The sequence below is a fragment of the Ciconia boyciana genome, chromosome 28, assembly GCF_034638445.1.
Source record: "Ciconia boyciana chromosome 28, ASM3463844v1, whole genome shotgun sequence".
NCBI lineage: Eukaryota > Metazoa > Chordata > Aves > Ciconiiformes > Ciconiidae > Ciconia > Ciconia boyciana.
This window is the reverse complement of record NC_132961.1, coordinates 892182-962819: the sequence shown is the minus strand read 5'-3', so window position 1 is coordinate 962819 and position 70638 is coordinate 892182. Positions and strand designations below refer to the sequence as shown.

Below are 70638 nucleotides of genomic sequence, written 5' to 3'. Positions count from 1 at the left end.
CCATGTCTAAAGCCCAGGTGGGGTCTGAGCCTGGCGATTTCCCTTTGTTAACTGCCTTTCTCCTTCCTTTTGTAGCCCAGGTGATAAAGGAGATGGGTAAGTTGCCTGTGGTGTCTGGGGTGTTGCTGTTCCAGAGGGAGAGGTTCCTTCCAAGAGGGACATGCTGGTGTCTGTGGGACAAGGGTCTTTTCATTGGGGCCACAAGCGTGGTGTCCTTGGGGTCCCTGCAGCAGGTGCCCATGTTCAGGCAAGGCAGCTGAGGCCTTCAGTTGTGGCTGGAAGCTGCATAAAGGGCTTGCCCCTGACAACAGATCATGTGGGAAGGAGGGAAGAGGGAAGGAATGAGAATGAGTGGGAGGGAAGGAGAGAAGGCAGGAAATTGGGGTGGGGTGGAGGAATATGACTTGCAGTGTAGGCAGAAGTCACCTTGTGTGAGGTCATTAAAGTGCAGCTGGGTGGCCTTGTCAAGTGGCCTTTGTTTTGCTGCAAGGCACCAGCACCCTCAGGGTTGCCAGGGGCAGGGCTTGGCCTCAGCATGCTCTTGCACTAGTCCATGAGTGCATGCGATTTCTCGGGATGAGCCCAACTCCAGCAAACACCTTCCGCGGGGCTTGATGCCATGCATCCTCCACCGGCTGTAGCTGCCTGTCTCCTTTCCTTTGCAGGACAACTTCAAGCGCAGATAGGTGAGTGCTGCCTGGCATGTGCGAGGCTGCTCGTCCCTAGAGTGCAGGGTGGGAATGGGGAGCGCTCTGTGTCCCTGGGGCCAGCCCTCCTGCCTGCCAGACAGACACAGAGCCTGCTGCTTGCCTCCCTCTCTGCCCCTTGCCCTCCTTCCCCCACCGGGCACCAGTGCTCTGGCACGGCAGCTTCAACAGGAACGCACGGGGGAAAGTCATGGGCTTTGTTAAGGGGTCCCGTCCTTCAAAGTGGGACTCCAGCCTTGCCGAGGGGAGCGTTCCCCACGTGTCTGCTCGCACCCTCCCCAGCTCCATTGCATGGCAATGTCTCCCTGCTAAAGAGCCCGCCCCCACCTCCCCATGCTTCTCACCATCCTCTTGGGCAATGCCCTTCCTGCAGCTACAGGCTCCTTGGAGATGGTTCCCTTCATCTCTTCTTGGCCACATGGAAGGCGCCCTTGGCCTCCCCTGCCAGGCCAGGCACAGCAGGACCTCCACCCTCCCGCCCAGCTGGGGAGATCTCTGCTAAAGCCTCTCCAGCTTCTCCCTATCTCTTGTGACCTTGGCAGCCCACAGCTGATGAGTACTCGATGCCAGGAGTGGCCTTCCCAGCCTCTCTCCATGCATCACTTGGCCGTGTTTCTAGAAGCTCATACAGTGCGTTGCCTTGCAGCTGCTGAGAGCCCATGGTTGGCTCTTCTCCTGCAGAGCCTCTAGGCTGCATGCTTGGTGATGCCACCGGGTCCCCATTCCTGCAGATCCCTTTCCCCCCACTAACCATGACCTCAGGCAAAGGAAAGGCAGACCCAGGCAAATGCCCATGTCTAAAGCCCAGGTGGGGTCTGAGCCTGGCGATTTCTCTTTGTTAACTGCCTTTCTTCTTCCTTCTGTAGCCCAAGAGCAAGAGAACAAGCCTAAGTTGCCTGTGGTGTCTGGGGTGTTGCTGTTCCAGAGGGAGAGGTTCCTTCCAAGAGGGACATGCTGGTGTCTGTGGGACAAGGGTCTTTTCATTGGGGCCACAAGCGTGGTGTCCTTGGGGTCCCTGCAGCAGGTGCCCATGTTCAGGCAAGGCAGCTGAGGCCTTCAGGTGTGGCTGGAAGCTGCATAAAGGGCTTGCCCCTGACAACAGATCATGTGGGAAGGAGGGAAGAGGGAAGGAATGAGAATGAGTGGGAGGGAAGGAGAGAAGGCAGGAAATTCGGGTGGGATGGAGGAATATGACTTGCAGTGTAGGCAGAAGTCACCTTGTGTGAGGTCATTAAAGTGCAGCTGGGTGGCCTTGTCAAGTGGCCTTTGTTTTGCTGCAAGGCACCAGCACCCTCAGGGTTGCCAGGGGCAGGGCTTGGCCTCAGCATGCTCTTGCACTAGTCCATGAGTGCATGCGATTTCTCGGGATGAGCCCAACTCCAGCAAACACCTTCCGCGGGGCTTCATGCCATGCATCCTCCACCGGCTGTAACTGCCTGTCTCCTTTCCTTTGCAGGACAAATTCCAGCACGGATAGGTGAGTGCTGCCTGGCATGTGCGAGGCTGCTCGTCCCTAGAGCGCAGGGTGGGAATGGGGAGCGCTCTGTGTCCCTGGGGCCAGCCCTCCTGCCTGCCAGACAGACACAGAGCCTGCTGCTTGCCTCCCTCTCTGCCCCTTGCCCTCCTTCCCCCACCGGGCACCAGTGCTCTGGCACGGCAGCTTCAACAGGAACGCACGGGGGAAAGTCATGGGCTTTGTTAAGGGGTCCCGTCCTTCAAAGTGGGACTCCAGCCTTGCCGAGGGGAGCGTTCCCCATGTGTCTGCTCGCACCCTCCCCAGCTCCATTGCATGGCAATGTCTCCCTGCTAAAGAGCCCGCCCCCACCTCCCCATGCTTCTCACCATCCTCTTGGGCAATGCCCTTCCTGCAGCTACAGGCTCCTTGGAGATGGTTCCCTTCATCTCTTCTTGGCCACATGGAAGGCGCCCTTGGCCTCCCCTGCCAGGCCAGGCACAGCAGGACCTCCACCCTCCCGCCCAGCTGGGGAGATCTCTGCTAAAGCCTCTCCAGCTTCTCCCTATCTCTTCTGAACTTGGCAGCCCACAGCTGACGAGTACTCGATGCCAGGAGTGGCCTTCCCAGCCTCTCTCCATGCATCACTTGGCCATGCTTTTAGAAGCTCATGCAGTGCGTTGCCTTGCAGCTACTGAGTGTCGCTGGTTGGCTCTTCTCCTGCAGAGCCTCTAGGCTGCATGCTTGGTGATGCCACCGGGTCCCCATTCCTGCAGATCCATTACCCCCACTAACCATGACCTCAGGCAAAGGAAAGGCAGACCCAGCCAAATGCCCATGTCTAAAGCCCAGGTGGGGTCTGAGCCTGGCGATTTCCCTTTGTTAACTGCCTTTCTCCTTCCTTTTGTAGCCCAGGTGATAGAGGAGATGGGCAACTTGCCCGTGGTGTCTGGGGTGTTGCTGTTCCAGAGGGAGAGGTTCCTTTCAAGAGGGACATGCTGGTGTCTGTGGGACAAGGGTCTTTTCATTGGGGCCACAAGCGTGGTGTCCTTGGGGTCCTTGCAGCAGGTGCCCATGTTCAGGCAAGGCAGCTGAGGCCTTCAGGTGTGGCTGGAAGCTGCATAAAGGGCTTGCCCCTGACAACAGATCATGTGGGAAGGAGGGAAGAGGGAAGGAATGAGAATGAGTGGGAGGGAAGGAGAGAAGGCAGGAAATTCGGGTGGGATGGAGGAATATGACTTGCAGTGTAGGCAGAAGTCACCTTGTGTGAGGTCATTAAAGTGCAGCTGGGTGGCCTTGTCAAGTGGCCTTTGTTTTGCTGCAAGGCACCAGCACCCTCAGGGTTGCCAGGGGCAGGGCTTGGCCTCAGCATGCTCTTGCACTAGTCCATGAGTGCATGCGATTTCTCGGGATGAGCCCAACTCCAGCAAACACCTTCCGCGGGGCTTCATGCCATGCATCCTCCACCGGCTGTAACTGCCTGTCTCCTTTCCTTTGCAGGACAAATTCCAGCACGGATAGGTGAGTGCTGCCTGGCATGTGCGAGGCTGCTCGTCCCTAGAGCGCAGGGTGGGAATGGGGAGCGCTCTGTGTCCCTGGGGCCAGCCCTCCTGCCTGCCAGACAGACACAGAGCCTGCTGCTTGCCTCCCTCTCTGCCCCTTGCCCTCCTTCCCCCACCGGGCACCAGTGCTCTGGCACGGCAGCTTCAACAGGAACGCACGGGGGAAAGTCATGGGCTTTGTTAAGGGGTCCCGTCCTTCAAAGTGGGACTCCAGCCTTGCCGAGGGGAGCGTTCCCCATGTGTCTGCTCGCACCCTCCCCAGCTCCATTGCATGGCAATGTCTCCCTGCTAAAGAGCCCGCCCCCACCTCCCCATGCTTCTCACCATCCTCTTGGGCAATGCCCTTCCTGCAGCTACAGGCTCCTTGGAGATGGTTCCCTTCATCTCTTCTTGGCCACATGGAAGGCGCCCTTGGCCTCCCCTGCCAGGCCAGGCACAGCAGGACCTCCACCCTCCCGCCCAGCTGGGGAGATCTCTGCTAAAGCCTCTCCAGCTTCTCCCTATCTCTTCTGAACTTGGCAGCCCACAGCTGACGAGTACTCGATGCCAGGAGTGGCCTTCCCAGCCTCTCTCCATGCATCACTTGGCCATGCTTTTAGAAGCTCATGCAGTGCGTTGCCTTGCAGCTACTGAGTGTCGCTGGTTGGCTCTTCTCCTGCAGAGCCTCTAGGCTGCATGCTTGGTGATGCCACCGGGTCCCCATTCCTGCAGATCCATTACCCCCACTAACCATGACCTCAGGCAAAGGAAAGGCAGACCCAGCCAAATGCCCATGTCTAAAGCCCAGGTGGGGTCTGAGCCTGGCGATTTCCCTTTGTTAACTGCCTTTCTCCTTCCTTTTGTAGCCCAGGTGATAGAGGAGATGGGCAACTTGCCCGTGGTGTCTGGGGTGTTGCTGTTCCAGAGGGAGAGGTTCCTTTCAAGAGGGACATGCTGGTGTCTGTGGGACAAGGGTCTTTTCATTGGGGCCACAAGCGTGGTGTCCTTGGGGTCCTTGCAGCAGGTGCCCATGTTCAGGCAAGGCAGCTGAGGCCTTCAGGTGTGGCTGGAAGCTGCATAAAGGGCTTGCCCCTGACAAAAGATCATGTGGGAAGGAGGGAAGAGGGAAGGAATGAGAATGAGTGGGAGGGAAGGAGAGAAGGCAGGAAATTCGGGTGGGATGGAGGAATATGACTTGCAGTGTAGGCAGAAGTCACCTTGTGTGAGGTCATTAAAGTGCAGCTGGGTGGCCTTGTCAAGTGGCCTTTGTTTTGCTGCAAGGCACCAGCACCCTCAGGGTTCTCAGGGGCAGGGCTTGGCCTCAGCATGCTCTTGCACTAGTCCATGAGTGCATGCGACTTCTCGGGATGAGCCCAACTCCAGCAAACACCTTCCCCGGGGCTTCATGCCATGCATCCTCCACTGGCTGTAACTGCCTGTCTCCTTTCCTTTACAGGACAACTTCAAGCGCAGATAGGTGAGTGCTGCCTGGCATGTGGGAGGCTGCTCGTCCCTAGAGTGCAGGGTGGGAATGGGGAGCGCTCTGTGTCCCTGGGGCCAGCCCTCCTGCCTGCCAGACAGACACAGAGCCTGCTGCTTGCCTCCCTCTCTGCCCCTTGCCCTCCTTCCCCCACCGGGCACCAGTGCTCTGGCACGGCAGCTTCAACAGGAACGCACGGGGGAAAGTCATGGGCTTTGTTAAGGGGTCCCGTCCTTCAAAGTGGGACTCCAGCCTTGCCGAGGGGAGCGTTCCCCATGTGTCTGCTCGCACCCTCCCCAGCTCCATTGCATGGCAATGTCTCCCTGCTAAAGTGCCCGCCCCCAGCTCCCCATGCTTCTCACCATCCTCTTGGGCAATGCCCTTCCTGCAGCTACAGGCTCCTTGGAGATGGTTCCCTTCATCTCTTCTTGGCCACATGGAAGGCGCCCTTGGCCTCCCCTGCCAGGCCAGGCACAGCAGGACCTCCACCCTCCCGCCTAGCTGGGGATCTGTCCACTAAATTGTGCAATAGGTTCCCATTTTTTGTTCAGCCACCTGAGGCCTTTAAGTGTGTCTGTAATCTGCATAAGGAGCTTGCCCTTGAGAAAGGATGCTGTGGGAATGAGTGAAGAGGGGAGGAATGATAGAGATTGGGAGGGAAGGAGGGAAGGTAGGAAGGAAGTTCTGGTGGGCTGGTGGAATATGATTTTAGCTGTGGACAGATGTTATCTTGTGTGTTGTCATTAAAGACTAGCTTGGTGGCTTTGGCAATTGCTTTTCTTCTGATGCAAGGTACCAGCACCCACAAGGCTTGCTCTGCGGTAGCTGGTATGGAGGGGCCTTTCGTGTCTGTGTCTATTATTTTGAGAGGTTGAAAGAGCATCCTTGATTTTCAAGGGCTTCTTGTAAAATTGCTTATGCTTCTATCTTTGATTACTCTTCTCTTTTTCATTACAGACCAGCTGGTGAGAGAAAAGAGTAAGTGACATGTCGTCTCTGGTGCTCCTTACGAAACTCACAACGGCCGAGATGTCCTTCAAAAACCTGCTCAGCTCACCAAAGTTCTCTTGCCTCACGCAGTTTTGTTGGGAAACATCGTGTAAGGCTAAGGAATACCTTTGTGTAGGAGAGGGAATTAGGCCAAAGAATCTCATGGGATAAATCCTGGACTCCGAGACATACAGGAGTGGGATTATGAAGCAGTTTTGCCATGAGGTATTGTCAAGTGTCTGGAAGGCACTGGGATTTCCCCTTTCATGACAGCTGTGAGATACCTCCAGACGCGAGGTCTTTGGCCTTTTTCCGGTCCGCTCTCTTTCCTACCAGGGACCATGTCCCTTTCCTCTCTGTATTCATGGTGTGTTTAAAACACTTCTGTGAGACCAGTGACTTGAGTGGCCCACTGGCTTTTCCTCTTTGGAGGATGAGATGGGCTTGTGATGTGCTTTCTGTCCCGTAGAAAAGACATGCTACTGCAGAAGAGCATGCTCGTCTGCCAGCATCATAACCTGTGTGTGAGCTTGCTGGACCCATGGTCTCCTTGTTAAATCCACTCAATGTCTCCTTTATTCATTTTCCTACAGAATTTCTGCAGACACGACGACACAAAGGTAAGAAAAGAACGCATGCTGAATCCCACCTCTTGGAGCCTCAATGCAGCTCTGGAAAACGCATCCCTCCTTCACAAGGAGTGGTTCAGATGACTTCTTAAGAGCAAGAATTGTTTCTTAATCTTTCTCTTATTCCTATGCTGCCCAAGAAACTTCACAAGTCAGTGTTAGAGTTTCTGGGATTTAAGGCAGCATTATTGATTCTCAGTAGAAAAGGGTAAGTTTTAGCAAGGGGAGGCTCATTTCAGGGTGTTTTTGGAGCATTTCTACTGCTGAGTATGCACACACCTGGCTTATTTGTGTCATACAGTCGTGGTCAATGGAACTTCACCCCACACTCTCATGCAAGCGGATTCTGTGATTCTGGTTTTGCCCAAAGAGGAGGTGTGCAGCAAGGCATGGTTCTTATCCTCTGGCCACCTCTACAGAGTTGCCACGATGAAGGCAGAGGCTTGTAATCTCCTTACATTCCTCCCTGAAGCTACATGACATCTTCAAGGGAGTGTCTTTGAGTCGCTTTGCATTTGGTGCATGCCAACCACTCTCTCAGCATGCCATAGATGAGAGACAAGGGCCATGGGAGATTTGGGACAGCAGAAGCTAGAGGTATCCTGGGAAAGGGGCTGCCTAGAATGCATCAGAGCGGAGAACAAGGGATGGCAAGGGAACCAATGGGAGGGGACACATAATAGAAATTTTCACAGCAGCAGCCTTTATGCTTTTTACTACTTAAGTGACTTGATCTTTGCAGTTGATGTCACCCTGGATGCTGACACGGCTCACCCCAGATTGGAAATCTCTGACGATGGGAAGAGTGTAAAGGATACTGGCATCATCAGAAAGGTGCCCAGCAAGGAGAAGAGATTTGATTCCCACACTTTTGTGCTGGCAAAGGAAGGATACACATCTGGGAGACACTACTGGGAAGTGGATGTTGGCAAGAGAAGCAGCTGGGCCTTGGGTATTGCCCGGGAATCTGTGACTCGCAAAGGGACGGTGACTCTGTCGCCTAAGAATGGCTTCTGGGTCATAGGGTTTGCAGATGGGCAAGAGTATTGGGCCCACTCAGATCCTTGGACCCGTTTGAGTGTGAGTGGGAAGCTGCAAAAGACTGGGGTCTTCCTGGACATGTCAGCCAAGAAGCTGTCATTTTACAATGTCCATAAGAAAACAGCTCTGTACACTTTCACCTTGGGAGGTGACAGCAGCCAGGAAGAGAAGTTTTTTCCTTTCTTCTCAACAGGTCCTGCTGCTGCAAAGCCTGACGCTGAGCCTCTAAGAATAGCGCAGGAGTTTGATGATGATGATGAGTGAATGGATGAATTGAGAAGGCATGGTTAATGTCTGACTGAACCACAGAGCCTGAGATCACACTGCACTCTTGTCAGACCCCTGGTTTGTGCCACCAAATCAAAGTTGAACAGTTCTTTCATATAAGAAGCTTCCACCATTGCTTACTAATCCTTCCGTGAGCCAGTCAAGAAGCAGAAGACCTAGACTTCGGGCCACTAGTCACTGGGTAGAGGGGACCTTCAGTTCTTCTGAGCACTCACAGAAAGGAATGGATCCTCAACCCAGGAAGTGAAAACAATCGTGGGATTTGCGTACAGAAGCTTACATAAGGTGTCAACGTGAGCATGAAAAGATTTTCCGTACCAGTCACTGAAGATCCCAGTAAACATTCATGATGTGTTTGTGCAAAAGTGGATCGCTATTCGAGGATGGGAAAGCTTTCTGATGAGCTTAAACCACACTTCCCAAGGATACCTCCCACTTCTGTTTCTAGATGTTCCTCCCACTTCCTGTTTCTAGAAGGACCACTCATCACAGGTCCTTCTACGTCAGTTGGAAGAAGCAGGTGCTTCCTGGATGCAACGTGCCTGACTCGTCACCAGTGCTGCTCGTGGAGCTGCAGCAAACCTTTTTCGTTTGGAAAGGGTGTGGAATCTGGTCCTATCCTCCTGCTTTTGGTAGGCAGTCTGAACAACGTTCGGGGGGACGTTCAAAGTATGAGTACCTTCCCCTTTCTCGAGAGTAGGGACAGAACTGACACCTGAAAATCAAGGTAGCTGAGCTTTCCATGTCAATTAGTTCACTGTCAGACTCTCCTGTCTGTCCTGCCATTTCTGGATTCATGTAGTGAGGCAAATGCCTTTTCTCTCCTTATTGAGTCACCACTGGGCACTGAACCAAGATCCTGGCAATACAAGGTGAACCACGTCGTGGACTGTGAGAGGGAAACCAAGCAAGACAGCAGGACCTGTGGATACACCCTCAAGAACACTGTCACTTTACAATGCCCGCACAAAGTCTCTCTTGTATGGTTTTCAGAGTAGGCCCTGGCAGAATGAGAATGTCTTTCCCTTCATCTCTGCTGGGGTCTACTCCTGCTAGTACACGAGATCCCAAAGTGCTGGCAATATCATAATCAGCCCAGCAGGCACCAGACACACAGCCAGATGCCAGGATGCTGGAGAATCCTTGTGCTCACCCCCAGCTCCTGGCAGGTAGCGATGGCAAAGTGGCCAGAAACCACCACTCTCACTAAGCGTTTCAAATCCCACTATTTTCATGACATGGAAGAACCATGCTTGGAATAAATGCTTACTGTTATAAAAGTTAATCTTCCAGTCAGGATCAAATAAAAGAAGACATGCACGGGTATGATGGCAAGCAAGGAACCAAAGATGTCTGCAATGAGGGCGTTGGGAAGCATTGGATTACGAGTTCTGGTAAACCTCGTAAATACGACATACTGTCCAGGAAAGCTAATTTGATGGGAAAGGCTTTAGCAAGTAGTAACAAACACTTTAATTTTTGATTCAAGGTAATTGCAGCCTGAGGTATTCTCTGGCTAGCTAAGGATGGCATTACGGTTGGACTTGATGATCTACGCTTGGACTCAATGATCTTAAGGGTCTTTTCCAACCTAACAGATTCTGATTCTGTGTTTCCATGAGCAGATGGGAAGTTACAGTGCAGAGACATGAGACCAAGTATCATGTCTTGCTCTTCTTTCAGATTTTGCTGTTGTACAAATATAACTAAAATCGTTTTGGTATGTAATGCATGTAACCAGGATTTTAAGTAGAAATAAATATGGCTTTTTTTCCTTGTTTGATGGATTTCTCTACTTTTTTTTCTTTTTTTTAAAGTGGATTAAGGACTCAGGTTTATTGTAACTCTTGTGCAGATGAGAAAGAGGAGCAGTGGCCAGCTCCACTGACCTCAGTGGACCTCCCCAGAGTGCAGGTTCTGGTGGGTCAGAGTTTCCATCCCCTTAGCCCATCCACTCAGGGACAGCTGTACCAGGAATATGTGGGAGCCACCAGGATGAGTGCAGTCCACAGGGTGTCTTGGCAGGGCCAGTTTGAAGACAGTCCGTCTAAAATGGTACTGGAGACCATTGTGTAAGTCAACGCATTCATATTATCTCACTTAAACATGAAGGTGATTAGTGGCTCTATAGATTCCCACCAATAGCTGAGACATCTGTATGAGGTTGGCAGTTGTGGCATACAAACTGTTTTAAATTGATTACAAGCCTTGTGCAATGGACCCCTACTCTAAAATCGAGTTGCCTCGGTCTGTGCGCTGAATCCTACCCTGAGATTTAAAGGGTAGGTTCTTCTGAACTCAGGAGAGAAGTGACCTTCTTGAAACCCAGTGACACAAACAAACAAAGGCATTTGTGTGCAGAGCAGTTTTACCTTCTCTGTAAGAGTGTAAGGTTTCTTCCCAGTTTTTACAGAAATACTTACTGCACACATTTCACAAAACTCCATTGTGAATAGGATTTGACTCTTTCTATGCATGGTAAAAATGCAACTGATTTCTAAACAAGGATATCAAAGGAATCTTTCAGTATCTTTCAAAAGCAAACAATGGAGCTCCTTTTCTTCATAGAAGCCCATATGGTGCTGTGCTTTGCGTTTGTGGCTGGAACTGTACAGATAACACACCAGTGCCTTGGTTAGTGCTGAGCACTGGTTGCGCAGCACTGAGGTTTCTTCCACCCTCTCCCTCCCCGCCCCCAGCAAATAGGAACAGGCAAGGGCAAGAAGTTGGGAGGGCACACAACCTAGACAGCTGACCTGAATTGACCCAAGGGCTATTCCATCCCATATGAAGTCATTGCTCAGCAATAAAAGCTCAGGGAAAGGAGGAAGGGGGAACTTTGAGGGTTATTACATTTGCCTTCCCAAGTAACCATTAATGCGTGCCGAGAACCTGCTTGCCAGGAAGTGGCTGAACATCTGCCTGCTGATGAGAAGTAGTGAATGAATTCCTTACTTTGCTTTACTCACGCATAAAGCTTTGCTTTGCTTTGCTTATTAAGCTGGTTTTATCTCGATCCACATGTTTCCTTTCACTTGTTCCCTCCTGATTCTCTCCCGCATCCTGCTGGGTGAGGGGATGAATGAGTGACTGTGTGGGGATTAGCTGCTGGCCGGGGCCAACCCAACACACCATGCAAGTATCTGTGCATTGATTCAGTTACATGACAGGCAGACTTAAATGGTCCATGTTATTCTAGCGATAAACAACTTCTGTGAATTTTATAACATCTCTAAGAAAAAGAAATAAAAGAAACCCTTTTATTTCAGCAGCCATTCATGACTTAAAGGTAAAGCCCAGTTTTAGATACTGAATTAACTGATACTCAGGGAAATACTAGTAAAAAAATACTAGTGAAAAAAAAGCCTAGTATAGGGTGGATGAGCAGACAGTGTCCTCGACTGAAACGCTCTTGAATGGCCAGTCCCAGAAGATCCCGATTAGTGACACAAAGTCTGCTTGGAGGCCAGTAACCAGCAGTGCAGCCCAGGGGTCAATACCGCGTCCAGTCCTGTTTGACATCTTCACTAGTGATCTCAGTGATGGGACAGAGTGCCCCCTCAGCAAGTTTGCTGATGACACCAAACTGGGAGGTGTGGCTGATACACCATGGTCATGGATGGTCATGCTACTATCTAGAGGGCTTTATATACTGAGCATAGAATCACAGAATCACAGAATCGTATAGGTTGGAAAAGACCTTTAAGATCATTGTGTCCAACCGTAAACCTAACACTACCAAGACCACCGCTATACCATGTCCCTAAGCACCTCATCCAAACATCTTTTAAATACCTCCAGGGATGGCGACTCAACCACTTCCCTGGGCAGCCTGTTCCAATGCTTGATAACCCTTTCCATGAAGTAAAATTTCCTAATATCCAGTCTAAACCTCCCCTGGTGCAACTTGAGGCCATTTCCTCTTGTCCTATCACTTGTTACCTGGGAGAAGAGACTGACCCCCACCTCTCTACAACCTCCTTTCAGGTAGTTGTAGAGAGCAATAAGGTCTCCCCTCAGCCTCCTTTTCTGCAGACTAAAGAACCCCAGTTCCCTCAGCCGCTCCTCATAAGACTTCTGCTCTAGACCCTTCACCAGCTTCGTTGCCCTTCTCTGGACACGCTCCAGCACCTCAATGTCTCTCTTATACTGAGGGGACCAAAACTGAACACAGCATTCGAGGTGCAGCCTCACCAGTGCCGAGTACAGGGGCACAATCACTTCCCTAGTCCTGCTGGCCACACTATTTTTGATACAAGCCAGGATGCCATTGGCTTTCTTGGCCACCTGGGCACACTGCTGGCTCATATGCAGGCGGCTGTCAACCAACCCTCCCAGGTCCTTTTCTGCCAGGCAGCTTTCCAGCCACTCTTCCCCAAGCCTGTAGTGTTGCATGGCGTTGATGTGGCCCAAGTGCAGGACCTTGCACTTAGCCTTGTTGAACCTCATACAGTTGGCCCCAGCCCATCGATCCAGCCTGTTCCAGGTCCCTCTGTAGAGCCTTCCTCCTCCAGCAGATTAACACTCCCGCACAACTTGGTGTCATTTGCAAACTGACTGAGGGTGCACTCGATCCCTTCATCCAGATCATTGATAAAGATATTAAACAGGACTGGCCCCAACACAGAGCCCTGGGGAACACCACTTGTGACCGGCCGCCAACTGGATTTAACTCCATTCACCACCACTCTTTGGGCCTGGCCATCCAGCCAGTGTTTTACCCAGAGAAGCGTACACCCGTCCAAGCCATGAGCAGCCAGTTTCTCCAGGAGAATGCTGTGGGAAACTGTGTCAAAGGCTTTACCGAAGTCTAGATAGACAACATCCACAGCCTTTCCCTCATCCACTAAGCAGGTCACCTTGTCATAGAAGGAGATCAAGTTAGTCAAGCAGGACCTGCTTTCATAAACCCATGCTGACTGGGCCTGATCACCTGGGTGTCCTGTACATGTCGTGTGATGGCACTCAAGATGATCTGCTCCATAACCTTCCTCAGCACCGAGGTCAGGCTGACAGGCCTGTAGTTCCCCAAATCCTCCTTCTGGCCCTTCTTGTAGATGGGTGTCACATTTGTTAACCTCCAGTTAACTGGGACCTCCCTGGTTAGCCAGGACAGCTGATAAAGGATTGAAAGTGGCTTGGTGAGCACTTCTGCCAGCTCCCTCAGTACCCTTGCGTGGATCCCATCCACCCCCATAGACTTGTGTGTGTCTAAGTGGTGTAGGAGGTTGCTAACCATTTCTCCTTGGATTGTGGGGGCTTCATTCTGCACCCCGTCCCTGTCTTCCAGCTCAGGGGGCTGGGTACCCAGAGAACAACTGGTCTTACAATTAAAAAGACGGAGGCAAAGAAGGCGTTAAGTAACTCAGCCTTTTCCTCATCCTTTGTCACTGTGTTCCCTCCCCCGTCTACTAGGGGCTGGAGATTCTCCTTAGCTCTCCTTTTGCTTCTAATGTATTTGAAGAAGTATTTCTTGTTGTCTTTTATGGCAGTAACCAAATTGAGCTCTAGCTCAGCTTGGCCCTTCTAATTTTCTCCCTGCACAACCTTGCTATACCTTTGTAGTCCTCTTGACTTGCCTGCCCCTTCTTCCAGAGGTTGTAGACTCTCCTCTTTTTCCTGAGTTCTAGCCAAAGCTCTCTATTCAGCCAGGACGGTCTTTTTCCCCGCCGGCTCGTCTTTCAGCACCTAGGGACAGCCTGCTCTTGTGCCTTTAGGACTTCCTCCTTAAAGAATGTCCAGCCTTCCTGGACTCCTTTGCCCTTCAGGGCTGCCTCCCAGGGGACTCTGTCGACCAGTCTCCTAAACAGGCCAAAGTCTGCCCTCCGGAAGTCTAAGGCGGCAGTTTTGCTGACCCCCCTCGTTGCTTCTTGTCATGGTTTAGCCCCAGCTGGCAACTAAGCACCACGCAGCTGCTTGCTCACTCCCCCCCGGTGGGATGGGGGAGAGAATCGGAAGAGCAAAAGTAAGAAAACTCATGGGTTGAGATAAGAACAGTTTAATAATTGGAACAAAATAATAATGATAATAATAATAATGGATTATAATGAGAAGGAATACAATGAGAGAGAGAGAGAGGAACAAAACCCAAGGGAGGGGAAAAAAATGGGGGGAAAAAAAAAAATAATAAATTATACAACCGCTCACGACCCGCCAACCGACGCCCAGCCAGTCCCCGAGCAGCGATCGCTACCCCCCGGCCAACTCCCCCAGTTTATATACTGGGCATGACATCATATGGTATGGAATAGCCCTTTGGTGAGTTTGGATCAACTATCCTGGCTGTGCCCCCTCCCATTTCTTGGGCACCTGGCAGGGCATGGGGAGCTGAGGGAAAAAAAAAAGTCCTTGACCAATGTAAATACCGCTTAGCGACAGCCAAAACATCAGCATGTTATCAATATTATTCTCATACTAAAATCCAAAGCACCACACTCTACCAGCTACTAGGAAGAAAATTAACTCTATCCCAGCCGAAACCAGGACACTTCTCCAAGTATCAAAAACTCTATCTTTTCGTGATCACTCTGTCCCAGACGGCCTCTAACCATCACATGGCTCACAAGTACTGAGGGGACCAAAACTGAACACAGCATTCGAGGTGCAGCCTCACCAGTGCCGAGTACAGGGGCACAATCACTTCCCTAGTCCTGCTGGCCACACTATTTTTGATACAAGCCAGGATGCCATTGGCTTTCTTGGCCACCTGGGCACACTGCTGGCTCATATGCAGGCGGCTGTCAACCAACACCCCCAGGTCCTTTTCTGCCAGGCAGCTTTCCAGCCACTCTTCCCCAAGCCTGTAGCATTGCATGGCGTTGCTGTGGCCCAAGTGCAGGACCTTGCACTTGGCCTTGTTAAACCTCATACAATTGACCTCGGCCCATCGATCCAGCCTGTCCAGGTCCCTCTGCAGAGCTTTCCTCCCCTCCAGCAAATCAACCCTCCCGCACAACTTGGTGTCATCTGCAAACTTACTGAGGGTGCACTCGATCCCTTCATCCAGATCATTGATAAAGATATTAAACAGGACTGGCCCCAACACAGAGCCCTGGGGAACACCACTTGTGACCGGCCGCCAACTGGATTTAACTCCATTCACCACCACTCTTTGGGCCCGGCCATCCAGCCAGTTCTTTACCCAGCGAAGAGTACACACGTCTAAGCCATGAGCAGCCAGTTTCTCCAGGATAATGCTGTAGGAAACCGTGTCAACGGCTTTACTGAAGTCTAGATAGACAACATCCACAGCCTTTCCCTCATCTACTAGGCGGGTCACCTTGTTGTAGAAGGAGATCAGGTTGGTCAAGCAGGACCTGCCTTTCCTAAACCCATGCTGGCTGGGCTTGATCCCTTGGTTATTCTCTACATGATGTGTGATAGCACTCAGGATGATCTGCTCCATCAGCTTCCCTGGTACTGAGGTCAGGCTGACAGGCCTGTAGTTCCCCGGGTCCTCCTTCCGGCCCTTCTTGAAGATGGGCATCACATTAGCTAATCTCCAGTCAGCAGGGACCTCCCCAGTTAGCCAGGACTGCTGGTAAATGATGGAAAGGGGCTTGGTGAGCACATCTGCCAGTTCCTTCAGTACTCTCGGGTGGATCTCATCAGGCCCCATAGACTTGTGTGTGTCTAAGTGGTGCAGCAGGTTGCTAACCATTTCCCCCTGGATTATGGGAGCTCCATTCTGGTCCCCCTCCCTATCTTCCAACTCCAGGGGCTGGGTACCCAGGGAACAATTGGCCCTGCTATTAAAGACTGAGGCAAAGAAGGCATTAAGTACCTCAGCCTTTTCCTCATCCTTGATCACTGTGTTCCCTCCCCCGTCTACTAGGGGCTGGAGATTCTCCTTAGCTCTCCTTTTGCTTCTAATGTATTTGAAGAAGTGTTTTTTGTTGTCTTTTACAGCAGCAGCCAGATTGAGCTCTAGCTCAGCTTTGGCCCTTCTAATTTTCTCCCTGCACAGCCTTGCTACACCTTTGTAGTCCTCCTGAGTTGCCTGCCCCTTCTTCCAGAGGTCATAGACTCTCCTCTTTTCCTGAGTTCTAGCAAAAGCTCTCTAGTCAGCCAGGCCAGTCTTCTTCCCCACCGGCTTGTCTTTCGGCACCTGGGGACAGCCTGCTCTTGTGCCTTTAGGAATTCCTCCTTAAAGAATGCCCAGCCTTCCTGGACTCCTTTGCCCATTAGGGCTGCCTCCCAGGGGACTCTCTCAACCAGTCTCCTAAACAGGCCAAAGTCTGCCCTCCGGAAGTCTAAGGTGGCAGTTTTGCTGACCCCCCCTCGCCGCTTCTCCACGTATCAAAAACTCTATCATTTTGTGATCACTCTGCCCAAGACGGCCTCCAACCATCACATGGCTCACAAGTCCTTCTGTGTTTGTGAACAAGAGGTCCAGCATGACGTCGTATGGTATGGAATAGCTCTTCGGTCAGTTTGGATCAATTATCTTGGCTGTGTCCCATCCCAACTTCTTCTGCACCTGGTAGAGCACGGGAAGATGAAAAGTCCTTGACTAGTGCAAGCATTACTTGGCAACAACTAAAACATCAGTGTGTTATCACCACTGTTTTCAGCACAAATCCAAAACATAGCCCCATACTAGCTACTATAAAGAAAATTAACCCAGCCAAAACCAGCACATTGATATACGTCGATAAGATCCCCTTCAAGCCATGTCTTTTCTAGGCTGAACAGATCCAGGTCTGGTTAGAGTCTTTGCTGCTAGAAGACCAAGCATCCGCGTGGCCTCAGGCTTTGCTCTCTTTCAAGGGTGGCACAAGGGCTTTTCATGTGTTTTCCAACTTATAGAACAAGCAAGTTACTACAGGAGAACATAGTCTTTTTGGTCAGCAGCACGGGCTGTGTCTTAGCACACTGGAGACCAGCATGCTTTGAGAAATCCGCTTATTGCCTGCTTTTTTCCTTTTTCCCATAGAGCTTTTCAGAAGACAGCACTGCAAAGGTAAGCATAAGCGAGATGATGGATGTGAGTACTCAGAGTCTGAATGTAGCTCTGGAAAACACATCCAACCTGCTGAGAGAGCTGTTTGGAGAACAAGACGCTCAGAGGAAGTATTGTTTGATAACTTTTTCTTTGTCGTGCGCTGCCAAAGACCCTGCGTATGCTTGACAGGAGCCATTTCAGCTGTGGGGAGCAGGGATGGCCAACTTGCATTGGGCACTTCAGCCCTCCTCTCCCACTCCTGGTTTTGGCCTCGTTGGCATTTCAGGAAAAGTGTCTTGAGCTGATCTTGCTCCACTAGAGGAGCAACTTCTTATTCTTTAAATCTGAGTTGAGCTAGAGGACCTTAGTTCAGGACATTGCACCTTGCTACAGTCCTGTCAGGTGTTCATCACGTACACTGATGAGCTGGGTAAACTGAGGAAAGAAACATTTCCTTATGATTGTGGCAGTGAAGATGACTCTTGCATTCTAATCCATGTGGAAGAAGTACCCTGGACTGGTGCTCTCCTATTTGTTGAGGAGAAACTACTTAAAGTTTGAAAATCACCTACAGGCTTTGCTAAGGAGTTAATCATGACACCCAAACCTAATTCCAGCTGATGTACCTACATGTCCATAAATGTTATACTTGTATCCACCACGGGCAACACTTGCACTTCCTCCAGCGTCATTCCAATAGGCTCTCTTCCCACACATGAGTGTTTAAGCACAATTACAGAAAACTTTGGATCTATATTTTAGCATTTATTGCTGACCCGTAAGTGCATTGATTTTGAGGTGGATTTCAGCTGCCTGCAGGGTTGATCAATTATCTCACCAGCTTCCTCTTCTGCTTCTGTCATACAGAACTTTCTTTGGCCATTATGATTTCAATCTCAATAGTCTTGTAAAAGTCAATTGTGACTCTTGTGTTGCCCAAAGAGGAGCTGTACGGTCAAGTCCTGGTCCTTTTCCTCAGGCCATCCCAACAGCAATTCAAAGATGGAGGGAGAGGGTATAAGACATGGATATATGAGAGATGGATGAGGACACATAAGAGAAAGCCTCAGAAAAGCAGACCTTGTGTTTTCTGCTCCTTATGGCATGACTCAATCATTGCAGTTGATATCACACAGAATGCTGACATGGCTCACCCCAGATTGGAAATCTCTGACGATAGGAAGAGTGTAAAGGATACTGGCATCATCAGAAAGGTGCCCAGCAAGGAGAAGAAATTTGATTCCCACACTTTTGTGCTGGCAAAGGAAGGATACACATCTAGGAGACACTACTGGGAAGTGGATGTTGGCAAGAGAAGCAGCTGGGCCTTGGGTATTGCCCGGGAATCTGTGACTCGCAAAGGGACGGTGACTCCGTCGCCTAAGAATGGCTTCTGGGTCATAGGGTTTGCAGATGGGCAAGAGTATTGGGCCCACTCAGATCCCTGGACCCGTTTGAGTGTGAGTGGGAGGCTGCAAAAGACTGGGGTCTTCCTGGACATGTCAGCCAAGAAGCTGTCATTTTACTATGTCTGTAAGAAAGCAGCTGTGTATACTTTTAGCATTGGTGATGGCAGCAGCCAGGAAGGGAAATTCATTCCCTTCTTCTCAACAGGCCGTGCTGCTGCAAAGCCTGACACTGTGCCTCTGAAAATAGTGCAGGGGTTTGATGATGATGTTCAGTCTAGATTGTGAAGGCCTGTAATGTACAGCCAGGGATCAGGCCGAGGTGTTATGAGGCTGCTGCCTAGTTTGTGTCTCCTGAACAAAGCTAAGCAAGGAGAGGACGGATCTGTCTTCGTGGCCAGCTCTGGAAATTTTTAAACTATGCATCAGCATGAAAAACTTTTTGAGGGAAATTTTAGGTGCTCAAGAAAAACAAACATTCTTTCATGGTAGTATGGAATAAACACTTTTCCTGAAAACTTACTGTCCTTTTCCTGATATTCTGTGGTTTGGGATTTTGTTGAGGAGGGAGAGTGATAGAGCAGCTTGGTGGGCACCTGGCAGCCAGGCAAGGGCAACCCACCGCACATGTCCAGCTGGCTTTTGATCATCTACAAGGACAGAGACTCCACAGCCTGTCTGGGAAACTTGTACCTGTGCTTGGTCACCCTCACAGTAATAAAGTGTTTCCTGATGTTCAGAAGGAACCTTCTGTGTTTCAGTTTGTGCCCATTGCCTTGTGTCCTGTCACCGGCACCACTGGCAAGAGCTTGGCTCTGTGCCCTTTGCACCATCCCTTCAGGAACTGATATACGATATTGATATATCGATATATCGCATTGATATATGATAACTGATATATGATATTAATAAGATCCCCTTCAAGCCTTGTCTTCTCCAGGCTGAACAGTCCCAGCTCTCTCAGCTTTTCCTCATGTGAGAGATGCTCCAACCCCTTAATCATCTGTGTTGCCCTTCCCTGGACTCTCTCCTGTATATCCATGTCTCTCTTGTACTGGGGAGCCCAGAACAGCAGGTGTGGCCTCTGCAGTGCTGAGGAGAAGGGAACGATCATCTCCTTTGACCTGCTGGCACCACTCCTCCTAATGCAGCCGAGGATACCATTAGCCCTCTTTGTGGCAAGGGTGTATTGCTGTCTCATGTTCAACTTGGTGTCCACCAGCACCCCAAGGTCTCTTTCTGCCAAGCTGCTTTGCAGCTGGGTGGCCCCCAGCAGTGCCTGGGGTTGTTCTTCCCCAGTGCAGGACTTTGCACTACTCCTTGTTGAACTTCAAGAGGTTCCCGTCTGTCCATTTTTCCAGCCTGTTGAGGTCTCTCCGGATGGCAGCATGACCATCCATGACCATGGTGTATCAGCCACACCTCCCAGTTTGGTGTCATCAGCAAACTTGCTGAGGGGGCACTCTGTCCCATCACTGAGATCACTAGTGAAGATGTCAAACAGGACTGGACGCGGTATTGACCCCTGGGCTGCACTGCTGGTTACTGGCCTCCAAGCAGACTTTGTGTCACTAATCGGGATCTTCTGGGACTGGCCATTCAAGAGCGTTTCAGTCGAGGACACTGTCTGCTCATCCACCCTATACTAGGCTTTTTTTTCACTAGTATTTTTTTACTAGTATTTCCCTGAGTATCAGTTAATTCAGTATCTAAAACTGGGCTTTACCTTTAAGTCATGAATGGCTGCTGAAATAAAAGGGTTTCTTTTATTTCTTTTTCTTAGAGATGTTATAAAATTCACAGAAGTTGTTTATCGCTAGAATAACATGGACCATTTAAGTCTGCCTGTCATGTAACTGAATCAATGCACAGATACTTGCATGGTGTGTTGGGTTGGCCCCGGCCAGCAGCTAATCCCCACACAGTCACTCATTCATCCCCTCACCCAGCAGGATGCGGGAGAGAATCAGGAGGGAACAAGTGAAAGGAAACATGTGGATCGAGATAAAACCAGCTTAATAAGCAAAGCAAAGCAAAGCTTTATGCGTGAGTAAAGCAAAGTAAGGAATTCATTCACTACTTCTCATCAGCAGGCAGATGTTCAGCCACTTCCTGGCAAGCAGGTTCTCGGCACGCATTAATGGTTACTTGGGAAGGCAAATGTAATAACCCTCAAAGTTCCCCCTTCCTCCTTTCCCTGAGCTTTTATTGCTGAGCAATGACTTCATATGGGATGGAATAGCCCTTGGGTCAATTCAGGTCAGCTGTCTAGGTTGTGTGCCCTCCCAACTTCTTGCCCTTGCCTGTTCCTATTTGCTGGGGGTGGGGAGGGAGAGGGTGGAAGAAACCTCAGTGCTGCGCAACCAGTGCTCAGCACTAACCAAGGCACTGGTGTGTTATCTGTACAGTTCCAGCCACAAACGCAAAGCACAGCACCATATGGGCTTCTATGAAGAAAAGGAGCTCCATTGTTTGCTTTTGAAAGATACTGAAAGATTCCTTTGATATCCTTGTTTAGAAATCAGTTGCATTTTTACCATGCATAGAAAGAGTCAAATCCTATTCACAATGGAGTTTTGTGAAATGTGTGCAGTAAGTATTTCTGTAAAAACTGGGAAGAAACCTTACACTCTTACAGAGAAGGTAAAACTGCTCTGCACACAAATGCCTTTGTTTGTTTGTGTCACTGGGTTTCAAGAAGGTCACTTCTCTCCTGAGTTCAGAAGAACCTACCCTTTAAATCTCAGGGTAGGATTCAGCGCACAGACCGAGGCAACTCGATTTTAGAGTAGGGGTCCATTGCACAAGGCTTGTAATCAATTTAAAACAGTTTGTATGCCACAACTGCCAACCTCATACAGATGTCTCAGCTATTGGTGGGAATCTATAGAGCCACTAATCACCTTCATGTTTAAGTGAGATAATATGAATGCGTTGACTTACACAATGGTCTCCAGTACCATTTTAGACGGACTGTCTTCAAACTGGCCCTGCCAAGACACCCTGTGGACTGCACTCATCCTGGTGGCTCCCACATATTCCTGGTACAGCTGTCCCTGAGTGGATGGGCTAAGGGGATGGAAACTCTGACCCACCAGAACCTGCACTCTGGGGAGGTCCACTGAGGTCAGTGGAGCTGGCCACTGCTCCTCTTTCTCATCTGCACAAGAGTTACAATAAACCTGAGTCCTTAATCCACTTTAAAAAAAGAAAAAAAAGTAGAGAAATCCATCAAACAAGGAAAAAAAGCCATATTTATTTCTACTTAAAATCCTGGTTACATGCATTACATACCAAAACGATTTTAGTTATATTTGTACAACAGCAAAATCTGAAAGAAGAGCAAGACATGATACTTGGTCTCATGTCTCTGCACTGTAACTTCCCATCTGCTCATGGAAACACAGAATCAGAATCTGTTAGGTTGGAAAAGACCCTTAAGATCATTGAGTCCAAGCGTAGATCATCAAGTCCAACCGTAATGCCATCCTTAGCTAGCCAGAGAATACCTCAGGCTGCAATTACCTTGAATCAAAAATTAAAGTGTTTGTTACTACTTGCTAAAGCCTTTCCCATCAAATTAGCTTTCCTGGACAGTATGTCGTATTTACGAGGTTTACCAGAACTCGTAATCCAATGCTTCCCAACGCCCTCATTGCAGACATCTTTGGTTCCTTGCTTGCCATCATACCCGTGCATGTCTTCTTTTATTTGATCCTGACTGGAAGATTAACTTTTATAACAGTAAGCATTTATTCCAAGCATGGTTCTTCCATGTCATGAAAATAGTGGGATTTGAAACGCTTAGTGAGAGTGGTGGTTTCTGGCCACTTTGCCATCGCTACCTGCCAGGAGCTGGGGGTGAGCACAAGGATTCTCCAGCATCCTGGCATCTGGCTGTGTGTCTGGTGCCTGCTGGGCTGATTATGATATTGCCAGCACTTTGGGATCTCGTGTACTAGCAGGAGTAGACCCCAGCAGAGATGAAGCATTCATTCTCATTCTCACCAGACATTCTCATTCTGCCAGGGCCTACTCTGAAAACCATACAAGAGAGACTTTGTGCGGGCATTGTAAAGTGACAGTGTTCTTGAGGGTGTATCCACAGGTCCTGCTGTCTTGCTTGGTTTCCCTCTCACAGTCCACGACGTGGTTCACCTTGTATTGCCAGGATCTTGGTTCAGTGCCCAGTGGTGACTCAATAAGGAGAGAAAAGGCATTTGCCTCACTACATGAATCCAGAAATGGCAGGACAGACAGGAGAGTCTGACAGTGAACTAATTGACATGGAAAGCTCAGCTACCTTGATTTTCAGGTGTCAGTTCTGTCCCTACTCTCGAGAAAGGGGAAGGTACTCATACTTTGAACGTCCCCCCGAACGTTGTTCAGACTGCCTACCAAAAGCAGGAGGATAGGACCAGATTCCACACCCTTTCCAAACGAAAAAGGTTTGCTGCAGCTCCACGAGCAGCACTGGTGACGAGTCAGGCACGTTGCATCCAGGAAGCACCTGCTTCTTCCAACTGACGTAGAAGGACCTGTGATGAGTGGTCCTTCTAGAAACAGGAAGTGGGAGGAACATCTAGAAACAGAAGTGGGAGGTATCCTTGGGAAGTGTGGTTTAAGCTCATCAGAAAGCTTTCCCATCCTCGAATAGCGATCCACTTTTGCACAAACACATCATGAATGTTTACTGGGATCTTCAGTGACTGGTACGGAAAATCTTTTCATGCTCACGTTGACACCTGATGTAAGCTTCTGTACGCAAATCCCACGATTGTTTTCACTTCCTGGGTTGAGGATCCATTCCTTTCTGTGAGTGCTCAGAAGAACTGAAGGTCCCCTCTACCCAGTGACTAGTGGCCCGAAGTCTAGGTCTTCTGCTTCTTGACTGGCTCACGGAAGGATTAGTAAGCAATGGTGGAAGCTTCTTATATGAAAGAACTGTTCAACTTTGATTTGGTGGCACAAACCAGGGGTCTGACAAGAGTGCAGTGTGATCTCAGGCTCTGTGGTTCAGTCAGACATTAACCATGCCTTCTCAATTCATCCATTCACTCATCATCATCATCAAACTCCTGCGCTATTCTTAGAGGCTCAGCGTCAGGCTTTGCAGCAGCAGGACCTGTTGAGAAGAAAGGAAAAAACTTCTCTTCCTGGCTGCTGTCACCTCCCAAGGTGAAAGTGTACAGAGCTGTTTTCTTATGGACATTGTAAAATGACAGCTTCTTGGCTGACATGTCCAGGAAGACCCCAGTCTTTTGCAGCTTCCCACTCACACTCAAACGGGTCCAAGGATCTGAGTGGGCCCAATACTCTTGCCCATCTGCAAACCCTATGACCCAGAAGCCATTCTTAGGCGACGGAGTCACCGTCCCTTTGCGAGTCACAGATTCCCGGGCAATACCCAAGGCCCAGCTGCTTCTCTTGCCAACATCCACTTCCCAGTAGTGTCTCCCAGATGTGTATCCTTCCTTTGCCAGCACAAAAGTGTGGGAATCAAATCTCTTCTCCTTGCTGGGCACCTTTCTGATGATGCCAGTATCCTTTACACTCTTCCCATCGTCAGAGATTTCCAATCTGGGGTGAGCCGTGTCAGCATCCAGGGTGACATCAACTGCAAAGATCAAGTCACTTAAGTAGTAAAAAGCATAAAGGCTGCTGCTGTGAAAATTTCTATTATGTGTCCCCTCCCATTGGTTCCCTTGCCATCCCTTGTTCTCCGCTCTGATGCATCCTAGGCAGCCCCTTTCCCAGGATACCTCTAGCTTCTGCTGTCCCAAATCTCCCATGGCCCTTGTCTCTCATCTATGGCATGCTGAGAGAGTGGTTGGCATGCACCAAATGCAAAGCGACTCAAAGACACTCCCTTGAAGATGTCATGTAGCTTCAGGGAGGAATGTAAGGAGATTACAAGCCTCTGCCTTCATCGTGGCAACTCTGTAGAGGTGGCCAGAGGATAAGAACCATGCCTTGCTGCACACCTCCTCTTTGGGCAAAACCAGAATCACAGAATCCGCTTGCATGAGAGTGTGGGGTGAAGTTCCATTGACCACGACTGTATGACACAAATAAGCCAGGTGTGTGCATACTCAGCAGTAGAAATGCTCCAAAAACACCCTGAAATGAGCCTCCCCTTGCTAAAACTTACCCTTTTCTTCTGAGAATCAATAATGCTGCCTTAAATCCCAGAAACTCTAACACTGACTTGTGAAGTTTCTTGGGCAGCATAGGAATAAGAGAAAGATTAAGAAACAATTCTTGCTCTTAAGAAGTCATCTGAACCACTCCTTGTGAAGGAGGGATGCGTTTTCCAGAGCTGCATTGAGGCTCCAAGAGGTGGGATTCAGCATGCGTTCTTTTCTTACCTTTGTGTCGTCGTGTCTGCAGAAATTCTGTAGGAAAATGAATAAAGGAGACATTGAGTGGATTTAACAAGGAGACCATGGGTCCAGCAAGCTCACACACAGGTTATGATGCTGGCAGACGAGCATGCTCTTCTGCAGTAGCATGTCTTTTCTACGGGACAGAAAGCACATCACAAGCCCATCTCATCCTCCAAAGAGGAAAAGCCAGTGGGCCACTCAAGTCACTGGTCTCACAGAAGTGTTTTAAACACACCATGAATACAGAGAGGAAAGGGACATGGTCCCTGGTAGGAAAGAGAGCGGACCGGAAAAGGCCAAAGACCTCGCGTCTGGAGGTATCTCACAGCTGTCATGAAAGGGGAAATCCCAGTGCCTTCCAGACACTTGACAATACCTCATGGCAAAACTGCTTCATAATCCCACTCCTGTATGTCTCGGAGTCCAGGATTTATCCCATGAGATTCTTTGGCCTAATTCCCTCTCCTACACAAAGGTATTCCTTAGCCTTACACGATGTTTCCCAACAAAACTGCGTGAGGCAAGAGAACTTTGGTGAGCTGAGCAGGTTTTTGAAGGACATCTCGGCCGTTGTGAGTTTCGTAAGGAGCACCAGAGACGACATGTCACTTACTCTTTTCTCTCACCAGCTGGTCTGTATGAAAAAGAGAAGAGTAATCAAAGATAGAAGCATAAGCAATTTTACAAGAAGCCCTTGAAAATCAAGGATGCTCTTTCAACCTCTCAAAATAATAGACACAGACACGAAAGGCCCCTCCATACCAGCTACCGCAGAGCAAGCCTTGTGGGTGCTGGTACCTTGCATCAGAAGAAAAGCAATTGCCAAAGCCACCAAGCTAGTCTTTAATGACAACACACAAGATAACATCTGTCCACAGCTAAAATCATATTCCACCAGCCCACCAGAACTTCCTTCCTACCTTCCCTCCTTCCCTCCCAATCTCTGTCATTCCTCCCCTCTTCACTCAATCCCACAGCATCCTTTCTCAAGGGCAAGCTCCTTATGCAGATTACAGACACACTTAAAGGCCTCAGGTGGCTGAAAAAAAATGGGAACCTATTGCACAATTTAGTGGAGAGATCTCCCCAGCTGGGCAGGAGGGTGGAGGTCCTGCTGTGCCTGGCCTGGCAGGGGAGGCCAAGGGCGCCTTCCATGTGGCCAAGAAGAGATGAAGGGAACCATCTCCAAGGAGCCTGTAGCTGCAGGAAGGGCATTGCCCAAGAGGATGGTGAGAAGCATGGGGAGGTGGGGCGGGCTCTTTAGCAGGGAGACATTGCCATGCAATGGAGCTGGGGAGGGTGCGAGCAGACACATGGGGAACGCTCCCCTCGGCAAGGCTGGAGTCCCACTTTGAAGGACGGGACCCCTTAACAAAGCCCATGACTTTCCCCCGTGCGTTCCTGTTGAAGCTGCCGTGCCAGAGCACTGGTGCCCGGTGGGGGAAGGAGGGCAAGGGGCAGAGAGGGAGGCAAGCAGCAGGCTCTGTGTCTGTCTGGCAGGCAGGAGGGCTGGCCCCAGGGACACAGAGCGCTCCCCATTCCCACCCTGCACTCTAGGGACGAGCAGCCTCGCACATGCCAGGCAGCACTCACCTATCTGCGCTGGAATTTGTCCTGCAAAGGAAAGGAGACAGGCAGTTACAGCCAGTGGAGGACGCATGGCATGAAGCCCCGCGGAAGGTGTTTGCTGGAGTTGGGGTCATCCCGAGAAATCGCATGCACTCATGGACTAGTGCAAGAGTATGCTGAGGCCAAGCCCTGCCCCTGGCAACCCTGAGGGTGCTGGTGCCTTGCAGCAAAACAAAGGCCACTTGACAAGGCCACCCAGCTGCACTTTAATGACCTCACACAAGGTGACTTCTGCCTACACTGCAAGTCATATTCCTCCACCCCACCCCAATTTCCTGCCTTCTCTCCTTCCCTCCCACTCATTCTCATTCCTTCCCTCTTCCCTCCTTCCCACATGATCTGTTGTCAGGGGCAAGCCCTTTATGCAGCTTCCAGCCACACCTGAAGGCCTCAGCTGCCTTGCCTGAACATGGGCACCTGCTGCAGGGACCCCAAGGACACCACGCTTGTGGCCCCAATGAAAAGACCCTTGTCCCACAGACACCAGCATGTCCCTCTTGGAAGGAACCTCTCCCTCTGGAACAGCAACACCCCAGACACCACAGGCAAGTTACCCATCTCCTCTATCACCTGGGCTACAAAAGGAAGGAGAAAGGCAGTTAACAAAGGGAAATCGCCAGGCTCAGACCCCACCTGGGCTTTAGACATGGGCATTTGCCTGGGTCTGCCTTTCCTTTGCCTGAGGTCATGGTTAGTGGGGGGAAAGGGATCTGCAGGAATGGGGACCCAGTGGCATTACCAAGCATGCAGCCTAGAGGCTCTGCAGGAGAAGAGCCAACCACGGGCTCTCAGCAGCTGCAAGGCAACGCACTGCATGAGCTACTAGAAACATGGCCAAGTGATGCATGGAGAGAGGCTGGGAAGGCCACTCCTGGCATCGAGTACTCATCAGCTGTGGGCTGCCAAGGCCACAAGAGACAGGGAGAAGCTGGAGAGGCTTTAGCAGAGATCTCCCCAGCTGGGCGGGAGGGTGGAGGTCCTGCTGTGCCTGGCCTGGCAGGGGAGGCCAAGGGCGCCTTCCATGTGGCCAAGAAGAGATGAAGGGAACCATCTCCAAGGAGCCTGTAGCTGCAGGAAGGGCATTGCCCAAGAGGATGGTGAGAAGCATGGGGAGGTGGGGGCGGGCTCTTTAGCAGGGAGACATTGCCATGCAATGGAGCTGGGGAGGGTGCGAGCAGACACATGGGGAACGCTCCCCTCGGCAAGGCTGGAGTCCCACTTTGAAGGACGGGACCCCTTAACAAAGCCCATGACTTTCCCCCGTGCGTTCCTGTTGAAGCTGCCGTGCCAGAGCACTGGTGCCCGGTGGGGAAGGAGGGCAAGGGGCAGAGAGGGAGGCAAGCAGCAGGCTCTGTGTCTGTCTGGCAGGCAGGAGGGCTGGCCCCAGGGACACAGAGCGCTCCCCATTCCCACCCTGCACTCTAGGGACGAGCAGCCTCCCACATGCCAGGCAGCACTCACCTATCCGCGCTTGAAGTTGTCCTGCAAAGGAAAGGAGACAGGCAGTTACAGCCGGTGGAGGATGCATGGCATCAAGCCCCGCGGAAGGTGTTTGCTGGAGTTGGGCTCATCCCGAGAAATCGCATGCACTCATGGACTAGTGCAAGAGCATGCTGAGGCCAAGCCCTGCCCCTGGCAACCCTGAGGGTGCTGGTGCCTTGCAGCAAAACAAAGGCCACTTGACAGGGCCACCCAGCTGCACTTTAATGACCTCACACAAGGTGACTTCTGCCTACACTGCAAGTCATATTCCTCTACCCCACCCCAATTTCCTGTCTTCCCTCCTTTCCTCCCACTCATTGTCATTCCTTCCCACTTCCCTCCTTCCCACATGATCTTGAGATTGGATATATTGGAGACATTGCCATGAAACGGAGCTAGGGACGGTGAGGCTAGACATGTGGGGAACGCTCCCCTCGGCAAGGCTGGAGTCCCACTTTGAAGGACGGGACCCCTTAACAAAGCCCATGACTTTCCCCCGTGCGTTCCTGTTGAAGCTGCCGTGCCAGAGCACTGGTGCCCGGTGGGGGAAGGAGGGCAAGGGGCAGAGAGGGAGGCAAGCAGCAGGCTCTGTGTCTGTCTGGCAGGCAGGAGGGCTGGCCCCAGGGACACAGAGCGCTCCCCATTCCCACCCTGCACTCTAGGGACGAGCAGCCTCCCACATGCCAGGCAGCACTCACCTATCTGCGCTTGAAGTTGTCCTGTAAAGGAAAGGAGACAGGCAGTTACAGCCGGTGGAGGACGCATGGCATGAAGCCCCGCGGAAGGTGTTTGCTGGAGTTGGGCTCATCCCGAGAAATCGCATGCACTCATGGACTAGTGCAAGAGCATGCTGAGGCCAAGCCCTGCCCCTGGCAACCCTGAGGGTGCTGGTGCCTTGCAGCAAAACAAAGGCCACTTGACAAGGCCACCCAGCTGCACTTTAATGACCTCACACAAGGTGACTTCTGCCTACACTGCAAGTCATATTCCTCCACCCCACCCCAATTTCCTGCCTTCCCTCCTTTCCTCCCACTCATTCTCATTCCTTCCCTCTTCCCTCCTTCCCACATGGTCTGTTGTCAGGGGCAAGCCCTTTATGCAGCTTCCAGGCACACCTGAAGGCCTCAGCTGCCTTGCCTGAACATGGGCACCTGCTGCAGGGACCCCAAGGACACCACGCTTGTGGCCCCAATGAAAAGACCCTTGTCCCACAGACACCAGCATGTCCCTCTTGGAAGGAACCTCTCCCTCTGGAACAGCAACACCCCAGACACCACAGGCAACTTACGCTTGTCCTCTTGCTCTTGGGCTACAGAAGGAAGAAGAAAGGCAGTTAACAAAGAGAAATCGCCAGGCTCAGACGCCACCTGGGCTTTAGACATGGGCATTTGCCTGGGTCTGCCTTTCCTTTGCCTGAGGTCATGGTTAGTGGGGGGAAAGGGATCTGCAGGAATGGGGACCCAGTGGCATCACCAAGCATGCAGCCTAGAGGCTCTGCAGGAGAAGAGTCAACCACGGGCTCTCAGGAGCTGCAAGGCAACGCACTGCATGAGCTTCTAGAAACATGGCCAAGTGATGCATGGAGAGAGGCTGGGAAGGCCACTCCTGGCATCGAGTACTCATCAGCTGTGGGCTGCCAAGGTCACAAGAGACAGGGAGAAGCTGCAGAGGCTTTAGCAGAGATCTCCCCAGCTGGGCGGGAGGGTGGAGGTCCTGCTGTGCCTGGCCTGGCAGGGGAGGCCAAGGGCGCCTTCCATGTGGCCAAGAAGAGATGAAGGGAACCATCTCCAAGGAGCTCTGTAGCTGCAGGAAGGGCATTGCCCAAGAGGATGGTGAGAAGCATGGGGAGGTGGGGGCGGGCTCTTTAGCAGGGAGACATTGCCATGCAATGGAGCTGGGGAGGCTGAGGCTAGACACATGGGGAACGCTCCCCTCGGCAAGGCTGGAGTCCCACTTTGAAGGACGGGACCCCTTAACAAAGCCCATGACTTTCCCCGTGCGTTCCTGTTGAAGCTGCCGTGCCAGAGCACTGGTGCCCGGTGGGGGAAGGAGGGCAAGGGGCAGAGAGGGAGGCAAGCAGCAGGCTCTGTGTCTGTCTGGCAGGCAGGAGGGCTGGCCCCAGGGACACAGAGCGCTCCCCATTCCCACCCTGCACTCTAGGGACGAGCAGCCTCGCACATGCCAGGCAGCACTCACCTATCTGCGCTTGAAGTTGTCCTGCAAAGGAAATGAGACAGGCAGTTACAGCCGGTGGAGGATGCATGGCATGAAGCCCCGTGGAAGGTGTTTGCTGGAGTTGGGGTCATCCCGAGAAATCGCATGCACTCATGGACTAGTGCAAGAGTATGCTGAGGCCAAGCCCTGCCCCTGGCAACCCTGAGGGTGCTGGTGCCTTGCAGCAAAACAAAGGCCACTTGACAAGGCCACCCAGCTGCACTTTAATGACCTCACACAAGGTGACTTCTGCCTACACTGCAAGTCATATTCCTCTACCCCACCCCAATTTCCTGTCTTCCCTCCTTTCCTCCCACTCATTGTCATTCCTTCCCACTTCCCTCCTTCCCACATGATCTTGAGATTGGATATATTGGAGACATTGCCATGAAACGGAGCTAGGGACGGTGAGGCTAGACATGTGGGGAACGCTCCCCTCGGCAAGGCTGGAGTCCCACTTTGAACGACGGGACCACTTAACAAAGCCCATGACTTTCCCCCGTGCGTTCCTGTTGAAGCTGCCGTGCCAGAGCAGTGGTGCCCGGTGGGGGAAGGAGGGCAAGGGGCAGAGAGGGAGGCAAGCAGCAGGCTCTGTGTCTGTCTGGCAGGCAGGAGGGCTGGCCCCAGGGACACAGAGCGCTCCCCATTCCCACCCTGCACTCTAGGGACGAGCAGCCTCCCACATGCCAGGCAGCACTCACCTATCTGCGCTTGAAGTTGTCCTGTAAAGGAAAGGAGACAGGCAGTTACAGCCGGTGGAGGACGCATGGCATGAAGCCCCGCGGAAGGTGTTTGCTGGAGTTGGGCTCATCCCGAGAAATCGCATGCACTCATGGACTAGTGCAAGAGCATGCTGAGGCCAAGCCCTGCCCCTGGCAACCCTGAGGGTGCTGGTGCCTTGCAGCAAAACAAAGGCCACTTGACAAGGCCACCCAGCTGCACTTTAATGACCTCACACAAGGTGACTTCTGCCTACACTGCAAGTCATATTCCTCCACCCCACCCCAATTTCCTGCCTTCCCTCCTTTCCTCCCACTCATTCTCATTCCTTCCCTCTTCCCTCCTTCCCACATGGTCTGTTGTCAGGGGCAAGCCCTTTATGCAGCTTCCAGCCACACCTGAAGGCCTCAGCTGCCTTGCCTGAACATGGGCACCTGCTGCAGGGACCCCAAGGACACCACGATTGTGGCCCCAATGAAAAGACCCTTGTCCCACAGACACCAGCATGTCCCTCTTGGAAGGAACCTCTCCCTCTGGAACAGCAACACCCCAGACACCACAGGCAACTTACGCTTGTCCTCTTGCTCTTGGGCTACAGAAGGAAGAAGAAAGGCAGTTAACAAAGAGAAATCGCCAGGCTCAGACGCCACCTGGGCTTTAGACATGGGCATTTGCCTGGGTCTGCCTTTCCTTTGCCTGAGGTCATGGTTAGTGGGGGGAAAGGGATCTGCAGGAATGGGGACCCAGTGGCATCACCAAGCATGCAGCCTAGAGGCTCTGCAGGAGAAGAGTCAACCACGGGCTCTCAGGAGCTGCAAGGCAACGCACTGCATGAGCTTCTAGAAACATGGCCAAGTGATGCATGGAGAGAGGCTGGGAAGGCCACTCCTGGCATCGAGTACTCATCAGCTGTGGGCTGCCAAGGTCACAAGAGACAGGGAGAAGCTGCAGAGGCTTTAGCAGAGATCTCCCCAGCTGGGCGGGAGGGTGGAGGTCCTGCTGTGCCTGGCCTGGCAGGGGAGGCCAAGGGCGCCTTCCATGTGGCCAAGAAGAGATGAAGGGAACCATCTCCAAGGAGCCTGTAGCTGCAGGAAGGGCATTGCCCAAGAGGATGGTGAGAAGCATGGGGAGGTGGGGGCGGGCTCTTTAGCAGGGAGACATTGCCATGCAATGGAGCTGGGGAGGGTGCGAGCAGACACATGGGGAACGCTCCCCTCGGCAAGGCTGGAGTCCCACTTTGAAGGACGGGACCCCTTAACAAAGCCCATGACTTTCCCCCGTGCGTTCCTGTTGAAGCTGCCGTGCCAGAGCACTGGTGCCCGGTGGGGGAAGGAGGGCAAGGGGCAGAGAGGGAGGCAAGCAGCAGGCTCTGTGTCTGTCTGGCAGGCAGGAGGGCTGGCCCCAGGGACACAGAGCGCTCCCCATTCCCACCCTGCACTCTAGGGACGAGCAGCCTCGCACATGCCAGGCAGCACTCACCTATCTGCGCTGGAATTTGTCCTGCAAAGGAAAGGAGACAGGCAGTTACAGCCAGTGGAGGACGCATGGCATGAAGCCCCGCGGAAGGTGTTTGCTGGAGTTGGGGTCATCCCGAGAAATCGCATGCACTCATGGACTAGTGCAAGAGTATGCTGAGGCCAAGCCCTGCCCCTGGCAACCCTGAGGGTGCTGGTGCCTTGCAGCAAAACAAAGGCCACTTGACAAGGCCACCCAGCTGCACTTTAATGACCTCACACAAGGTGACTTCTGCCTACACTGCAAGTCATATTCCTCCACCCCACCCCAATTTCCTGCCTTCTCTCCTTCCCTCCCACTCATTCTCATTCCTTCCCTCTTCCCTCCTTCCCACATGATCTGTTGTCAGGGGCAAGCCCTTTATGCAGCTTCCAGCCACACCTGAAGGCCTCAGCTGCCTTGCCTGAACATGGGCACCTGCTGCAGGGACCCCAAGGACACCACGCTTGTGGCCCCAATGAAAAGACCCTTGTCCCACAGACACCAGCATGTCCCTCTTGGAAGGAACCTCTCCCTCTGGAACAGCAACACCCCAGACACCACAGGCAAGTTACCCATCTCCTCTATCACCTGGGCTACAAAAGGAAGGAGAAAGGCAGTTAACAAAGGGAAATCGCCAGGCTCAGACCCCACCTGGGCTTTAGACATGGGCATTTGCCTGGGTCTGCCTTTCCTTTGCCTGAGGTCATGGTTAGTGGGGGGAAAGGGATCTGCAGGAATGGGGACCCAGTGGCATTACCAAGCATGCAGCCTAGAGGCTCTGCAGGAGAAGAGCCAACCACGGGCTCTCAGCAGCTGCAAGGCAACGCACTGCATGAGCTACTAGAAACATGGCCAAGTGATGCATGGAGAGAGGCTGGGAAGGCCACTCCTGGCATCGAGTACTCATCAGCTGTGGGCTGCCAAGGCCACAAGAGACAGGGAGAAGCTGGAGAGGCTTTAGCAGAGATCTCCCCAGCTGGGCAGGAGGGTGGAGGTCCTGCTGTGCCTGGCCTGGCAGGGGAGGCCAAGGGCGCCTTCCATGTGGCCAAGAAGAGATGAAGGGAACCATCTCCAAGGAGCCTGTAGCTGCAGGAAGGGCATTGCCCAAGAGGATGGTGAGAAGCATGGGGAGGTGGGGGCGGGCTCTTTAGCAGGGAGACATTGCCATGCAATGGAGCTGGGGAGGCTGAGGCTAGACACATGGGGAACGCTCCCCTCGGCAAGGCTGGAGTCCCACTTTGAAGGACGGGACCCCTTAACAAAGCCCATGACTTTCCCCGTGCGTTCCTGTTGAAGCTGCTGTGCCAGAGCACTGGTGCCCGGTGGGGGAAGGAGGGCAAGGGGCAGAGAGGGAGGCAAGCAGCAGGCTCTGTGTCTGTTCTGGCAGGCAGGAGGGCTGGCCCCAGGGACACAGAGCGCTCCCCATTCCCACCCTGCACTCTAGGGACGAGCAGCCTCCCACATGCCAGGCAGCACTCACCTATCCGCGCTTGAAGTTGTCCTGCAAAGGAAAGGAGACAGGCAGTTACAGCCGGTGGAGGATGCATGGCATGAAGCCCCGCGGAAGGTGTTTGCTGGAGTTGGGGTCATCCCGAGAAATCGCATGCACTCATGGACTAGTGCAAGAGTATGCTGAGGCCAAGCCCTGCCCCTGGCAACCCTGAGGGTGCTGGTGCCTTGCAGCAAAACAAAGGCCACTTGACAAGGCCACCCAGCTGCACTTTAATGACCTCACACAAGGTGACTTCTGCCTACACTGCAAGTCATATTCCTCTACCCCACCCCAATTTCCTGTCTTCCCTCCTTTCCTCCCACTCATTGTCATTCCTTCCCACTTCCCTCCTTCCCACATGATCTTGAGATTGGATATATTGGAGACATTGCCATGAAACGGAGCTAGGGACGGTGAGGCTAGACATGTGGGGAACGCTCCCCTCGGCAAGGCTGGAGTCCCACTTTGAAGGACGGGACCCCTTAACAAAGCCCATGACTTTCCCCCGTGCGTTCCTGTTGAAGCTGCCGAGCCAGAGCACTGGTGCCCGGTGGGGGAAGGAGGGCAAGGGGCAGAGAGGGAGGCAAGCAGCAGGCTCTGTGTCTGTCTGGCAGGCAGGAGGGCTGGCCCCAGGGACACAGAGTGCTCCCCATTCCCACCCTGCACTCTAGGGACGAGCAGCCTCCCACATGCCAGGCAGCACTCACCTATCTGCGCTTGAAGTTGTCCTGTAAAGGAAAGGAGACAGGCAGTTACAGCCGGTGGAGGACGCATGGCATGAAGCCCCGCGGAAGGTGTTTGCTGGAGTTGGGCTCATCCCGAGAAATCGCATGCACTCATGGACTAGTGCAAGAGCATGCTGAGGCCAAGCCCTGCCCCTGGCAACCCTGAGGGTGCTGGTGCCTTGCAGCAAAACAAAGGCCACTTGACAAGGCCACCCAGCTGCACTTTAATGACCTCACACAAGGTGACTTCTGCCTACACTGCAAGTCATATTCCTCCACCCCACCCCAATTTCCTGCCTTCCCTCCTTTCCTCCCACTCATTCTCATTCCTTCCCTCTTCCCTCCTTCCCACATGGTCTGTTGTCAGGGGCAAGCCCTTTATGCAGCTTCCAGGCACACCTGAAGGCCTCAGCTGCCTTGCCTGAACATGGGCACGTGCTGCAGGGACCCCAAGGACACCACGCTTGTGGCCCCAATGAAAAGACCCTTGTCCCACAGACACCAGCATGTCCCTCTTGGAAGGAACCTCTCCCTCTGGAACAGCAACACCCCAGACACCACAGGCAACTTACGCTTGTCCTCTTGCTCTTGGGCTACAGAAGGAAGAAGAAAGGCAGTTAACAAAGAGAAATCGCCAGGCTCAGACGCCACCTGGGCTTTAGACATGGGCATTTGCCTGGGTCTGCCTTTCCTTTGCCTGAGGTCATGGTTAGTGGGGGGAAAGGGATCTGCAGGAATGGGGACCCAGTGGCATCACCAAGCATGCAGCCTAGAGGCTCTGCAGGAGAAGAGTCAACCATGGGCTCTCAGGAGCTGCAAGGCAACGCACTGCATGAGCTTCTAGAAACATGGCCAAGTGATGCATGGAGAGAGGCTGGGAAGGCCACTCCTGGCATCGAGTACTCATCAGCTGTGGGCTGCCAAGGTCACAAGAGACAGGGAGAAGCTGGAGAGGCTTTAGCAGAGATCTCCCCAGCTGGGCGGGAGGGTGGAGGTCCTGCTGTGCCTGGCCTGGCAGGGGAGGCCAAGGGCGCCTTCCATGTGGCCAAGAAGAGATGAAGGGAACCATCTCCAAGGAGCCTGTAGCTGCAGGAAGGGCATTGCCCAAGAGGATGGTGAGAAGCATGGGGAGGTGGGGGCGGGCTCTTTAGCAGGGAGACATTGCCATGCAATGGAGCTGGGGAGGCTGAGGCTAGACACATGGGGAACGCTCCCCTCGGCAAGGCTGGAGTCCCACTTTGAAGGACGGGACCCCTTAACAAAGCCCATGACTTTCCCCCGTGCGTTCCTGTTGAAGCTGCTGTGCCAGAGCACTGGTGCCCGGTGGGGGAAGGAGGGCAAAGGGCAGAGAGGGAGGCAAGCAGCAGGCTCTGTGTCTGTCTGGCAGGCAGGAGGGCTGGCCCCAGGGACACAGAGCGCTCCCCATTCCCACCCTGCACTCTAGGGACGAGCAGCCTCGCACATGCCAGGCAGCACTCACCTATCTGCGCTTGAAGTTGTCCTGCAAAGGAAATGAGACAGGCAGTTACAGCCGGTGGAGGATGCATGGCATGAAGCCCCGTGGAAGGTGTTTGATGGAGTTGGGGTCATCCCGAGAAATCGCATGCACTCATGGACTAGTGCAAGAGTATGCTGAGGCCAAGCCCTGCCCCTGGCAACCCTGAGGGTGCTGGTGCCTTGCAGCAAAACAAAGGCCACTTGACAAGGCCACCCAGCTGCACTTTAATGACCTCACACAAGGTGACTTCTGCCTACACTGCAAGTCATATTCCTCTACCCCACCCCAATTTCCTGTCTTCCCTCCTTTCCTCCCACTCATTGTCATTCCTTCCCACTTCCCTCCTTCCCACATGATCTTGAGATTGGATATATTGGAGACATTGCCATGAAACGGAGCTAGGGACGGTGAGGCTAGACATGTGGGGAACGCTCCCCTCGGCAAGGCTGGAGTCCCACTTTGAACGACGGGACCACTTAACAAAGCCCATGACTTTCCCCCGTGCGTTCCTGTTGAAGCTGCCGTGCCAGAGCAGTGGTGCCCGGTGGGGGAAGGAGGGCAAGGGGCAGAGAGGGAGGCAAGCAGCAGGCTCTGTGTCTGTCTGGCAGGCAGGAGGGCTGGCCCCAGGGACACAGAGCGCTCCCCATTCCCACCCTGCACTCTAGGGACGAGCAGCCTCCCACATGCCAGGCAGCACTCACCTATCTGCGCTTGAAGTTGTCCTGTAAAGGAAAGGAGACAGGCAGTTACAGCCGGTGGAGGACGCATGGCATGAAGCCCCGCGGAAGGTGTTTGCTGGAGTTGGGCTCATCCCGAGAAATCGCATGCACTCATGGACTAGTGCAAGAGCATGCTGAGGCCAAGCCCTGCCCCTGGCAACCCTGAGGGTGCTGGTGCCTTGCAGCAAAACAAAGGCCACTTGACAAGGCCACCCAGCTGCACTTTAATGACCTCACACAAGGTGACTTCTGCCTACACTGCAAGTCATATTCCTCCACCCCACCCCAATTTCCTGCCTTCCCTCCTTTCCTCCCACTCATTCTCATTCCTTCCCTCTTCCCTCCTTCCCACATGGTCTGTTGTCAGGGGCAAGCCCTTTATGCAGCTTCCAGCCACACCTGAAGGCCTCAGCTGCCTTGCCTGAACATGGGCACCTGCTGCAGGGACCCCAAGGACACCACGATTGTGGCCCCAATGAAAAGACCCTTGTCCCACAGACACCAGCATGTCCCTCTTGGAAGGAACCTCTCCCTCTGGAACAGCAACACCCCAGACACCACAGGCAACTTACGCTTGTCCTCTTGCTCTTGGGCTACAGAAGGAAGAAGAAAGGCAGTTAACAAAGAGAAATCGCCAGGCTCAGACGCCACCTGGGCTTTAGACATGGGCATTTGCCTGGGTCTGCCTTTCCTTTGCCTGAGGTCATGGTTAGTGGGGGGAAAGGGATCTGCAGGAATGGGGACCCAGTGGCATCACCAAGCATGCAGCCTAGAGGCTCTGCAGGAGAAGAGTCAACCACGGGCTCTCAGGAGCTGCAAGGCAACGCACTGCATGAGCTTCTAGAAACATGGCCAAGTGATGCATGGAGAGAGGCTGGGAAGGCCACTCCTGGCATCGAGTACTCATCAGCTGTGGGCTGCCAAGGTCACAAGAGACAGGGAGAAGCTGCAGAGGCTTTAGCAGAGATCTCCCCAGCTGGGCGGGAGGGTGGAGGTCCTGCTGTGCCTGGCCTGGCAGGGGAGGCCAAGGGCGCCTTCCATGTGGCCAAGAAGAGATGAAGGGAACCATCTCCAAGGAGCCTGTAGCTGCAGGAAGGGCATTGCCCAAGAGGATGGTGAGAAGCATGGGGAGGTGGGGGCGGGCTCTTTAGCAGGGAGACATTGCCATGCAATGGAGCTGGGGAGGCTGAGGCTAGACACATGGGGAACGCTCCCCTCGGCAAGGCTGGAGTCCCACTTTGAAGGACGGGACCCCTTAACAAAGCCCATGACTTTCCCCCGTGCGTTCCTGTTGAAGCTGCCGAGCCAGAGCAGTGGTGCCCGGTGGGGGAAGGAGGGCAAGGGGCAGAGAGGGAGGCAAGCAGCAGGCTCTGTGTCTGTCTGGCAGGCAGGAGGGCTGGCCCCAGGGACACAGAGTGCTCCCCATTCCCACCCTGCACTCTAGGGACAAGCAGCCTCCCACATGCCAGGCAGCACTCACCTATCTGCTCTTGAAGTTGCCCTGCAAAGGAAAGGAGACAGGCAGTTACAGCCGGTGGAGGATGCATGGCATGAAGCCCCGCGGAAGGTGTTTGCTGGAGTTGGGGTCATCCCGAGAAATCGCATGCACTCATGGACTAGTGCAAGAGTATGCTGAGGCCAAGCCCTGCCCCTGGCAACCCTGAGGGTGCTGGTGCCTTGCAGCAAAACAAAGGCCACTTGACAAGGCCACCCAGCTGCACTTTAATGACCTCACACAAGGTGACTTCTGCCTACACTGCAAGTCATATTCCTCCACCCCACCCGAATTTCCTGTCTTCCCTCCTTCCCTCCCACTCATTCTCATTCTTTCCCTCTTCCCTCCTTCCCACATGATCTTTTGTCAGGGGCAAGCCCTTTATGCAGCTTCCAGCCACATCTGAAGGCCTCAGTTGCCTTGCCTGAACATGGGCACCTGCTGCAGGGACATCAAGGACACTGCGCTTGTGTCCTGAATGGTCTGGTGCTCTGGTAGGATACAATGCCACTTTGATGGACGGGACCCCCTAGCAAATTGTAATTCTTCCCTGCTTGTGTTACTGTTGATGGCACTGTGTCCTTCCTTGGGAAACTTTCTTGCTGCCTGTGCCCAGCAGTAATTCAATGGTAGCTGCCCTGGACTGTCACCTGTGCTAAAGAGATCTCACAGAAGTGGGTCAACCCAGAAGAGCTACGTTTTGCCTTCATGTCTCTCTTTTTATGTCTTTGCCTCACTTGAGTGAAATGGTCTGGGGAGTTGGATGGAGAGGAATGGAGGTGTGGAAACTCATGTGCAGGGTCTTTATCAGGGAGGAATTGCCAGGAAATGCAGCTTGGGAGGGTTAAGGTTAGCCTTCAGTTTGGGTGACTCACAGTATAATACTTTCCATGTTCTAAAAGTACTCACAGCATCTCTGAATGAGGTCTCGGGGAGTCTTAAGGAGATTAGAGGAAATTTGGGCCCTGCTGCCCAAAATTCTCATTTACCATGTCTTCTAGCTATCACACGTGACCTATTTATCCCAGTTTCAGTAACTCCTAGCATTAACCTTAAAGTATCTCATTTGCATAAGCAAATGCCCTGTGCTCCCACAAAAAAAAGATGGGAAACAAGCCACTCTGAGTTAGAGCAGGGTTATAGCTCCTTACAGGTATCCCCCAGATATCCCACAGATATCCCCCACAAAGAAAGACACTTATGGAGGGTGATTTGCAAGGAGAAACGAGCACTTACCTTCACCTATCAAGTGGTAACCTGCAAAATAAAAGCTAATTTACAATATTGATTGTTGTGACCTTAAACGGAAAAATAAGTAGATTTAGCTACCACCTAGGAAGAACTCGGCCAACCTATGTGGTGCAGCAGAGTCTTCTCAATTCCAGCCTGCACCTAGATGGGCTCTGGGCACCCATACGGCTCCCTCCCCCACACCTGCTATTGCAGTGTCCATGTGGCCATTACTTCCTGATGCCTACAGATTTCTGCCTGTGTGCACTATGTGGCCTGACCCCCCTCATCCCTCGTGGTTCTCCTGCTGAGAGGGCCAAAGTCAGTGGCAGGATGGTGGACGAAGACATGACATACACGTAAGCTGGGAACTAATATGGTTCAGCTAGAGTGATTCTGCTTCATGAGAAGCACCATCCTTGAGGAAGAACTGTGAGAGCCAAGTAGTTTCACACTGACTCTGGCCATGCAAAAATGTCCAACAGTGTAGCTGGGAACAACAGTTTGTCATCTTTCCCATCTAAAGCTCAGTGCCATCAAAGTTTAAATATTTCAAATAGTTTTTTCCTTTCTACCTTCAGCAGAAGTTTGACCTGCAAAAGAAGTAATTTTTACATGTCCACCTTTGCCTTTTATTTCTTTAACAAATGTTTTGAATATTTGTTTAGCATTTATTACCTTCTTCCTTAAGTCTGGAGTCATCTGGAAGGGAGAACAAAGCAGAACAGATCAGAAAGGATGACTTCCTTTTCTTAGGCTGTACCCGCAAAAGCCTAAGTGTTAGTAAATTGAGGATTGTCTAGTTGCTGCTGTAGGTTATGGGCTAACTGACTGAAAAGGATTATGCATGTCAAAGTGCGGAAATCCTTTAAATTCAGAAAAAAATTTTGCTGTTCACAGCATAGACCTGGGGCTGGGTGCTGGAAGGAATTTATGCCAGCTTGTGTCTTCTTTGGGACAAAATCAAAAGTGGAGGTGTTTTGTAATGTAGCCAATCAAACAAAACTGGTGTTTTCCCAAACATTGGTGAGGATACTTGTGAAAAATGAGACATGTCAAAGGCAAGAGGAAGCAATGTATGCAACAGTGTAGTGGCGGATGCATTACACAGCAGAGGAGTCAGAGCCCATCGTCTGGCTCCTACCATGGGTTCCTCTTACTTATATAGATCCTCAGGTCTTTGCCTCCAGCTCATATTCCAGAAGGGCACGAGGTTCCTGTCAGCCCTTTGTCATGTCTGCCATGGATGGCTTGAGGGCGTGGGCCTAGCTGACTACGGTTAATCACTGAATTCTTGTTTGATACAAAGCAACTAAGAAATACAAGAGGATTCCACTAATTTCCTACCTTTCTGTGTCAGTTTATAGACACGCCAGGGTACCACAGAGTTCAAGATGATGTTTGAGACTGCCAGAACTGTTAGTAAAATCAATGGCAGAGACCAACCTGCATTTTTTTAAAAAGAACTGTATTTAGTATTTCATGGAAGTAAAATTAAGTGGATCATCCAGTCTCTTAGGTGGCTTAACAGAACTTCTTTTTGGGAATGTGCTAATGAATTGCTATCTTTGTCCCAAAGGACCCCACGTATCAGGAGACTACAGGCATATACAGCATTTCTGATTCAGAAAATGACACAGATCAAAGGAAGGACAATCTTACGAGCTTTGTTTTAGCTTCTAAGATGAATGGGGAAAACATAGCAGTGGAAAGCATATTTCATGTGAAGTTTTCTAAAGAAGAAAAAGGACTTAGAAGTGAAAGAGATGAACGATTTGTGATCAGCCTCTTCAGTGGGGAACCAGAGGTACTTTGAGAGTGCGAAAAGTAGACTTGGGTTGGTAAGCTTCTCTGCCCAGTGATCTAGGGTAACATTTAAAGTATATATTTAAATACACACACACACACACACACACACACACACACATATATATATATATGCTTGAGTGCAGTGGAGCAGTATGGCAATGTGCTGGAAAGGGGAGGTTGTTGTAGAGGTGGGCTCTAGGCTCACAGTACCCGGGAGAACATTTCACCCAGCTGAGCAACTGCAGAGTTCCCTGGAAACTGGGACAAAGTTGGCTGCTTGACCCCGCATTGAGGAGTTTACCCCCCACCCTACATCCCCTAGCTTCCCCAGCAGAGTCGCTCACTTCAAGGGAGGCAGGACAGAGTGGGAGAAAGGAAAGCACGACAAAGGCCAAGTCACAGCACAGTGCTCACCCAAAGGTTGACCCAACCCTCCACCAGAGAATCCCATGCCTAACATTTCTTAGGTGCCCTGGGAGCCTCCTCTCAGCCTGTCTAGACTTTATGCAGCATCCGGCAATGCCATGCTAAGAGACAATGGTCTGCCCAAGGTACTGGAGGGACCTCCACAATGGGTGGATCAAGCAAGAGCTCACCCTTTATCTCCCTCCCCAAGCAGGACCCGGACTGCTAGGATGGTGAGCCAGCCATGACAAATAAACATTAAGCATGGATTTACCTTCAGAACAGTTGCAGATAGCTTCTGAAGCTATAAAAGAGGAGGAAGATGAGTGAGGGGAAACAGTATTCATGGATGTGCCGCTTGGTCATTAGGGCCTGACATCACTTATGCTCTGCCACTGCCTTCCCCTCAGACTTCATCAGGGAGGAGAGGAAACGGTTAAGTCCTGGTACTGACCAAGGGGATCCCAAGCCTACAGCCCATCCTGAACTCATACGGAGCTGATAAGACACCAGGATGGGGGCCCAAGCATGAGCAGGGGACATCCTAAGAAAATTGACAGAAACCACCAACCCTGGCTTCCGATGGAAAACCATCCCTCATCCCACCAGACCCTTCCCTTGGGTCTGCGCCATGTCCACAACTCTTCTGAGTGGGGAGTTTCACCACGGTGGGGGGGAGAAGTAACCAGGTGATAGAAGGCACCTCATCAGGTGTAGGGGGCCTGGAAAACTGTGCCAGTTACTCTTCAAAGTAGGTGTGGTCTCTTACCTTGTTTATCCACGTTGCTCAACTGTCCTGTTACCCCTTTAACAAAAGCATTGTTTGTTAGACAATTCTCCTTCTTTACTTGCAGATAGGAAAAATGAGCTCCCTGAGCACCTGGAAGTTGAGCTGCGTGCCTGGATCAGAGCCAGGATTGCTCCTGATGACCCTCCTGCTGACACTCACATCCCCATGGAAAGTTGAGGAGTAGGAAAGATGACAGCTAGCAAGAGGACCTGCTTGCAAGCCCAACATTTGCCTTTCCCATCCCTCCACATCCCACCACCTCACCTAGGGAAGTACACGAGGAAGGACGCAGGCAGACCCTTGCTGGTTTGAGCAACAAGGGAAGCGGCAAATCCCAGGTCTTCTTTCTCTTCCATATGGTGTGGACAGCATTTATCCTGCCTCCCCAAGAATGCCTGTCTGCTAAAATGTGTTCCTCTCCTTCCTCAGCAGGCACGCTCACAGCAAAGAAAGGCAAGATAGCCTGTACTGAGGTCCAGCCAGCAGTGACCTGACTGCCTCTATGTCACATTGCTCACTTACTCCCACAGGGCTTTGTGGATTCCCATTAGGTTTGTTGTACAAGTGGCCAAGCACTGATCAGATTGTTCTGTTGGACCATCTGCTACTCCTTTGGGTGACATAAAGGTATTGTGTCTCTTTTGCCTGGAAAATGTCAGGGGACCACTTGAAAGAGGATTTCTTACCTGATGAAAAAAGGAACATACAAAATTGGAAAAGGATGGAACAAAATATTCCCATTCTTCTTCTCTGGAGCCAGGCAGTCATCATCTCTAATGTGCTGCAATGTAAGAGACAGAGAAAGGTGGTAGAACAAAATCCTCAATGAAGCCAAGTACCACATCTCTCCTCTCTCCTTTAAACATTGTGTTCCCTGTCATCCCATGTCACATTAAAGGGAAGCTGTGCCCAGCTGATCACCTGTGCAGCACAGGAGGCTTCTCGTATCTTCTTCTGTGTAACTTAGGCCTTGACATAAAGTGTACTCTGAGGAATCGAGTTGCTAATAATACAATTCTTCTTAGTTGCTGCCCCTAAATATTCATAACAAGACTGTTCCTGACATCTCCAATGGTATTATCCCTAGTAGCATTTGTAAAAATAATCTTGGTACTAATAAAGATGCAGACTGTGTGAACGGGTCCTTCAGTACTTAAGAGTATTACCTGCCAAAGGATGATACGCAGCTGCTGGTAGATGTAACTTTCACACCAAACACGACAGGTTCATAAACTGGCCAATGTTAAGCTAACATTTGGCTAGCTGCTGCTGGCAGAGATACCTTTGACACTACTTCCTACAGGTTCACCTGCACTGCTCTCAACAGCAGTTCTGATTTTTACAAAAAGGCCACTGTTAAGGCAGTATTTGGTTTGAGGTTTCTGCAGGCTTCTATAGTCTGCCCACCCTTCCCTTTGTCATTCATTTCTCCTCTTGATAGGCTTGTTTTGTCACCAGCACAAGGATGCCCTCATGCTGCATTTTTATTTGCTGTGGAACAAGGCAGTAAAAAAAAATCCATGTAAGGAAAGGTCCATGGATTTCTGATTTGCAGTCGCTGCAAACTGTCAGAATAAACCAGGCAGAATAAACATGCTTTTGGCAAGAGTGAATGGAAAAATTGGACTGGAAGAGAGACTCTCCTTTCCCAGCAGGTTCACTGACTACCAAAATAACTGTCCTTTCCAGTGCTTCCTCATAATTAATACAGAGGCAAGTAAAAGGCTAAGTGCTTGGTATTGGCCACAGTTCTTTCAAGCCATTACGGCTGCATCCACGAGAGGGACCTGGAGTGCCATTTCAGAGCAACACAGCAGGTCCAATGGGACAGCCTCCTGTCTCCAGTCCTCTCCTTTGCCCCACCACAGGTGGTCAAGGACATTGCAGGCAGCCATTTCAGGCAGCTGGACCCAGCCCTAAACAGTTTCATCTGTACCCCATCAGCTTCCTAAACTAGCTTACAGCATGAATGCATTAATGGTTGCTGGTGCTTGCTACCTCCTGCTGGGGGTTGGATTGGTCCATTGAAGCTGCAGGAAGGGTTGGGATGAAAGCTGGTATGAAGGGCCTGTGTGATGTGGCCATCCTCAGCATCACATCATTATTGCTGCCAGCATTTACTGAGTGGCCAAACAGAACTCAAAATGGCCTTGTGAGGAATGATTTTTTCCTATTGTTTTACTCTCTTGGAACTTGGGTAGAGCAAGCATCATTCCCTGCAAACTTGTCACAAAGGTTTATTTGACACTAACATCACAGGATCTCAGAGCAAAGTGGAAGGCACTATAAATGCTTCCACTGATAACTGGGACAGTGAAATGAAACAGGGAATGCCAGGCAGATTCTGAAGCTCTTTGGTTTTTCTCCTGCTCCCTATAAACTTTTTCTCAATGCATTTTTGTATTGTACTGTCTCTACTCCAGGTGGATAACATGGGCCCACCATTTGTCTAATATTCGAATAGATAGTTTCGAGTCAGCAAGCTTCATGTGGCTGCTTTCTCAACCTGGACACTTCCCCACTAGCCCATAGCCACAGCGAGCACATGGCTCACAAGCGACTTTGTGCAGGTACACTAACCAAAACTACAGGAAAACTTCACAGCTGCACAGAGTTGGATACGATAACGAATAAGTGGGCTACAATATAACAAGGCAAGCTCTCCTACCTTGCAAAATGCTATTGCTTCCTCTGAATCTTGCTGAGAGCACGACGTTTCTCTTCTCTGCTACAGTAAAAGAGAAGCAAGTATGAAGCAGTTGCAGACTTTGCTGAAATCACTGAGTTGTAAGCAGGAAAGAAGGGAAGGAGTATCACGGGCAAAACTCACCCAGACTGCTGTTCCTCCACCTCAGGAAGGCAGAGTCATGGAGGAATGGAAGGAGGAGAAAGGGCTGGCAGTCACAGGGTGAGGGAGCACTGCAGACAGGAGACACGTCCTTGGAGCACAGGTGAAAGCAAGCTCTTTGCTCCCGTAGTCATAATGGTTGATTTTTGAACCCATCTGTTTTTCAATTGGTCCTGAGGCAAGGTAGGTGCAAAGGTGAAAGGACGGTCACTAAAGTGAAGATAGGCAGTGAAGGGAAGGAGAGGGGTTTTTTTGCAGTGAAGCCATGTTTTGCTGGCTGGAATTGCTTTTGGACAGCCATGCAGGTTTCTGGGAAGGAAAGAGGAGTGGTGTAGCTCAGTGTGCTGAGCTGTTTCCTCTTGCAGGATGGTATCACAGGGAATTAGAAGGAGTGGCAGCTACCTCCATTTTTCACCTCCTCTCCTTCACCACCATCGTTAAGCCATGGCTCATTAAAAAAAAAATATTAAAAAAAGGAAGTGTTGCCATTCAAAGATTAGTTCAACATGTTATATAGCATCAGTGCCCAGCCTTTGGGGAAGTGGGATGTACCTTTCTACCCGGGCTCAAGCATTAGGAAGGAAAGGCAGGTTTAAATCCTAGCTACTGCTTCTGCCTTATGCAATAGCACACGAGTTAAGCCTGGCTGAGGAGCAAGACTGGCTTCAGGATACTGCTGATCGCATGGTATGAACATGCTTCCTCAAAGCACTGTCCTCTCCCTGTTAGATTCTGCACATTACTGCAGTCCATAGCTTTTTTGCACAATAGAATATTGCTCTCTTTTTCAAGGCAATGTCTCTCAAACACTATTTTAAAATCCCTCCCAAAACTTCAGTCCCCCATCTCAGCAAGTTTTCTGCTTCCCCAGCTTTAACTTTATGTCACTTCATGGGACTGAGCCTTTACGTTGGTCATGTCAGGGAGCAGCAAAGGCAGGCTGATGCATAAAGGTAAGTTGGCCAAGAGCTGAAGGTGATGGCAAAGCAGGCATGTGGTTGTGTGCTCGGCAACAAAATCTCAGCCACAGTGGAGGAGGTCCAGTGATGATAACTAGAGTCAGCCAACAGTTACCACTAGGCAGATCTGTAGGGATGAAGCAGGTGGATTGTCAAGCACCAGGGTGAGGGTCAGTGTCGTGGTTTAGCTCCAGCCAGGAACTAAGCACCACGCAGCCGCTCGCTCACTCCCCCCCGGTGGGATGGGGGAGAGAATTGGAAGAGCAAAAGTAAGAAAACTCGAGGGTTGAGATAAAGACAATTTAATAGGTAAAGCAAAAGCCACGCACACAAGCAAAGCAAAGCAAGGAATTCCTTCACCACTTCCCATGGGCAGGCAGGTGTTCAGCCATCTCCAGGAAAGCAGGGCTCCATCACGCGTAATGGTTACTTTGGAAGACAAACGCCATCACTCCAAATGTCCCCCCCTTCCTTCTTCTTCCCCAGCTTTATATACTGAGCATGACGTCATGTGGTATGGAATAGCCCTTTGGTCAGTTTGGATCAACTATCCTGGCTGTGTCCCCTCCCAGCTTCTTCTGCACCTGGCAGAGCATGGGAAGCTGAAAAGTCCTTGACTAGTGCAGCAACAACTAAAACATCTCTGTATTATCAACACTGTTTTCAGCACAAATCCAAAACATAGCCCCATACCAGCCACTATAAAGAAAATTAACTCTATCTCAGCTGAAACCAGGACAGTCAGTGTCTGGATCAGTGGGGTAGATGACCAGGCATGGGCAGGGTTGTAACGTAGCTCAGGTAGGGACTAAGGACAAGAGCCTGAGCTTGAGTAGAACTCCTGAGAGAAGTGGGGAGTCTCTGCTAAGGCTTCTCAAGCAGCTGTCTCAAGCACCTTCAAGTCACTTCAGTCCATGGAATCTACAGTCAAGAGATTGTACATGGAGGTTTCTGAACATGGGCATCACAGTTTCTGGGCATGCTCGTGCCCATTCCATGCCTGACAGCATCAGCATCTACTCTGTCACTTCCAGGAGTAACATCCAGGGCAGCTCCAGTCCTCTGTGATGTGGCTACCCCACCTTCCCAGGTGCCCTTGCATAACAGGTATGAGGGTCTGCAAGTGGAACTGAACAATAACGAGGACGATGGTTCATCTAGCTTGGAGGTGTCGCCGAGGTTAAGTAGGCCTGTGCCCTGCATCAAAACTGCTTCTATAAAGAAAAAAAGATGGGTCATTGTCATAGGAGACTCCCTTCTGAAGGGAACAGAAGGCCCAATATGCAGACCAGACCCACTTCTTAGGGAAGTCTGCTGCCTTCCTGGGACCCGGGTAGAAGATGTGAAGAGAAGACTTCCTACCCTGGTAAGGCCCTCAGACTATTATCCATTATTGATTTTTCAGGTAGGCAGCAATGAAATTGCTATTACCCTCTACTGCTCTTCCACGTGGGGGCGATGAAGCTGCAACACAAAGTCCTAGGGCAATCAAAAGAGACTTCAGGGCCTTGGGACGGCTAGTAAGGGACTCTGGAGCACAGGTTATTTTCTCCTCTCTCCTTCCAGTTGTGGGCAGTGACACTCGAAGGAACAGAGGTACCCAGTTTATTAACTCATGGCTCCATGGCTGGTGTCATCGCCACGGATTTGGTTTTTTTGATAACGGGATGGCCTACACAGCACCAGGTTTACTGGCGTCTGATGGGATTCATCTTTCTCAAAGGGGAAAGAGAATCTTTGCTCAGGAGCTTGCAGGGCTCATCGACAGAGCCTTAAACTAGACTTGAAGCGGGAGGGGAGTAATATCAGGCTTGCCCGAGAGAAGCTGAGGGACAACGTGCCACGGTTAGAGGGAGTGGGTGCTAGAGAGGGCACTCAGCCTGTGTCTCTGAGATGTGCAGGGTACACTGGGGCACAGCTGAAGTCGAACAGAGTTGAGCTAGGGGATAATGAGGCAATAGGAGCCAGGAGGGAAATGCCAGTGAAACCCCTCAAAGCACACAAGGGGTGTTCCTCTGTGAAGGAGACACGGACGACAGCCCAGCTGAAGTGCCTCTACACCAATGCACGCAGCATGGGCAACAAACAGGAGGAGCTGGAAGCCATTGTACACCAGGAAAACTATGATACGGTTGCCATCACAGAAACATGGTGGGATGACTTGCACAACTGGAGTGTGGCGTTGGATGGCTATAAACTCTTCAGGAGGGATAGGCAAGGCAGGAGAGGTGGTTGGGCAGCCCTGCATGTTAGGGAGTGTTTGGATAGTTTAGAGCTTGATGATGGTGACGATAGGGTGGTGTATCTATGGGTAAGAATCAGGGGGAAGGCCAACAAGGCAGATATTGTGGTGGGAGTCTGTTACAGACCACCCAACCAGGATGAGGAGACAGAAGAACTATTCTATAAGCAGCTGGGAGAAGCCTCATGATCGCTAGCCCTTTTTCTTGTGAGGGACTTCAACCTGCCGGATGTCTGCTGGAATTACAATACAGCAGAGAGGAAACAGTCTAGGAGGTTCCTGGAGTGTGTGGCAGATAACTTCCTGACACAGCTGGTGAGGGAGCCAACTCGGGAAGGTGCCCCACGGGACCTCTTGTTCACAAACAGGGAAGGACTTGTGAGCCATGTGATGGCTGGAGGCCGTCTGGGACAGAGTGATCACGAAACGATAGAGTTTTTGATACTTGGAGAAGCAACGAGGGGGGTCAGCAAAACTGCCGCCTTAGACTTCCGGAGGGCAGACTTTGGCCTGTTTAGGAGACTGGTCGACAGAGTCCCCTGGGAGGCAGCCCTGAAGGGCAAAGGAGTCCAGGAAGGCTGGACATTCTTTAAGGAGGAAGTCCTAAAGGCACAAGAGCAGGCTGTCCCTAGGTGCTGAAAGACGAGCCGGCCGGGAAAGAGACCGTCCTGGCTGAATAGAGAGCTTTGGCTAGAACTCAGGAAAAAGAGGAGAGTCTACGACCTCTGGAAGAAGGGGCAGGCAAGTCAAGAGGACTACAAAGGTATAGCGAGGTTGTGCAGGGAGAAAATTAGAAGGGCCAAGCTGAGCTAGAGCTCAATTTGGTTACTGCCATAAAAGACAACAAGAAATACTTCTTCAAATACATTAGAAGCAAAAGGAGAGCTAAGGAGAATCTCCAGCCCCTAGTAGACGGGGGAGGGAACACAGTGACAAAGGATGAGGAAAAGGCTGAGTTACTTAACGCCTTCTTTGCCTCCGTCTTTTTAATTGTAAGACCAGTTGTTCTCTGGGTACCCAGCCCCCTGAGCTGGAAGACAGGGACGGGGTGCAGAATGAAGCCCCCACAATCCAAGGAGAAATGGTTAGCAACCTCCTACACCACTTAGACACACACAAGTCTATGGGGGTGGATGGGATCCACGCAAGGGTACTGAGGGAGCTGGCAGAAGTGCTCACCAAGCCACTTTCAATCCTTTATCAGCAGTCCTGGCTAACCAGGGAGGTCCCAGTTAACTGGAGGTTAACAAACGTGACACCCATCTACAAGAAGGGCCAGAAGGAGGATTTGGGGAACTACAGGCCTGTCAGCCTGACCTCGGTGCTGAGGAAGGTTATGGAGCAGATCATCTTGAGTGCCATCACACGACATGTACAGGACACCCAGGTGATCAGGCCCAGTCAGCACGGGTTTAGGAAAGCAGGTCCTGCTTGACTAACTTGATCTCCTTCTATGACAAGGTGACCTGCTTAGTGGATGAGGGAAAGGCTGTGGATGTTGTCTATCTAGACTTCGGTAAAGCCTTTGACACAGTTTCCCACAGCATTCTCCTGGAGAAACTGGCTGCTCATGGCTTGGACGGGTGTACGCTTCTCTGGGTAAAACACTGGCTGGATGGCCGGGCCCAAAGAGTGGTGGTGAATGGAGTTAAATCCAGTTGGCGGCCGGTCACAAGTGGTGTTCCCCAGGGCTCTGTGTTGGGGCCAGTCCTGTTTAATATCTTTATCAATGATCTGGATGAAGGGATCGAGTGCACCCTCAGTCAGTTTGCAAATGACACCAAGTTGTGCGGGAGTGTTAATCTGCTGGAGGGGAGGAAGGCTCTACAGAGGGACCTGGAACAGGCTGGATCGATGGGCTGGGGCCAACTGTATGAGGTTCAACAAGGCTAAGTGCAAGGTCCTGCACTTGGGCCACATCAACGCCATGCAACACTACAGGCTTGGGGAAGAGTGGCTGGAAAGCTGCCTGGCAGAAAAGGACCTGGGAGGGTTGGTTGACAGCCGCCTGCATATGAGCCAGCAGTGTGCCCAGGTGGCCAAGAAAGCCAATGGCATCCTGGCTTGTATCAAAAATAGTGTGGCCAGCAGGACTAGGGAAGTGATCGTGCCCCTGTACTTGGCACTAGTGAGGCCGCACCTCGAATGCTGTGTTCAGTTTTGGTCTCCTCACTATAAGAGAGACATTGAGGTGCTGGAGCGTGTCCAGAGAAGGGCAACGAAGCTGGTGAAGGGTCTAGAGCAGAAGTCTTATGAGGAGCGGCTGAGGGAACTGGGGTTCTTTAGTCTGCAGAAAAGGAGGCTGAGGGGAGACCTTATTGCTCTCTACAACTACCTGAAAGGAGGTTGTAGAGAGGTGGGGGTCAGTCTCTTCTCCCAGGTAACAAGTGATAGGACAAGAGGAAATGGCCTCAAGTTGCACCAGGGGAGGTTTAGACTGGATATTAGGAAATTTTACTTCACGGAAAGGGTTGTCAAGCATTGGAACAGGCTGCCCAGGGAAGTGGCTGAGTCGCCATCCCTGGAGGTATTTAGAAGACGTTTGGATGAGGTGCTTAGGGACATGGTGTAGTGGTGGTCTTGGTAGTGTTAGGTTTACGGTTGGACTCGATCTTAAAGGTCTTTTCCAACCTATACAATTCTGTGATTCTGTGATTCTATGACAGTAAGCTGGGGGAGAGCATTGATTCGCTTGAGGGTGGTGTACTTGGCAGTGCTAGATCAGCAGTTGGACTTGATGATCTTAAAGGTCTTTCCCAACCTAAATAATTCTATGATTCTCTGATTCAAGGAGGAGACCCCAAGCTGCCCCTCAGATTGGTCACATTGCACTCCACTCATTGTTTTTTGTGAGCCTGAGCTAAAGGTTGCTCCAGTTCCAGAGAGCTAAACTGAAATTTATGGTTTTCAGAAAGCTAACCAAGAATAACGGCAGAGGATAGGAAGTGGCACAGCTCTAGCCTGCCTGCAAGTAAATCCCATATGTGCTATGATTCGTAAGCAGGAGTACTGCAGCCTACACTGTGCTGCTGACATAACAGACAGACGCAACCATCCGCCACGTTCTCTGCTGTGTTTTCTGGGTTATCAGTTGGCTTCCAGCTGAGAATTGATTCCCAGCCTGCAAATACTGTCCCTGTTGGTCAAGTTCACTAACTCCACATAGGCCGTGAGGATATTTTTAGGAGTGCTGGCCCAAAGTTAGTCACTGGTTCTTGTCAGTCTTCTGCTATGCTCTTTTCTGTTTTGGGAAATTATCTGTATTGTCAGGGCAGCTTGAGCATCCATGGGAAGCAAACCAGATACTTTTCACATTCGGTACTTCTGCCAGAGGACTATGCTACATTCCCCGTCCCATCCTTCTGAAGACAGCTGCTTTTCATAGCTCCTGATGGACCAGCTTGACCTTAGAGGTGCTATAGGAACCTCATATGGACTTGGCCAACTGCAGAAAGCTGTTTGGGTGCGGTTGTTTTGGGTGTAGGTTTTGGTAGTGGGTGTTGGGGGCTGCAGGGGTGGGAAGAGGTCCAGGGCTGCCCTGTGCCAGACACAGTTCCAGCCAGCTCCACAATGGACCCACTGCACACCAAAGCTGAGCCAGTCAGAGGAGTTTGTGGCCTCTCGATGAAAATGTATTTGTGAAAGGGCAGAAAATGCCAGAAAGAGGAGGGAACAAAAGACTGAGAAAGAACCGAAGGTCAGAGGAGGAGGAGGTGCTCCATGAGCAGGCACCCCCCTGAAAGGATTTCAGCCAGTGGCTAAGCCCACACTGGAGCAGGTACACCTCTGAAGGGAGTGCAGCTCATGGAGGACCCACACTGGAGCATAGGAAAAGAGTGAGAAGGAAGGCGTGGCAAAGAGAAAGCACTATGTCCTGACCCCAACCCCCTGCACGGCTTGTTGCCTCACTGGAGAAACGGAGTGTAACCTTTGATGATAGAAAGGTGGGGGGAGAGGTGTCTGGAGTGGAGTTGAGCCTGGGTGTGAAGTTGAGCCTGGGAAAGAGAGAAAGGTGATTGAGATGTTTGTCTTTTTTCATTTCCTGATACCCAAACCAGTAACTGAATATTTCTGCCAATTGGCAGTAAATTAAGTTAAATTCCCCAAGTCTAATTTCTTTTGCCCATGACAGCAATTGGTAAGTGATTTCTTGGTCTTTATTTTGACCCATGAGTCTTCTCCCTCCAGTTCCTCATGTTTCCTCCCCCTGTCCCAATGGAGGAGGAGGAGGGAGCGAGCATCTGTGCTGGCACCTGGCTGGCAGTTGGGGTCAACCCACCACAGTGATGCAGAGAAATGAGGTATGCTCAGTATCCTGCCAAATTTTAGCACATTCTTGGAAAACACAGCCCCTCTTTTAACTCTTTCCTACCATAAATTTTCCAACAAGCTTAAAGTTTAAAAGAAAACTTTTCAAAACGACACTCTTTTCCTTCAAAATACATTTATTTCATTTCTTGATACAAGAATGGTAGAATTTGGCTTGTCTAACTTTAAGGATGGCATTCAACCTAACATAAATACAGAACATGGAGTACAAGTCATGTTCCTAGAGAAGGAGGAAAGACAGGCTATATAGCATCGCATAATGACAATTCTATCTTCAAGCAACTGAAACCACCGCTGTACTGATAAGACTTTCATGACCTGTAATGGGAACTCAGACTCCTGCCTAGGGTTTTCTGAATCTGATCCCAAGCTTCTTTCAACTAGCTGATTCTTTTTCCTTTCTCAATTTTTTTTCCCCCGTTTCAGCCTCAGGTTTCTTCTTCTTTAATTTTGCATTACTGTTGTCTGACATTTAACTTTTCCCTTCTTCTTTCCACTGAACTGTCTTTCCCTCATCCGTTAGATCTCACAGTTCTACTTAAAGAAGCTTTAATGGGACAGGGATTAAGACTGGGCAGATAAGAGGTGTGAAGTTTTCTCTTTGTCCTGGGCCTACTTATAATAGTGCATTTTTTTTGCTGATGGTTTATACACATCTTGGAATTCACACACAGCCTTGATAATATTCTGCACCAGAAAGCAATCATTAGAGGCTTTCTCTGTTCCCTTAGTTGAGAACAAATAATATTGAAAAGTTGTTTTGCTTCAAAGGGCATTTTTTCCTATTTTGAGACACTGTAATTTTCTCTCATTTTTTCTCCCCTTTTTTCAGGTTTTCCTGTTTTGTTCCCCAGTCCTACTCTCTTTATTTGATAATTACCGATGTCCTAAGCCGTTCTAGTCTCTCCCTCTCTCAGCCCTGACCTCTTGGCAGAGAACTTTGATTCTACAACCCATTTGCTTCAAAATTTCCTTTTACAGTGCCTCCAAAGGGACAGGGATTAAGACCGGGTGGATAAGAGGTGTGCGTGTCCCTTCCCTTTTGGATAGAAATGGGCAAAACATTTCTGCAGGTTCCTTTCCAAGCCTTAGAGGCATTCTCACCATGAGAGCCATCTGCTCTGCTTCATAAAAGTTCACTTGCCCTTCCTCCAAGTCCAGAAGCACACCAACCACGGAATTACGCATCTGCTGCTTCTCAATCCTGCAGTCTCCTTCGCTAGAGAAAATCTCTCCCTGGGACCTGTGCAGAGCCCAGTAGTCCTCCCCAGGAAGTCCTCCCCAGGAGTCCTCCCCTTCCTCCTCCTGTCTCCCTTTCTCCCTCACCACCCCCAGCACCCAGTCCTGCTGCTGGCCCACCTCCACCTCCCAGTAGTGCTTCCCAGCTGCAAACCCTTCCTTTGCCACCAGGATAGGGACTGTGGAGGGAGTGTTTGGGCCAGCAGGTTCAGACGCGTGGCTCTCCACACCTGGAGCCCCTGGCACCTGCAGCTCCAGGACTCGGCAGTCAGGATTCACAGTAATGGGAACTGGAGGGAAAACGAGAATCATTTGATGAGCAGAGCGGCTCAGGGACCTCTCTCCGCATGGGGCAATGGGTTGAAGCGTTTGAGGGTCTGAGTGGTCCTGGCATGATTCAACAAAGAACTTAAACATTCCCCAGAACAGGGCACGCAATCACTGATGAACCGAGAGGTACCTTGGAGCTGTCACAGCCATGTCCTTTCTCGGGGCACAAGTCCACACGCTTTACAATAAATCTCTCTTTCTCTTTTCCATACGGCCATCTGTCCTCTCCAGAATTGTGTCCACACCCCACCCCAGACTTTGACATCTTTCAGCAACTCCTTTTCTCAGTCTTCCCGACTGCCACATCCCAGCCTCATTTCCTGTTAACCAAGCCAGGCATATTCCTGTGACTCCAGCTCAGCTGGTATATCTCTAACATCATGGCATTGTCATTTCAGGGTAGCTTGGACAGATGGCTGTTGTATTTTCACACCCTTCCTCCTGCTAGCTTACCTGCATGGCTTCTGGCTTCCCAGAAATCTACAGAAAGGAAACAGAGAGTAGCATTTTATGAATCTATTGGGCAGTTAGACACTTGTCAACCTACAGTATTTCTTTCTATTGATGTGCAATTATTGTCATTACTGTGATTCTGCCCCAGTGTTGACTTTACTCAATGCACCAGTACATATAGCAATAAAATAAAACTTCTAAACCACTTACCCAGCTCAGCTTTGAGTCGCTCTGAAAGGGAAAGATGTTGCAGTTATTAACAGTTATTTTGTGAAGGGTTTTTCAAAGTCAGACAACCTCAAACAATAGAAGGTCAAGCAGTGCCATGAGTCTGCATGAGGACTTTTTTTAATCTGTGTGTTTTAAATTTTTGAGACATCGTTGCAAGGTGAGGGACACAAACTGGGCCTCTAGAGAAGGCCTGTATTTGTTTACATTTAATAAGCATTTTAGAGGACATTAAGTCAGCCAGTTGGGCTGTGTGGAGGAAATTAATTTCTTGGCTGTCATGGTAATGGTTCAGGTGGGTGTGATTTGTAAGGAAAAAACACATGATGCAACATAGGTGTCTGTAGCTTTGGTGTAGTTTTTAGGTAAGAAAAACTTCTGGCAAGGAGGATTTTTCATAGTCCAAAGAGGTCTTATAGCAAGCTGTGTGACAAATCTCTTGAAGGAGAAAATCGAACCTCACTGTGAAGAGATATTTGCATTGGCTTCACCCTCATGGATGACATAGTCAGGCTCATCTGAACACTTGCTTTATTTTTTATGGGGTTTATAAAAATGTAAGATTTATACAAGATGTTTTCTTACCAAGGTGATGTCTCTTTTCAGATGTTACTGTAAAAGAATAACTTTAATAAGGGAAATGAAAACTTGAGGAGATAACGATTAAGAGGTGAGATCTGAAGGAAATAATTCTATCGCTGTGCACATACTGAAATGATTTTTTCCTTTAAAATTTGCCATGTGAAAACTTGTCAACTTAAATTCTTAAAAGCATATGTTGTGGATAAAGGTGTAAATTAACACAAATATACTGCACTGTATCTATGCTCTAGAGTGATGGCACTCTTTTTTTCCCTTTTCTTACCCTTCTTCCCTTAGTTGTACACCTCCAGTGCTGTCTGAAATGTGCCCTGGGCAGAAAAACCTCATGACATCTCAGCAGAATCTAGATATGCTAGTATAAACAGCTGAATTACAACCCAAATTAACATAGTCAACATAGTTTGGTATGCAGGCTTAGGTGACCAAATGCAGGTGTCTATTTTTGAGTTCTCAAGGTGCAACTAATAATATTGCTGATCAATATTGATGGCACTGATAGTATCCTCCTTATTGTGGCATAAGTTGTCTAATGTTATTTTTATACTGCGTATTCACAGGCACAAGCTGTCTAATATTATTTGAAATGCCCTAAAGTCTCCTGCCTGGTATTCAGGAGGCCTACTCATCCAAAAGGAGTTGATCTCCAGGAGGGTCTTCACTGTATGGGTTCCCTCCAGGTGGGTATCTCAGTTGAGGGATGAAGCAGGAAGAGAGAGGGAAGCATGACATGGAATTTTCCTTAGTACTTATTTTGTATGTAGCTGAACATCTAAGCCAATATTTCTCAGGATACAGAGTCCGAGCCGTACATTTTTGCCTTTGTGATGCTAGTTACAGCTGTTTGAATAATTTGACCAGAAAGTGAAAAAGAACAGGAGCAGCAGTAGGTCAGAGCTTCAAGAAATCTCAGTACAGTTAGCAAGACTCCAGGCAGAGAGATTACACAGAAGCAGAAAAGTATCACAAGCCTCTTGGACGTAGAGCCACACTAAATAACATTTTTTAGCAGTGACTAAAAATGAAATAGAAGTAACAATCATTTGAATAAAGGCAAGCTGCTATGCTTCTTTATGAAGAAGCTTATTTTAATTCTCTCATATATACCTACTTGTAAGTGTTGATTAACGTTGTCTTAATTGTGGAACTATATTTACCTCCTTTGTTTGTTTTCTTCTCTAATTCTAAGTTGATCAACAAACAAAACAAAAAAAGGAAGGAAAAAAAACGCATTACTGGCTGGTCAGTTGGTTTAATTTAGAAGTTAAAAATGATGAGATGAGCTTTTAAATTATTTCATTGTCCTCAATTACTAAAGCTCCAACAAGTTATTGGAAAATGGATCATTTTTGAGTTTATAATCAACTTGAAAACAGGTCATAAAAATGTTTGTTAAAGGGAACAGACACATCCAGAAGTGCTTCATGTAAAAATCTACATCTCATTTGCTCTTTTGGGGAAGCAAATAGTATGCACCCTAGAAGTACTAAAAGGAACAGGAAAACTGTATTCTTACCTAGTTCTATCTCCAAACATTCTTTTTCTGAAAGAAATTATATATGATTATTAATGTCTACATTTCAGTATCAGATTTAAAAAGTTTAATTACAATGTTTTCTTGAATACTTTTACTTTCTTTTTCTTCAGTAATATATTAACAAAGGACCACCCATGATCAACTTAATCTATTTGGTGAGGTAAAGAAGGTTGAATTACATGGAGAATTAGGAAGTCAAATAAACAAACAGGTAAATTAGCACACAAATTTGGAGGAGACTTTAACTGGCTAGAGAGATGAGATGACCTTCATCTGATCTCTGTTAGGTATCTACAAGATGAATGTCTCTTATCTCATCTAGTTGCTTTGTTGGTCTCTCTCAGTCAATGTAGGAAGTCCATCCCCCACCTCCCAAGTCTTCTTCCCAATAATTGCTTTCTCAAACAGTTTGAATCTGATCTCTCTCTGAATGTTCCTGTTTCTCTTAGCTGACTACAAAGACAAGACTCTCAGGAAGATCCTGAGACTTCTATTATTTTAGAAACTTAAAGAAATTGAATCTCCCTGGTAAGTTGAAAGGCCAAAATGAGATAACCAAGCTCCTCTAGACTATGTCTTGTTTACTGTTATTATTTGGCAAGAAATTTATGCTGACAACACACAGAATTTGCAGAAATTGCAGCAAGAATTGTTACTTGTTTCTTCAGGCTAGACTGTCTGCATGAGAGGATCACAGTCAAAGCCATGGGGTGCAATTTAGCAGTAAACATTTCAAGGCTTGTTATTTAATTTTATTTTTCTCTAATAATCTTGGGAATTATTAGCAGGTTAAAACAGAGGAGACAAAAGATCAGAATACATGGATTACTGTGATCCAGCCATGAAAAAAATGGAGCATAAACCTGACATAGAACAATGGCATTTTCAGAGCAATTACAGCATTGATAAGGTTATACCTAAAGATATTAGTGCAATCATACTAGATCACGGTGTATCAGTATGTTCACCATCTTGCAAGCATCAGAGGATTACCTTGAGTGATTTACTCTGCTTCAGGCTACCTATGGAGGGTTCTATACTTTATAATTATAAAAGACAATGTGACCAATTGTCATCGAATCCTTTATGGCCATAAGGACTGCTACTTTTGAGATTTATGTCCAAGAAATCAAAATGCCCTAGAACAGTGCATTTGATTTTATGCTTTCAAGATATCCTCACAGTTTTCAAGGAGCATTTACCTGTTACCATGTTATTCCTCGATCTTACTGAAAAAAACCAAAAAAATTACAATATTAATTATTCACTATCTCAAAACAATAAAAAATAAATTATACCAGTCAAAGGATCTGGAATGATAGTTGAAAGTTGAACCCATCAGTTCTGTAGAAAAACTAAGTCATTTTAACAGAGGGTTATTTGAATACCAGAAGACCTTAGAAATACATGAAGAAAAAAGAGCTACTGGAACAGAAACCATTTACTGAAGAAGCCCCTCTATAACCTCACATCTGGAGAAATGCTAGAGGCAAGGAGAGCTTCCACATCCAAGTATGTAGGCAGATTAAAAAAGTTTGTATTGGGCTCATCAGCTGATGTTCACATTTCAGTATGGGGTTTTTTATTATTATTTTTGTCTTGAGGAACAGTTGAGTGAGCTCTGGAGCAATACAACCCATTGACTGTATTGTTGTATTGGAGTCTATGCAACAGGAGAGTACCCCAGTTTGTCTGTGCTGACAACAAGATCTGCCTATGAGTGAAAGAAGCAAAGCTCCATGCTTAAGCAGCAGTGACCGTACTCAGAGCTAAGCAGTGTCTAAACACCCCCACTTCACCTTGGTCCTCTGAAAAACTGAAATACTTAAATATTGATCATGCCTGCATTATTATCACACCTATAAAACTGCTTCTGAGACTGTTGCTGGCTCAGGAGCATAAACTTTTCTCCTAAAATATGTTCATGTGGGTTTCGCTGGTTCACTACTCACCTGCTTCACGGGATTGTGTAAAACTACCTGGAAAAACAAAGGAACTTTTAAATTTTTTTATTTTTTAAACAAGACGTCTATTGAGAATATTGAAATATAATTTCAAAGTTTCTCATTTTAAAATGAGAAATTTTTCAAAAATCCACTATTCTAAAAGCTAAAGTCATAATCTGTGCCTGTAAATATCTGTGATCATACAAAATGGCATCTCATAGTAGTGACCTTCCTGTAAAAGATTCTCTGTGCATTCACACGCATGCAGCCCCCACCCATACTCTACTTTTAATCATACATCTGTTAATTTTTTCTCTATCCATCCCTCTCATTCTCATGTTTCTTTCTGAATCTGATGTTAAAATGTTAATTAGGTTTTCATTAACTGTATTTTGCATTGTAGATGAAAACTTCCATATCACCTGTTGTAGGTGGAAATACTTACTGTTTAGTTTATAACCTATAGCAGCAATAACAGCTATATTAACAAATAAAATTACAAGGAAGGCCGTCATCCAAGGTGAAGTGGAAGGAAAGAAGACATCTGTAAAATATAAATGGTGTTGCTTTCACTGAATGTTTGTGAAACAGCTATGACAGGCTCCAGTGGCCAAAGCATACGCATCTAGTGCCATTTCATTTGCTGTAATGCATCCTTTACAGTCTCCTCCTGCCACCCCTAAAGGTTGCAGGTCTCCCATGAATCCCAAAACATCCATATGTTGCGCCGCCAGCTATTCTGGGCCATCAGAGATAGTATTAGATGCCTGTGTGCAGGCAATCAAACTGTTCTCTTACACTGCATACACCCATACTCGTTCAGACTCAGACTGCCATGGGTAGAGGCATGTTTGGAGAAGCTACCTCTTTATGAGGGAGATGTGCTGAGCAGTCCATCTCTGAGGCCAGTATTTGCACTGTTGAATTACAAGATTAAGTTTTCAGCAAAGCAGAACTGTCTTCAGTGACATTTCAGATGGAAAAAGAAGGATCCTCCTCTTCCCCTTTTGAAATAAAATTGCCTACTTTCCAGACAAGGAATCCAGACCAGAGGGAGGCACATGCTGAAGCTCAGAGTAATCGTGGTGGTGTTAGTGAGAGAAAAAGAGATGGGAGCAGATATTCAGCATTTCCTATCGGCATACGCCAGCTGTGTCCGGTCATTGTCCTGGGTACCCTGCCAGCATTGTGTAGGGCCTTTGTTCTCCACATGGGCACTTCTAAATCCTTCCCTCTCCAAAGTGGCATAGTGCTCTCAAGTGGCAGCTAATGAGAGCTCTGCATTAGTATTTATAGCTAAGATGTATCTTGACTGTAACAAGTAATCTAAGACATAAAGATGGACTCCTTGTCATGTTATCCATCCAAACACTAGTAATTTGTGCTTGGGCTGGGTGTCCAGAATCACTCCAAGGTCAATGGAGAGACAATAGACAGCAGCCTACCAACCGGTCCAGAGAGCAATTGATCCTGGAGGTCACTCACCTGAAATCAGGACTCGGGATTCACACATTGCATTGAGTAAGTTATTGACTACTCTGCAGGAGACTTCCTTGTCAGATCCTGGTTCGAGATTCATGGAACTTACAACATCAAAAAGACCTGAAGAAGTCTTTGTGCTTTGGGTGGTCACTTCCTCCTTCCGTGTCTGTCCTTTGCTGTTCAGCCAAACTACCTTGGGCTCTGGAAACCATCCCTGTGACTTGCAGGTGACGCCAATGCCCTGACCCACATGACCATCCAGGAAAACTGAAGACTCATCACCTTTAGCTATAGAACAGCAAACAAACAAGCTCCAACAAACAGGAGACAAGATATTCTCTCACCAAACAGTGCACAGTGGGAAGGTCTTCCCCAGATTTATCTAGAAACACAGTGTGTAAATTCATCAGATTTGAAATTTTAGTTCTCATTAAATTGCTGGTAAATACCTCTTCCTAAAATGCGACATTTGTACGTAACTTCCCTTTTACAGTCCTGACAGAGACAGATCTTTGGACTGATTTTTGTTATCTCCACGAACAACTGGAATTAAAATAAAGTAGCATTGCACTGACTGGAAATTTGTTGGTAAAGCAAAGTTGGATGACACATGAATAGATGAAAAGTGGAATACCAGACAGAAAATGAGATTATGTGTAGGGCAAGAGCATGAGAAATGGTTTGCAGTACCAAATGCAGTTTCAGTCAGGCTTCATTTGCTTCGTCTCTGCAAAGACAGTTTTGTTTTACCCTAGGATTCATCTCTCTCCTACCTTTTAATGTTTTAAAGCTAACATGTTGCCTACACTCCCTCTGTAAGACATGGCAAAAAGACATCTACGACTATTCAGAGTCTGCTGGCAATAGAGGTAGCCTAAGCTATAGCAGAGGCTGGTCTTTCACATGGCTAAGAGCAAGTGACATGAATCCAACCCATTGGTACCCCATAGACCTTTCTGATGTTATACTATGACTGAGGAAGAAATAGCAAATGCCTGCCATTCCACTCACCTGCCACATTCAGGTCAACCACCACTTCATCATACCAGTTCTCAAAAAAGACACTGCAGATGTATTTCCCTTTGTCTGAGAGCATGACATTTTTCAGGTGAAGAGACACGTTTCCCTTATTAAATTCAGACTGAAAAAAATTTGTCCTGCCCTGGTATGTCTCGTACTCATGAACTGGATTGTGTGTGTTTTTTCCATAATAAGTGGTCACATCACTTATTTTTTCGGAGTTTCCAGTAAATACCCACTGAACGGAAAGTCTCTCAGGGATTATCTTATCTTTCAGCTGACAGGGCAGGATGACTCCTTTTCCAATGACTCCAATGACAGGCTTGTCAGGAGGAATAATTTTATACTGGCCTGCAAGAAGATATAGGTGTAAATCTTACCAGTCATAGAATCATAGAAGTTGGAAGAGACCTTTAAATGTCATCTAGTCCAATCCCACTACAGTAAGCAGAGGCATCTTTAATTAGATCAGGTTGCTCAGAGCCCCCTCCAACCTGACCTTGAATCTATGGGGCATCTACCACTGCTCTGGGCAACCTCTTCCAGTGTTTCACCACCCTCATCGTGAAATATTTCTTCCTTATATCTAGTCTAAACTCCCCTCTTTTAGTTTAAAACCATTACCCCTTGTCCTATCACTACAGGCCCTACTAAAAAGTCTGTCCCCATCTTTCTCATAAGCCCCCTTTAAGTATTGAAAGGCTTCAATAAGGTCTCCCCGGAGCCTTCTCTTCTCCAGGCTGAACAACCCCAACTGTCTCAGCCTGTCCTCATAGGAAAGGTGTTCCATCCCTCTGATCATTTTTGTGGTCCTCCTCCGGACCCGCTACAACAGGCCCATGTCTTTCCTGTACTGAGGACTTCAGAGCTGGATGCAGTAGTGTCACAAATGTTCTCATTAGCACTTCCTGTAGGAAACTGGAATACATACAGGTATCTGAATGCAAGGAAAAGGAGCTATTCTACTCTGGTAAAAATCAATAAATCAGAAAATGCTCTGGACTAGGATGCTATCTCAAGAGCAAGTTCCATAATCTCCCACTGTAAAGGCTAGTTTACCAGGCATAGACTGATGGGACAAGAGGATTGGAGAGGAAGATATCCCGTGACAGTAATCAGATCACATCTCCGTAGGTCCATATGAACATATACAAGCACAGTTTTGTAAGTGAAGGCCCCTGCCATCCTCTGCCATCCTTCACCACTACCACTTATCCTTAGAACATAGTGTAACCTCAAGGAGATGCTGCTGAAAATACTGAGCTCAGTCTATAGACTGTTTCAGATGTAGAAATGGCATGTCTATCATGCAGAAAGCCTAGCTCATTTTGTAAGGCTGGAGCTCACAAAGGCAGGATTTTGCCTACCCAATTTCAGATGTCCATAATCTTCTCACTAGAGTGTCTGCATTCAGTGATGAAACACACCACAGTAAGTACATTTCATTTCAAATGCACGCAACTTGTTGCAAAATGGTTGTTAGTGAAAAAGGACAAGCTTAGTGTTGAGGTTTAACAGCAAAAATACTAATGGCCCTTTACAGAGCTTACCTTTCCCATTCAGTTCACTACTCTAAAGTGGGAGATACAAAAAGGAACCTAGGCTTTCTCAGCATGATAAAGTGACAGGGTCAGCCAAGCTGAAAAATGACTCAAAAAATGAGAAAGGAAGCTCCCTGAAAAACAGTCATGGGGGGCTTGTGAATCTATTTATAATCCCATGTTGAAGGTTTAAGTGAGTCTTTAGTATTGCTTAGGCCTTGTGCCATCTGCATGATTGAAGTGTATTAAGATTTCATATAATGCTACTCTTTGGTTCTGACTTCAGAAAATTAGTGGAGGGAATGGTGAGTGTCTGCTATATATATAAAAAACCAGGTATTGCTACAAATACGTTGCAAATAAAATATGCATTGCCAAAAAACCCCCCACAAATCTACTTTTTTTTTTTTTACTTCTAGATCTACCCATTAGCTCTGGAAATCAGATATCTTTTAAAATCAAATTGTTATTAGAACAAAACCTAGATTTACCTGTGACCAAATGAGTTATCTGTAGGAAAATAATGATGTGAAGAGTTGTTGCCTGCTGATATCGGGAACCCATCACCTTGCAGTTTTGTCGGACATCAATAAGCAAATCTTACCAGATTCCTGTAATCTTTTCAAGGACAGAACAGAAAATGGGAAGAAAGAATCAAACTAGAGCCATACATTTCTCTATATATCACTGTACGTGGAGTGACACAAGGACAAATCCTCGAAGTGTTAGGTACCTTGGACTGAAATTAGGAAAATGACAGAATAAGCTTCTTTTAATGGAAGTCAGTCAATTAAGCTGTGATTCTAAGACTTATGCTTGGCCACCAGAGAAAAGAGAGGTATTTTTGACAGTCTTAGAAGGACACTATATTGGATCTTAAGGGCACTTCACAGGCCTGGTCCTCAAGTGTCCATGAGACACTCAGTGTTCAGAAAACTTCTAGCCAGGATAGCAACATTTTTCTAGATGATGTGAGGCTAAATCTAAACCCAATAGGATGCGTCTAACTTCAGGCAAGTGAGACCATGAAGCAGACAGGAGCCTTTAAAAAGCTAATTCATTTCCAAGTCCTGCTAGAAAGCATCTACTGTGCACTGAAACTCCATATGTTGTTTCTCTTACTCATACTTGCTTGATCAAAACTTCTGCTGACGTTGTTAGTTGGAGGAAGAAGCTAGGATTTCTAGAAAGGATCTTAAAAAATGCCAGAAGACAAAAAATAAATTTCTACATCATTCCTGTTTTGAATAAAATGCTTACGCACTTCTAACATTAGCAGATGCACGTACCATTTGAAACCATGGATTCAACTTGGGAAATTGCTGGCCTAAGTAATACACATTGGCTGTCAAATGATTATTCCAGGCCCATACAGTCAGTAAAAGCAGCAATAGGTGGAATTCACCTGCTGTATAGGAGTTAAGTAAGTAAGATTGGATACTTGGAGAGAAATACATAGGTAAGATGAAGCAACCTACCGATTGCTGTAAAGAAAGTCAGAGAGGATACAGTGGCATGCGATTCTAGTGGTATAAATTTAGGTGCACAGAATCTCACCCAATGTTTCAATAGTTTTTTTAGTATAAAATTTAAGTACTTTCCTCCACCCAGAGCTTTTCATGTGAACTCTGAAAAAAATTAGACCAACCTAGACTACTCGTGTCACCAAACTCAACATCGGAAGGGACTGGTTTCCTTAGACCTCAGAAGCATTTCTGTTCATATGCAAGGTCTGCAGAATATGCTTGGTTCTCACTTCCTTGTGAAGGCTAACGTATGTGTACCTTTACTGTTCTAACAAAGGAGAAGCATGAAGCAGCGAATAGTCAAAAAGGAAGCTAGGGATTGTAACTGCAGAACACCAAGCCCATTGTTGCAATCTGCACTCATTCATTGTTATTTCTGTTGAATAACTATTCACCCAAATGCAAAGCTAGCTTTTCCAAGATCTAGAGTGAATGAAGGAAGAATAAGAAGAAAAAAAATCTGCAGCAAAGGTACAGAGCCTTGTCTGTCTTGCTTCTGATTTATTCCTGTTTTACACTCCTCCAAATAAAGCTAAAGGCTCTCAGACATAGGCCAAAAATTATTTTTCAAAAGGGAAAGACAGAAAATAAATGCCACAGATTTGCACCATTCACCAGCTGGAAAATTTAGCAAAGATCTATTGCCTGCACATACATGAATGTAAAAAACTGATTCCTTTATCTTGATTACCTACAGAATAAATTTGTACCTGAGTTATACTTCATTAATTAAGATTATCTGTGTCATGTCATCTATAATAAGTTATATTGGTATATGTCTACCAGACAAACACATAACAAGTCTATATCTGTGACACAAAAAGAGCAAATAAATTTGCTTTCAGAAGTGGAAATACATTTCAGAATCAGCACGTTGCAGTCCTCAAACCAACTCCATCCACCACAACAGTTTCACCAAACTCTCTTTCGAGCAACCTAGCAAATAACAATTAACATTTCAGTGACTAATCTCTTTCATAAAGGTTGCTAGCAGGTAGCATGTGATTCAAAATAAAAATCATAGGTCATATTTAGGTATTATCCACTCTTAAGCAAGCAGACTGTTTTATTAATTACATTAAGGCAGTAAATAAAAAGAAACTTAAATGATCTTTAACAAGTTCATTAGAATGGCACCCACAAATGACAGTAATGTATTCCTACTGATCCAGGCAAGAAAGAAGTCTTTTAATTCCAAACTGGAATCATTCCCTGGGGGCTGTAAATAGCAAACCAACAGCTCAATGTTAATGCAAACCCCTTCAAAAACCTCATCATTCGCAATTCTGTTTCAGTCAGATTTTAATTCCTTACCTGAATATCAAGATCCAAAGTATCCATTTTAAATTCAGCATGGATTATGAAAGTGAGGAACCTTGAGGTACCTGAACACTCATACTTTCTTTTTCCATATCTATAGAGGTGATAGACTTCACTAATTTCCTCACTAAAATGTACAAGTATTAAAACCTGAACTTTCACCACGAGCAATTTTTTGCCCTTGGGTGCAATATTCCAGCCAATACCTGCAGATACCACCAACCTATAGTAGGAGATATACAAAGGCTTGGTTTGCCTACACACCTAGATCCAAAGTACAGCAAGACAATTATGTTTCAAATCCTTTTGTACCTGTGCAGTGCAACTCATTTTCTAGTATGGCTTTCCAGCAATTAAATAAAACTGAGAAAACAGCATGAATGGGAAGCAGAGAAACCAAAATGGAGTGTTGCATGAGCCCACTACCCACTAGGATGATTTGAAGTCAGAAGTATGAATATACAAGACAGAGACTGGGTAGAAAACCATAGAAATTTAGAAATTGCACAATTTAGAACTTTAAAGTGCAAGACCTTATGATTCAATTACACCAGCTTTAGGTGTGTCTATTAGGGAGAGAGAGGAAGTTAAGATCTGTAGTAAGCAGGAAAATAACTTGATTTACAAGACTCAGACCCTTCCCAGAGAAAAAGACTAATGAACATCTAAATGGGGCTCAATTCCCCTTCACTTAAAGGTGGGATGGATTCTGCATACAAAAGTGTTGCAGGTATGGAGCCACACCTAGATTTAAAACTCTAGGGTTTTTTATCAACTCCAGGCAGGATCGATCATGTTGTAGGGCTGCCTGTCCCTCTTTTGACTGTAGAGGGAGAATAAACACCCAGCTGAGACCCAAAACCTTATCTTCAAACAGCCAAGGTCACAGCAGCTTAATTGCACTTGTGGAATTCAGGACTGTGATCCCTTTAATCAAATATGGTGGTTTATCATATTGTGAGATGAATCATAACTCAAACTCCACTGTCTTTCACAGTCTCAGGAAAATAAGTGTTTTACATGAAGATTATCTCTGAAAATGCAGACACCTCTCTCCACAGATACGGCATTGAGGACCATCCTGATAAATTAATGGAAAGCAAAATCTTGACACATGGAGATGGGCTCCCATTATCAAACTTTTGACCAAAACCTGCAGTTTTCTGATTATTTGTGCTTGTTCCCTCACACACTATATCCTCAGAAATATGCCAAAAATGGTTTTGAAGTTACTTGTACACTATCTCTATGCAACAGAGGGATGGGAACTTAGAAAGAGGTATTGCTTTCACTGGGTGTACTGTAAAAGCTGTAAATAGTAACTTTTTTCCCTAAAGAATAGGAAAAGAAAGTACTGTCTTACTGCCTCGTTAACTGAAGGGATTGGTTATTTGCTAATTATGCCTCTAGTGTGCAGTTGCAGTTCTCTTACAAAACCAGATAGTTCATATTTTCAGAAGCACTGCTAGATTAGGCTCGTATTAGATGATACCAAAATAGCACTTTGTTATCTATGTCGGATAGCTTCTGATGAGTGACATTAAAACCTTCTCAGGAAGTTACATGTTAGTTAGGCAGAAAAGACCTGCTGTCAATGCTTCTCCCTGCTAAGTCCAAACGTGAGTTTGCTTTGGTGATGTCTCCTTTTGTTTGCAAATTTTTAGACTTGTTTTCTAATAATTTGTAATGACAACAGGCAGTGCAGTAGAAGTATTAGAGTTCAAAATAAAACAGTTAATTTTCTCAAAAATCTATAATGACTCATTATATTGAAGCATTTACATTACTGCAGTTTCAACTTGTTCTCTGCTATTCAGCTAAACAAATTCTAGCAGGCAGCCCAGACATTCCCACTTTATGTCTTTATGAAGCATATCGCTTTTTCTGATCAGCAAACAAAGTGACTAAAAGCTTTCTGTTCAACCAGTTTCCTTTCATATATCACATTTCTCATGATGCAAGTCATGTATATCAGGAGAATTTGTCAGACCTAAAATATTCCTGCCTTAATTTCTTCAAAGCTGAATCAAATTCAGCAGAACCAAGAAGTTCTGCCTAAAAGGTCTATGGACTTTGGTCTGGGTCATTAAAAATCTCCCAGGCAGAACATTGCATTCCTGGGCATTGGTGGCACCATCCATTGCTATGGTGATCTCAGACAACCCTTCCTCCACCTGCATCCCTAAGGAAGTTAATTCATGCTTTCTATGTGCCCATTTTCTAGATGGGGTCATCACTGATGAGGTTGGAAGATGGACCTTTGGAATTCTCCTCATCAGTGATGATTCCATCCAGAAAATGTCAAGATTCACATGAGAAAGCATCACATTTTGCATTCTTGATAACATCGTAGGCTCCATCATTCAGCAGGTTCATTTTCATGCAATCTCCTCCGTGCTTTCTCCAGTTTTGTCTCTGGAAAGATCATCATGCAAAACTATTTCATGCTCTTTCAAAAGTCTCCTTTGCTATGTGATTGTAGGATTTAACACAAATGCACCAGTACCAGATGTCCTGGTGTAAAGAGAAAAAAAAAAACAACTTTTTCTTTAGTTATCTTGGAGTGTGTTTGAGAGTAGGTCCAACTGAGAGTTGAGCAAAACCCAGCCTTGAGTGATGGGGAAACTCTTTCTCTTTGTATCAAATGTGCCAGTGGAGGTTCCTAGGAGGTGAGGTTATTTTATTTTATTTTATTTTATTATTTTATTTTATTTTATTTTCCCAGACAGCATTTCAGCTAGCTCAAGAACTCCAGCTATGCAGTTACTGCAGGGAAATAGATTATGACTGTAGCCCTACTACATAGATTAATTCCCTTGGAATGGCACAAATACTTGACATCCCCTAGACAAAAAAGCAACTGTTTTCACAGACCTTACAGAAATTTCATAGCTCTGAGAAACCCCACAGCTCAGTCAAATTTGGATAAAATTGATCAAATTAGCCTCAACAATTAGAAGTATGGAAGAGATGAGTACAGTTTGCCTTTGTAGTCTTTGTTTCCACAGTCATGCCTTTGTTTCAAGAAATAAAAAAAATCTGGCAAAACATCTAATCAGTAGGTTTTGAATTTCCATGACAAAAAGAAAGAAAAAGAGGACAAAAGACCACCCCCTCCAAAAAAAAAACCCAACCTCAAACCCCCAAAACCGAAAGAAACCCCAAACCAAAGCATACTATTATACTGCCACACATAAAAGCTCTGGGACATCCCTTTTTCAAGACTCTTCAGTACAATCTGGATATAGAAAGAGAGAGAGCAGTCTCCTGAGAGCACTAAATGCTTTTTCACAGGATGGCCAGGAGTCAGAAAAACTGAAGGATAAAAATGAGAGGAAAGTTGACTGAAATTGTTTTCTGACCATCAACAGGACATAAAAAGAACAATATGGAAAAAAATTGCAACACTACCAAGATCCAGATATATTTCCAAACAGGGGGAAACACTTGAGCATGTGATAGAAATACTCTACTGTGTTCATGATGTACTTGTAAGTCTTACTGCAGTGCTGTCTGGCTAAATGCTGGTTGAACAGAGAACGATTTTGCACAGGAGGATGAGGAGGAACATCCCTACTTTGTTCCAGCTAGGCGTATAGAGTGATGAATTGGAAAACAAGAAGCTATTTTGATCTTGCAATATGAATCCTGACAGCTACCTTTTCCCCAGTCCTACTGCCCAATCCCCTCTAGCCCTATTGGATGTGGAAAATGCAATCACAAGCTTCAGTGGTAATAAAGATATGAGGACAAAGGTTCACCACAACCATATCCCATAGAGAAGTCTTAAGGTTCTTACTATTCAGGTAAGAAATTATACTTTTGCTAAATCCATGAAGAAAACCCATTGCATTTACTATGATACTTGAATTAACTGGTGTGGATTTAATTGGTTGCACTGACAGGAATGAACCGGCCTGCTTTAGATGCATGATTGCCATTTTCAGATGGGAATACCTCTCTCTGACAGCACTTGATTTTATCAGTGATTGGAGATGTGAGAAAAACACAGAAAAGGAGAGGAAATCAGGAGCTGTTATATATATAATTAAGTTGTGTTGTGCCCTTTCAGCTCACTAGTCAGTTTGAGTTATGTATTTTTACTGTGAGTATGCTGTGAGTATGGATTAGTTCAGCAGTGAGTTGAAAACAAAGATCTTGGGAGGAAGTTGGAGAGAGTCACATTTGTTAAATCACAAGTTTCTCTTTAAAATGCTGATGTAAGACAACATTGCTCCTGCTTACCCATGAGGTTGTTTGGGGTTTTTTTACTATAAGAAAGGAAAAGAAAAAAAAAGAGTAGTCTGCTAACATCAAAAGACAAGATGAAATGCTTTAAACTCCTCACTGAAAGGAAAAAATTGCCAATGAATGTAATAAAGGGTTTCTGGAAGACAAAGGTAAATATGGACAGCTGAATAAAGGAGGCAAAGAGTATATTTCTTTTGCATCATTTATGTAGTTAAAT

The 70638-nt window shown here is 48.3% G+C and overlaps 2 protein-coding genes across 2 annotated transcripts; both read right to left on the bottom strand.

Annotated features, from left to right (window-relative positions):
- Positions 1–23533: 23533 nt before the first annotated feature.
- LOC140644641 (E3 ubiquitin-protein ligase TRIM39-like) lies at positions 23534–39789 on the bottom strand. The gene is made up of 20 exons (XM_072847663.1): positions 39771–39789; positions 38322–38342; positions 37414–37434; positions 36824–36844; positions 36105–36125; positions 35197–35217; positions 34607–34627; positions 33888–33908; positions 32980–33000; positions 32390–32410; positions 31482–31502; positions 30892–30912; positions 30173–30193; positions 29265–29285; positions 28675–28695; positions 27956–27976; positions 27049–27069; positions 26459–26479; positions 24848–24874; positions 23534–24096 (listed from the first exon to the last, which is right to left on the bottom strand). Exons 1-20 carry the CDS (start codon positions 39787–39789, stop codon positions 23534–23536), a joined length of 966 nt encoding a protein of 321 aa, XP_072703764.1.
- A 14134-nt stretch (positions 39790–53923) lies between these two features.
- On the bottom strand, positions 53924–63888 carry LOC140644640 (butyrophilin subfamily 3 member A2-like). The gene is made up of 7 exons (XM_072847662.1): positions 63816–63888; positions 61775–62134; positions 60767–61051; positions 59727–59825; positions 55181–55201; positions 54971–54997; positions 53924–54477 (listed from the first exon to the last, which is right to left on the bottom strand). Exons 1-7 carry the CDS (start codon positions 63886–63888, stop codon positions 53924–53926), a joined length of 1419 nt encoding a protein of 472 aa, XP_072703763.1.
- Between the last annotated feature and the right edge of the window lie 6750 nt (positions 63889–70638).

Bases quoted from the DNA above. Each gene is read 5' to 3' on its own strand.
- LOC140644640 (XM_072847662.1), bottom strand. From the start codon at position 63,888: ATGGGTTCCCGATATCAGCAGGCAACAACTCTTCACATCATTATTTTC. The intron at 62,135-63,815 runs GTAAATCTAGGT...ATCTTCTTGCAG, and splicing joins GATAACTCATTTGGTCACAG to GCCAGTATAAAATTATTCCT. The intron at 54,478-54,970 runs GTAAGCTAGCAG...TTTTCCCTCCAG, and splicing joins GGAAGCCAGAAGCCATGCAG to TTCCCATTACTGTGAATCCT.
- LOC140644641 (XM_072847663.1), bottom strand. The intron at 36,845-37,413 runs GTAAGTTGCCTG...TTTCCTTTACAG, and splicing joins CCAAGAGCAAGAGGACAAGC to GACAACTTCAAGCGCAGATA. The intron at 26,480-27,048 runs GTAACTTGCCTG...TTTCCTTTGCAG, and splicing joins CCAGGTGATAGAGGAGATGG to GACAAATTCCAGCGCAGATA.